Source organism: Microtus oregoni, unplaced genomic scaffold, assembly GCF_018167655.1.
Source record: "Microtus oregoni isolate MIOR12 unplaced genomic scaffold, Mior012 000000F_ref0000247, whole genome shotgun sequence".
Classification (NCBI taxonomy): Eukaryota; Metazoa; Chordata; class Mammalia; order Rodentia; family Cricetidae; genus Microtus; species Microtus oregoni.
Window position 1 is genome coordinate 5,927,836 of NW_024543059.1, and position 72,089 is coordinate 5,999,924.

Sequence of the window (72,089 nt, forward strand, 5' to 3'; positions counted from 1 at the left end):
AGAAGAAGCTGTGCCCTGGACGTGTTATAAGAGAGAAGAATCAAGAAAATAAAGAAAAAAAATGGTTTCTTTTTCATACACGAAAACCATGAGTTTGGAGCTGCACTCTGAAGCCTGGTGAGCTCAAAAATAGGTGCACAACTGAAGGTGAGGACTTCCACTCTCAGAAAACGTACCTACAACGAGTACTGCAGCAATAAAAAGAGTTCTCCATGCACACTTCTGCCACCCATGGCTGATTGTTGACAGGGCCAAGCTTATGTGTGTTTGGCGCAAGTGTCCATAGCTGCTGTGAGTTCCTGATTGTGACAGTTGTACCATACCTATTTTCCATTCCTCTCACCCACTTCTGCAGTGTTCTCTGATTCGTGTAGGACACGCTAGGTGCCACTTTGAGCAGAAGAGATGGCTGAGCAGGTCAGAGTGCATAATACATTTGCAGTTGACCTCAGTTCAGTCCCCAGCAGCAACATCAAATGTTTCACAACCACCTGCAACACCAGCACTTAGGAACAGCATTTACTCTTCTGGCTTCTGAGGGCACCTGTACTCACCTGCACATAGTCCTCCCAAACACAAAGATCACATATTAAGTAAAAATAGAACATTTAAATAAATATTTGTAGCATCTTTTGGCATTCAGCCAAAAGGTTTGTTCTCAATATTTTGGGAAATCCTTAGTCTCAACATTAAATAAATGCTGCAAAATGCCCTAGACTCTGGTGGTGTCACTGGAGGGGTCTACCAAACTTCCAAAGAATAGATGATTCTAGTGTCCTCAGTCTACTCCAAAAATGAAAGCAGAGGAAATATTTGCTAATTTATCCTGAGATGATCATTGCTTAATGCCCCAGCAAAACGACATTCAGGATAAGGAAATTACATCTCATAAACACAAATGCTAAAACTGCAATAAATTTTAATCAGTAAATTATAAAATGTGTACATGAGAACAACTATATACTGTGAACAAGTATGATTTATTACAACATTCAAGGTTAATGTAACACTAAACATGGGCATCTATAATCCACTCTATTGATACACTAAAGAAATCCTTCAGTTATATCAATCAAAAAATCATGTTGACAAAACCAGCAGCTATTGCTAACAAATCTCTTTAATTAGGAAAGAAGTGAATTCTGTCACTCCGTGAAGATTTATGAGGGAAAAAACAACCTGCAAATCGCATTCTACTTACAAGCGGTGAGTGGTATAGTTTTCCACCAAAAGGAGAAAGAAGACAAGCTGTACTCACTCACCACTCCTGTTGGGCACTGTACTGGACAGTCTTAACTAATGCAAAAATAAGACAAAAGCAAGATATGGATCCAAGCTGGTAAGGAGGAAAAAAAGTACTTTAATTCACAGAACACATAGTTACCTAAGTAAAAAAAAAATTTTTTTTTAAAAAAATGCCTTAAACCAAGAAGGGAGTATGGAAAATTTGCATAATGTAAGCATAACCTACAAATGTCAGTTTTATATTTGTATATCAGCAGTGAAAACTCAGAGTTTTAAATTAAGAAAGTAATACCATTTATAATATCACCAAAATTGAAATTCTTAGCTGTAATGAAGAACAGCTTATACAGATCTATATGTATAAAACTATAAAGTGTGATGAAAAACTCAAAGGGTATTGAAACAAAATACCCCATATCCATTTGTTTAACTTTAATATGATTAAGCTATCTAATTTGCCCCAGTATGAGCTCTTTAAACACTGTAATACCAGTCAAACACCAGAGAAATGCTGTGTTATGTTGATACCTAGAAATTAATAGCGTAAGAGACCTAAACTGCTAAAGGACAAATATGAAAAGCTAATTCTATCAAATTCCAAGACATACTATGAACCTATAGCAATAAAATAGAATAACATTATGATATTAAAGAAAGAATAAACACCAATCAAATGACTAGAATAGAAAGCCCAGCAACAGACCAACAAATGCCATCTTTGTCTTTGACCAAGGAACAAATCACAAGTATTCTTTTCAATAAACTGTCTAAAATAATTGAACATTTTTATGTAAGCGTAAAGTCCACAAGAATAAACACATACACATATACGCTGAGTCCTTACTGCATTCATAAAACTAATTGAAATAGCTCATATACCTAACTATAAACTCAAAACTATAAAACTTCTAGATAAAAGCCAGGGGGGGAAAAATCAAAGTCTTTGTTCAGCAACAAAGTTTTAAATAGAATAACAAATGCAGAGTCTGACTAAAGTAATGAACTGCACTTCATTAAAATTATGAGCTCTGCCAAATAAAATCAATAAAATTAATTAATGCTACAAGCAGATAAATGTTAAATACCATATGGTCCTAAATAACTACTATCCAAAATACACAACAAAAAAAATTCTTTAAAGTTCAGTAATAAGTGAACAACCAAACTTTAAAAATTGAAAATAGCCTGGACACCTCAACAAAGTAGATCCACAGAGGGGAACTAAAGATGTGACAGCATGTTTATTTCTAGGCCCATTTATCACTACTAAATGCACATAAAGGCAACAGCTGGAATCCACTGCACACTTATTAGAAAAGCTTAAATCCGAAGCATTGATTGAAGAACTGCTCATGGTCCTTAGAAAGCAGGATCCCTCACATTTTTAGTAGGAATGGAAACTAGGCCAGGCACTTTGAACATTTAAATATAAGATCAATCTACTGTGCTCCAGACACATTTGAAAAGTATATGTACACAAAACCCTGCCTAGAAGTAATTATCAGTATTTACTCATTTATAATGTGATAATAATAATAATAGACCCAAACCAGAAGTAATAAAGATATCCTTTACCAGACCAGTAGAAAACAAGCTATGGTATATTTATGTGATTGTATATTATTCTGTAATAAAAATAAATGCACTACCAAGGTATGTAAAATTGGAAAATGAATTTCAAAGAAAATTGCTAAATGAAATAAATCATGATATAAAAATATGTGCAAATTTTTTAGTGAATAAAATCTGTAAGATCACAGAAAAATTGTCTGTAGCATGCAAGCACTATACACTAATTGATGGATTTTCCCATAAGAGTGACAATTCTGACAGCACGGCATATAGATAGTGAGTTAAACCATTGGATAAAGGAGTGCCATGTGGCGTGAATCAGGCTCCTTAAAGGCAGAGAGTGAGTGTGGAAATAAGTAAGGGAGGGGGCAGGAATGACTTGTGACAAAATAGGAGGCATCTATGTTTACTTTCATACAGATATGTATGTTTCTGTATATAAATGTCTATAGGTACATGTATAGTACTCAGGCATTTAGCACAAAATACACAGGCTTGCTTGTTACATAAGCTGAAAGGCCTAGAAAGATGTCACCCACAGCAGAAGCACCATGAGCTCCTCAGCCTTAACCAATGAAACTAAGCAACAAAAAGAAACCAGAAATCCCTGGGAAAATAGTTGATTCCATGACTCAAGCAGAAAATAGGAGAGAGAGAGAGAGAGAGAGAGAGAATGAGAATTTCAATGAGATAGAGAAGACAACCAACATCTGAAATTTTTTCTAATTACCAGATTAAAACATAAGAAATTTGAGTAACAATGAATTATAACTCATAGTTTAAAAAATAAACAGGAACAATGTCTGATATAAAGAAAAACTACTACAATTGAGTTTGTGGATTTTGTCATGACTCAAAAATTGTAAGTGTTCCGTCAAGACTTCATATTTTGAAGTTTGATCTTTTTCTGGGACAGTGGCCTGTACTATGCCATTTCCTGCAATGGAGAGCAGCAGCCACTGGCCACCAATCAGAAAGTTGATCTGCAGAGTAAGAAATCAGAATAAGCATGTGCTCTTTACTCAACAATAATGTATCCATAATTGTACCTTGGCTGTAATAAATGCACTATGCTTACATAAAATTCTATGTGTATGAGAAATTGGTCATGTGATAGACAGGAAGTCTTTGTGATATTCACCATTTTCTGTCAATCTAATGTTGCTACAGAGTTTTAGGTCAATTTTAAGTTAATGAGTAAACCCTACCACTATGCTATTTCCTAACTTTAAAATGTTTTTATTGACTTAAATTATCTCAAGTCCATAAATGTTCATTTGGAACTTTTAATTATTTTGTAATCATTTCCCGTTTTGAAAGCCACTGTTTCTTCAAATATTGTTTTGCAGATTTGGGGGGCTGATTCTAAAAAGTTTATTGTTTTGTCTATTTTATTATGCATATGGAGGTTACAGTATGTGCATTTGACTGTGGGTTTCTTGGAGGCCAGAAACCTCAGATTCCTGGATCTGGAATCACAGTTACTGGGTGCTGGAAACCAAACTGTGGTCTTTTCTGAGCATTCTGATGATAGGACCTACCTTGAGTAGATCCTTTTCTCATTTTAAAGAATATAGAAATTGAGCCAAGAGATCTATGCTTGTGTTGAAGGCATTCAGCGAGGAAGCCATGAAAACAGATTTCCAACTCTTTATTTCCCTCCTGGAACTGCATTGGTGTGTCAGCTGCTTGACCTCCCAACAGATTCCCGATTTTTTTCTTCTATCACCACGAGTTTACACAAAGCTTCAGAGAGACTCAGTAAAGAATGTCTGCTAACCACTAATTAACACTTAAAATTCGTGGACTTTGTAACCGGGAGAATATTTGCAGGTTGGGACTTGAAAGGATGCCATTCTGCATATTAGCAAGAAGTCCACCATGAGTATCGAAAGCATCACAACCATCTGCGTACACTTAAGTTCTACAGTATACCAAGGCTACCTCACCTCAGTCTAAGTCCATGAACTTCAAAGCTCCACAATTCAATAACCTAGCTTTAACTATTTGACACATAGCCAGACTTCTATAATCCAGCTTCAAGCACACCAGGCTATCTCTGACCTGATATAAGAATACTTCAGAATTCACTAGGAACTAGGAACTAACTAGGAAATAGCAGAACTTGGAAATAAATCATCCTACCAGATATTCTTGGGAATGACAGTGGACTATTCTACTGTTTGGTGTATTTTCTTGTTGTTTGTATTAATGATAATGCTGGTTTGGTTTTCAATGTCTAGAAACAAGATAATACACAAAAATCCAGATTTCCTGCTTCTCTTACAAAGTCAAAAGGAAGAGGTAAAGATATATTCTCCAAAAACCAGAAAAAAAAATTGAGAAAACAACTGCCCTTTTTATTTTATTTTTCCCATTGCTGTGCAATGTATGTAGTATATATGCATACAGGCATGCTGTGCATGCATGTTTTACATGTGTGTGAGCATACATGTGCACATGTGTGCATGTACTTATATACACATGCATGTGAAGACCCTAGGTAGATGTCTGGGACCTTTCATTGTTCTTCCTCCTTATTCAATGATGTAGGGTCTCCCAATCAAATGTAAAGATTCTTGATATGGAATGTCTACCCTTGGTAGCCAGGATGCTCTGGGAATGTTAAGGTTTGTGGTCACTGTGATCATCCAGTACTTACATTGGTTCTGAGGTTATGAAGTCCATTTCTCATGCTTGCAGGCCAAGCACTTTAACTATGAGTCATCCTTTTTTTTAAAAAAAAAAAAAGAGAAGAGCACACTATATTCTGTTCTACTTCATACTTCTCACTATTATATCTTCATGGAAAACTATTTCTCACCTATTAGATTTTATTGGCAAATGCCTTTTTCAATCCTCATCTACATTACAAGATCATATAGGTGGGGTTTATCCTTACTCCAATCTGCTTACTGCTCATAATCTGAGACATAGTATAGCCAACTACTGAAAGTAAAAACATTGGAAAGACAAGGGTTCAAATTCCCAATTTTGGTGGGTTTATGGCGAATGCAGTATCTCTCTCTTATCAAGTAGAAATAACCATTGTTGCTCTTTGATAGGATGACTGCAAATTAGATAATATTATTCAAAGTTCATTAATATAGTCGGCACTCAATGTATGTTCATTTATCATTTTTATTTTTACTTGATTGATTAAAAAAAAAACCCTGCAAAGAAAAATGAAGCCTAGATCATTAGGCCAGCAAGAGACACATTAAACAGATGGCAAGGCAACAAGGAGACGAGGCATGAGAGAGCAATTTGAAGAAGCCAGGAACGGTGATGTTTAATCAATATGGAAATGTGGGCACAAAAGAACCTGGATGCTACTGAATACACTTTCTTCTCCAGTAATGAGGACAGAAAGCCACCCCAGCAGGCTGTGCAGATCTTCAAGTTTATTATAGCAGGACGGTTCTCACCCTGTACTAGCCTTAATTTGCATGGCAAATGAAGGCAGGGTCTGAAATAGGGACAGAGAGTCTGCTGGGGCTGGGGTGTTCCCACAGCCCAGGTGGGCATGCCCATCTGGAGCATAAACTAACAGACTCTCACCCTTCATCCCTACTCCCTGCAAAGACAATGACGGCAGACGCACGATGATTATTATGACATTTTGTCTAGGTACCGCTACTATTGTAGCTTGTATTGCTTATTTAAGACATATTGAGCACTTGCTTTGGTTAGAGTCCATGATCAGTGCTTCCCGTATTTCCCCACTGAAAGTGCTTCTCGTGACTCTATAGAGTAAATCAGAAGACAGACTATTGCTCTCCTCCCTATATAAATAGTCTATGATTCGTGTGTGTTACCTTGAATTTTCTCATCTGGTTGGTAACAGTAATGGCAAGAATAGAGTATTTCCTGTCTGATTTCAAGAATTCATTATCACTACAGTAATAGCTGTCTCTGCTTGGTGTTATCAACCGCAGTCGCTACCTTGGCTGGTTTGTGGTTGATTCAAACAGAAACAATACAGTTAAAGATTTTGACTGTCCTGCTTTCTCTTCATTCAATTTTGAGGAATTAGTTAACTTGATAAATATAAATCTTCCTTTCTACGCCATTGCCTGCCTTTTACAGATTTTCCCAACTAAAAGCTCTAACAACACCAATATAAAAGCTATCCACTATTGTGAGTCAATATTAGCCATGACGGTGGGCACATGAGAGAACATCGTTCACTTTTTTTTTCATTTCTAAATTTATTTTTTTTATTTATAAAAGATTTCTGTCTCTTCCCCGCCACCGCCTCCCATTTCCCTCCCCCTCCCCCAATCAAGTCCCCCTCCCTCGTCAGCCCAAAGAGCAATCAGGGTTCCCCTGCCCAGTTCGAAGTCCAAGGACCACCCACCTCCATCCAGGTCTAGTAAGGTGAGCATTCAAACTGCCTAGGCGCCCACAAAGCCAGTACGTGCAGTAGGATCAAAAACCCATTGCCATTGTTCTTGAGTTCTCAGTACTCCTCATTGTCCGCTATGTTCAGCAAGTCCGGTTTCATCACAGGCTTTTTCAGACCCAGGCCATCTGGCCTTGGTGAGTTCCAGATAGAGCATCCCCATTGTCTCAGTGTGTGGGTGCACCCCTCGTGGTCCTGAGTTCCTTGCTCATGCTCTCTCTCCATCGTTCACTTTTTATAGTTATTTGTTGCTTAAGACAGTCAAAATACTTGGATAGGTCCTTTCCCCCTGCAAAAAAAGTCAAGTATTTATTTCTATGTGGCAGACTAATAATAAATAACAGACGTCTAAATTAATGAGTGTTATTTCTAGAAACAACAGCACATGCAAGTACAGCCAGGATGTGAATGCCATTTTACATAGATAGAATCTCCCCTCTGATACCCAACATCTCAATAGATTTTTAAGCACCAACCACTACCTGATGCCACTTTAGACACTTTATAGGTCTGACTCTAAACGCAGTAGACAATGACAGGGTTATGAGACCACCCAAACTACAAATCCTTCTAAAGATATCATATTCTCATAATTATATTCTCTTTTAAATTATACCGTTTGTAACATTAAAGCATGATTTTCCATGGTGTATGACATCTGAAGGTGGAGAGAATCATCAGTCTGTAAAATATCTTACTAAGAAGTGCATGGCAGGCCAAAGTCTACATGGACCTTCTAGTTAATTTTATAGCAGGTCATTGAAAGGATGTCACCCATAATATCATTCAAACTATGGTTTTATTAGTCATGTTATGCTATATCCAGTAAAATTAACTTTAGAAAATGAATTATAATCATCAAAGTATGTACAAATGAGGTTAATTTTTAATAAACTAGGCTTATTTAACATAATCTGAAAAAAGTTTTCTTTTTCTTGTTTACTGCTCATGCAGACATGTTATATGGGCTTATTACATGACTTCCCCTGTTGATGAATCACAAGTAAATCAATATACAGTAACTTCATGTCCAGTCAAGTGTAATAATTAATTAAATAAAATCTAGACTTTATTTAGACATTTCTGCTCTCCTCCAGCTCACACCAGTCTTGGTAGTATGTTTCACATTTTCTGTTCTTTGTTATTTTTTCCCTATCTGCCAACTTGCTTCTGTTACCTGTGGGTTGGAAGCAGGTGAGACAGAAGTGGCTCAGAAGCGGAAAATGTCTGACAGGCTGCAGGGAGACACTGTTGAGCTATGTGAGTCCTTAGTACTAATGGCACACTGCTAGCCTGCTTTCCATTGCTATGACTAAGTACAGATAAAACAACCCAGGAAGGAAATAAGGTTTGTTTCAGCTCATAGACTTGGAGATTACCGATTGCAGTCCATGGTTATTTGCTTTGTAGATACATCAAACTTTTCCTTATTCACACTAAAGTCCCTCATATTAAGAATGACTTATTAATGTAAAAAGAAATAATTAATTAAAGTCATATTTTCTAAGATCTATCTAATCGGACAATAAAAGAAAATAAGCACAAGATCCTCCCCCTCCACAGGGCAGGGAACCCTGACTGCTCTTCGGTCTGGAGAGGGAGGGGGAGGGGAGTGGGAGGGAAAAGGGAGGCAGGGAGGATGTGGAAATTTTCAATAAAGAAAGAAAAGAAAAGAAACACAATATGACTTAAAGGTAAACTTTAAATGATTGAAGAACTTCCCAGTCTTGCTGAATGCATACAAACTACAAAAATTGAGAAACAGGTTAGCAAGATAGGGAGGGAATTAGAGAAGCGAATCAAGGGGAGAAAAGTACTGAAGTGTGTGTGTGTGTGTGTGTGTGTGTGTGTGTGTGTGTGTAACTGTCAAGCAATAGAAAAGTTCACCACAGAATCAGAACATACATAAGCTCTGCTGAATACCCCAGGGAGATCATTTAAGGAAGCAATGATAGTGGGGATGCTGAACCTTGCCTCACAAGTCAAGAAAGGACTGATAAGAAATTCACTTCAAATTTATTAACTGGACAAAGGAGATTTTTTAAATGTTCATTTCACTATGTTGATTAAAGCACTAATTAAAATAATGTGTGGAAAAGGGCCCAGTGGTATGGTTGTTTAAGAGAGGGAAAAAGGTAATGAAATTAAATTACACAAACACCAGCTAAGAATACAAGGTTTGGTGACTCAATAATGAGTAAAAATTAAGGCCAGTAGAGTGTGCGTAGCACATCCTGCTGCTTTCCAGACAACAGGAGCTCAAGAGGAAAAACAACATATAACTCAGCCAGGATGTTCTCCTCTGGGCTCTTTTCTGATTGCTATTGTTCTCCTCACATCCCTAGTTTCTGCAGCTGTTCCCAAGTCCACTAACCATCCTGCCTGCATTTCACCGTGTTGGCATGCTCCTCGCATTCTCTCCCGTCTCCTTTCCTTGATGATCCCCAGTAGAATCTCATATAGAAGCAAAGTCCTCTTCACGTTTTCCTTTTATTTCTAGTTTGCTCCCAGCATGCCTTCACAGGGCGGGAAATAACACTGCCAAGACTTTCTCCAGCTTTAGTGAGGAGAGCTGCTAAGCATGCTCCCATTTTTTTCCTCTGAGTCCACAGGAGGCAGAATCTTATGTTCATCTGCAAGCTCTTTTGACAAGGAGTAATCGAACCTCTTCTGCATAGCAACTGCTGTTAGGCAATGGTTGCAAAGTGGGTTCACAACACTACCTCAATAATCTTCAGCCTCATCTTGAGGGGGCCTCATTAGTGTCTCCACTTCACACAGGGAAAACTACCCAAGACTAAATGAGCTGCAGTGGCTCTTCTAATCTAGCAACAATTTTATTGACTTTCCCATTCTGCACTACTGCAATACAGAAGATTCACTCGTGACTCTATATCTAGTTCTTGGATGTTTGTCAGTGAACTTTAAAAGAAATTGCAGGGATATAGGAGAAAGATAAGGAAGAAATAAAACAGAAAACCCAGAAAGGAAAAACAATGAGAACTATAGCAATATTTGAGAGCAGAGAGCGTTAGAATATGGAAGCCAGGTTACCCTAGGATAAATGCATTGCATATGTGATGGGCTATCGTGAGCCTGCAGGAAGTTGAAGATAAACTAAAGAACCTCCCTCCGGTTAAGTCCAGTCCTTCAAAGAGGATGAATGTGATACTCAAGCAACATTACTCATCATCATCCTACGAAAACTAATAAAACTCTCTAAAGCAAGGACCATCAATTTATACCCTCAGGTTACACATGAATTTAATTGATCCAATAAAATATTAACACATACAGAGGGGGGAAGCACCCATGATTCAGCAGCAACAACAACGAACAGGTTTCTTTATATGACCAAGATCCTCACATATACTATTTACCAATATAAAAAGTGTACATTCAAGAAAAAGTGAATAACCTTACAAGGAAAATAAGAACTAGCGGAGTGAAAATGAGAACTTTGAAGAAACAGGATGTGAACCTTAGAGGTGACTCCACAGGGTCAATAGGGGGACAAGAGGAGATTCCCCTGGAAACACAGTGAGCTTATAGACCAGGCGGCCTGGCACAGGGCGGTGGCAATGAATCAGTGACCAGGAGGAAGGGATCCCTGCAGATGAAGTAGCAAACCCAGAAGCTTTGGCATGTATTTTAATGCGGGTCTTCCACTAGCAAGTTCTTTTAATGTCTCTCTATGAAAATGTTTACAGCACTCCTTCATTTTCAACGCTGTGGATCTACTAATCTCTCACATTCATTTTCCTTAAGAGAGAGCAGATAATGTACAGATTGCAACTCTGTTCTTTATTTCTGTTTCTTGGTGATCTTGAATATGCCAAAATGAGAAATATATGATTCTAAAAGAAGCAACCAGAAAACAGATGCATTATCTATGGTAGTTTATACGTAACTATAAAACAAAGAAATAAAGTTTTATTTATAAATATCATAACAACGTAGCCTGATGAAAATCATGGATGAAAAGAAAATTAAAGAATTTAGGATTCATAGGAGTGTGGAACTATTAAGACGTCATTTGGGGTCATGATTACACTCATGTATAATCTGTCAAATTCATCAACACATAACTCTCACTGCTGTACTTAGAGTAAAGCACTTTTATTCCTGCTTCCAAATCAATAATAAAGATAAAATAACTTACTACACATATAGAAATAGTCAAGTTAAAAGTTAAAAACTAGGTCAGAGGAAACTCCACAAACTGAACTACAGAAAAGTGCAGGAAAACAAACGACCTAAGACTTAGAGGCTGTTTTCCGTGTCTTATTGGTTTTAGAAGTCAACTTCCGAGAACTGTTTTTGAAAACAAGTTCAATATATTTTAAAATATTTTCTAGAATACTGTGGAGTGACAGCTCCTGCACTACCGAACAAAATTATGAGCAAAAACAGAAATACACGTATGTGACCAGGACACAGAAACCAGCGTAGGCCCGAGGATCTGTGTCAAATTCAGAGAAGGTTTATATTTTGACAATTTCCCAGTGTTTAGGATTTGGTATATATCATATACTTCATGGGCTATAAAGTCTATGTTTCTAAGGGAAATTCTCTTATTTGAGAATAATCAAATAAAAAATAAAATCGAACACTGTTCTGACGCAAAGCAAACACAAGGACGCTGTTGAGAGTCTGATGAGCAAGGGGGGTGTTGTACGGAAAATGCCACCAAGTTTTAGGGCTCAGGTCCAACCCCACATGTATTTGTGATTAAAATGAATGACGACATCTCCATTGACGTAACACTCAAATAAAAGCAGTGGATGGTAGGAAGCGCCCTTTAGTGCCTTGAAACAGCAAAGGCAAAGGGCTTCAGATGACAGGCACTCTCTCTAAGTCTCAAAGGACCCCATAAGTCATTGTAGACGGGTACTAAGAATTTTCCCCAAGAGTGGTTCTAGAAAGGGACAAGACGCACGCCTTTAATCCCAGCACTCGGGAGGCAGAGGCAGGCGGATCCCTGTGAGTTCGAGACCAGCCTGGTCTACAAGAGCTAGTTCCAGGACAGGCTCCAAAGCCACAGAGAAACCCTGTCTCGAAAAACAAACAAAATAAATAAATAAATAAATATAAAAAAAAAGTCATCCAAAAACAAAATAAAAGTTAAATCAACAGAAACAAATCATACAGGAATCAAAGTGCTTCATACTTTCTTATTACAAGATACTTATTCTATTCAATAATAGAATAATTTCTGCAGTACCCAGCCTTCTAGTAGTATTCATGGGTTTAATACTTAATTTGTTGCAGGTTATTATACACAGCTCTCTGGGAAGAGACCTTGGCCCTAGTTGACCACTTGAATTATGAAAAATGTACCAAATAGTACATCTATTGACTTATAACAGATTAACAGATTGCTCTCAGAATTATGTTTTTAAAAGAGCGTGTGTGTGTGTGTGTGAGTGTGTGTGTGTGTGTGTGTGTTTGTGTCTGTGATGTGTTATGGGTGTCTTCCCTAAATGTATGCCTATGCATTGTACATAACTTGTGCATCTATGAGTGTCAAGTCCTCTGGGGCTGGATTGTAAATGGTTGTGAGTCACCATGTGGGCCCTGGATGCTGAACCCAGGTCCTCCAGAAGGATGGCTAATGTTTTAACTGCCAAGCCCACAGCACTTGATAAAAAAAAAAAAAAAAAAAAAAAAAAAAAAAAAAGACACCTCGATCTCGATTTCTGTGATAAGAATCTTGGTGAAGTTAGCTCTAAAAGACATACACAAGGCACAACTCTTATAACACGTTTTTATTAATTGGGCTTCTGTTATATTCCTGAAATCATGCTAGTAGGCAAGGAAAAGGGGCAAATGAAATATTTGCTTCTGCCTATGGTTGATGAGATCAGTTCAGCTAAGAAATTTGTAAGCAAGTGGATTATGACAGAAAATACAATTTAACATGTAAGACAGAGAGTAGCAGAGATGACGCCACAGGAATGTGAATCAATTGATGTTTTGGAAGCTATGCCAAGGTGGTTGATGAATACCCACTGGAACTTTTCATCAAAGTTGTATTATAATCAGAAATACAATCCTCACTGCTGTGTGAAGACTATGCATGAAGGGGATGCATATGGAGACAGAGAGATAAGCCTTTACCGGGAAGAAAGTAATCCAAATTAAGGCAGTGGGAAAGAAATGAAATTTTAATTCAGTCTCTGCTGACAGCAATATCCAAATTAATCTAGCTGGATCGACAATAAGTCCTCACAAGCAAGCACCCGTGCTTTAACTCCCTATTCCCAACCCACGTTTGTTTACCTGTTGATAGAAGGGTCACATCACATGATTCATGCAGGTAGATTTTGTCCACTGTCTGATAAACAGCAGATACCCAAGTCATTTGTTTTTCCTGGACAACAGGTATCAAGGAAGCGGATACAGGCTGGACACATGCTTTGCCTCCTGTTTTTGTTGGCTTCCTCCTAAGCTGGCAAAAGTTTGTAGCCTTGGAAGGCAGGGAACTAAACAGAACAACATCAATGAGCATCTGCACTCTGTGCACAGCCCTGCTAGGAAATCTCCTGCCCCTGCTTCTAAAAGCTTGACAGAAGCCGGCGCCAAGTGTTAGTGAATGAGACCACAGAGAAGAGAAAAGGAGGCCCTATGGCTTTCAGATGTCAGCGTTCAGAATTGATTTTTTTTTATAAAAAATTCTTTTCATTCTCTAGTTACTTGAGTACCTACTATGTGTCATGAACTATAGGGGACATCTTTCCTTCTCATAGTCCAGAGACTTCCTTCCTGGCGTCTTTTTTATGGAGAAGGGATACTTTGAAAGTGAATGTCTCCAGGCTAAGACTTCACAAAGACCAAGAGGTGTGTGATCACCTACCCAGCTGGACACCCCACTCTCTAGGCCCTTGGTACTGGGACAAAACCCTGGGCCCCTCCCTCACCTGGCTCAACTTCTCTAGCCAGCCAACAGACAAGCTTCCTGCAGGTAGGCTACTTCAACACCCTTACCCCATCGATTGGACCCTGTAAGCTACAAGTTCTACTCCAGCTCATGACCCTCCTATCCCCTATGACCTCAGAGGAAATCGGAAGCACGGACTGTGACTACACAGAACAGACCAAGAGAATGGACCAAGAGAGCAGGCCAATAAAGATCTCAGCAGCTCCCTGAGACACAAACAGCAACAGTGTAGCGCAGACCAAGAACAGCTCCCAAAGACATGGACAGCAGCTACAAGGACTGGACCAAGAGGCAAAGACACTGGCACCACTTAGAGGAAGAGATAGGTAGGCACCAGTGCAAGAATTCATTCAATAACCTAAAAAGCGACATGGTAACACCAGAACCCAGTGATCATACAACAGGAAGACTTGGTCATCCTAACCCAGAAGAAGCAGAAGAAAATGATTGGAATTGTACTTTTATAAGGATGATGGAGACCTTTAAAGAGGAAATGAAAAATTCCCTTGATGAAATGAAGGAAATGAGAAAAAATTAGAAGAAATCAGTAAATCTCTTTAAGAAACCCAGAAAAATCAAGAAAAAAAAGGACAATCAAACAGGTGAAGCGAACAGTTCAAACAGTTCAAGACTTAAAAACTGAAATAGAGTCAATATAGAAAACATAAACCAAGGGAATTCTGGAAATGTAGAATCTGAATAAATGAATTGGATCTACAGATGCAGACATAACCAACAGAATACAAGAAGTGGAATAGAGAATGTCAGGTGTTGAAGATACTATAGAGAAAATAGATTCATTGGTCAAAGAACATGTTAAATCCAATAAATTCGTACCACCAAACATCCAGGAAATCTGCGACATCATGAAAAGACCAAACCTAGGAATAATTGGGATGGAAGAAGGAAAAGAACCCATGCTCAAAGGCACAGAAAATATATTCAACAAAATTATAGAAAAGAACTTCCCCAACCTAAAGAAGGATAACCCTGTGAAGGTATAAGGAATTTACAGAATACCAAATAGACTAAATATAAAAAAAGAAAAAAGAAAAAAAAACAAAGTCCCCTCACTGTATAATAATCACAACGCAAAACATACAGAATAAAGAAAGAATATTAAGAGCTGCAAAGAAAATAGACTGAAAGCCAGGCAGTGGTGGCGCACGCCTTTAATCCCAGCACTCGGGAGGCAGAGGCAGGCGGATCTCTGTGAGTTCGAGACCAGCCTGGTCTACAAGAGCTAGTTCCAGGACAGGCTCCAAAACCATAGAGAAACCCTGTCTCGAAAAATAAAATAAAATAAAATAAAAAAACAATCTATCAATTTATTTACAAAATAATACGTCTTTGAGAATAATAAGAAGCCGGGTGGTCATGGCACATGCCTTTAATTCCAGCACTTGGGAGGCAGAGGCAGACGGATCTCTGTGAGTTCGAGACCAGCCTGGTCTACAAGAGCTAGTTCCAGGACAAGCTCCAAAACCACAGAGAAACCCTGTCTAGAAAAACCAAAAAAAAAAAAAAAAAAAGAAAGAAAGAAAATAGACTGAAATATAAAGGCAGGCCTATCAGATTTACATCTAATTTCTCAGTAGAAACCAGGAAAGTCAGAAAGTCCTGGATAGACATGCTGCAGACACCAGAGTTGCAAGCCCAGGCTACTATAGCCAGCCAAGCTTTCAATCACCACCAATGGGAAAAACAAGATATTCAATGACAAAAACAGATTTAAACAATGCCTATCCACAAATTCAGCCCTACAGAAAATACTATAAGGAAAACTCCAAACCAAAAAAACTAACTGCACCCACAAAAACTCAGGCAACAGATAACCTCACACAAGTAAACCCCAAAGGAGGAAAAGACACAAACACTACCACCAAAAAATAACAGAAATTAACAATCACTGGTCACTAATATCTCTTAATATCAATGGACTAAATTCACCTATAAAAAGACACAGGTTAAAAGAATGGATATGAAAACAGAATCCATCCTTCTGCTGTGTACCAAAATTACTCCTCAACCTCAAAGACAGAATTTACCTCAGAGTAAAGGGATGGGAAAAGATTTTCCAATTAAATGGACCTAAAAAACAAGCAGGTGTAGCTATCCGAATACCTAAAAAAAAAAAAATAATAATAATAGACTTCAAACTAAAATCAATCAGAAGAGATGGAAAAGGACACTTCATACTCATCCCTTGGTCCTTCCTTAAATCAATGTGCCTTACCCACTCTGAGGAGTGTATGGAGGTGGGGGGGAGGAAGGGGAGGAGGGGAGGGAGTGGGAACTGGGATGTAAAATGAAAAAAGATTTTTTTTTTTAACTAAAAGCCAAAAAGAAGTGCATCTCTAACTTATAGTCAGTCTGTGTCCGTTCTGAAGTCCAGGCTTCTTTATGTTAGCAATTCCTTTGTTTTCAGTCCACGCACGGACACTCACAGTGTCTGCAGCTGCTCATAGATCTCCAAAAAGAAACGTGATCAAAAGTATTGACATCTTCACCTTATCAAATGCCGGCTAGGCATCATTACATTCACCGGTGCCATAGTAGCTGCTCTGGGTGAGTACTATTTATATTACTTTATATTAATTGAGCTTCAATGATTATAAAGCAATAAAAAGTAAGATTTCCTTAAAGTGGGAAGGTGATTCAAAGGTTTGTCTTATAAACCTGACCAACCTTTTGTTTTTTTATTCTTCGTGATCGTCATCTTTTAATTCCTCTCTGTAGATGTTGAATACTACCTTTGCCACAAATCTGAAAAATGCTGTATGTAATGTTCCTACCACGTGGGTGAATTGGATCTGTGACATAGGCCTCCAAATGGGTCATTGCATCAAGCTTCACATGGCATGGCAACTCCAAAGCTGTCCACTGACCATAAAATGTGAACCACCAGTGCCAGGGTCAACAGAGAGTTCATCGCTATTCTTCAAATGCATTGGGGCCCATTAGCAATATGATCACTGAGCTCTTTGTGAATATAATATGAAAGTCTGTTATTAAACTTCTTCAAGCAGAAGTCATTTCATCACTGTGAAACTGCTGAGAATTTCTTCCACCAGCTGGACCAAGAATGGCAATGTCAAATCATCATATTAAGTGAAGATGACATACTCAAAAAGCAGTATTGCGTTCTTTCTCTCATTTGTAGATCCTAGGTACATAAAACCATGCATGCATGTGTGTTTGTGTGGTGTGTGTGTTTAAGAGACAGAGAGAGAAAGAGAGAGAGGAGAGAGAGGCAGAAGGAATACTGGAGAGGGAGGAGACTGTTATGAGTAGAAAAGTGAGAATAGAAAGAATGGGGAGGGTATAACGGGTGAAAATTATATCATGTAATATACTTCAAGGAATCACCATCAAGCCCAGAAGCATATCCAATGAATGTGCCCTGAGGGGGGGGCGGGTGGATAAAAGCACTCCACACCCTAAGGGAGACAAGAAGCAAAGAACATTATGAGAGTAAAGTCAGCCTACAGTTGACTGTCACCCATATCCAAGATGTGTGAAGAAAGTTCAAGGAAACAATCTATACTTGAGCATTTTTCCTAACAGTAAGCTGTGGGGAGGAAATTTGGCTATCAGAAATCACCCTGAATTGCCACTGATATGTTCACTGACATATTTCTAGTTACTGCCCACTGAGAAAATGAAATGGATAGATTTTGATTTCTTAAGGAAGCAGTTAAAGGAAAAGCCTGAATTTATATTTCATAAAGTAAAAAAGCAAGATAGGAACAACCTATAAATGCAAGGGGGATGAAGCCCCTTCCCTGTGAGATCCTTGTACTCTTTAAAGGAAATTGTCATAACCCCAGACAGTGTCTTCTCTCTGGGCTGAAGAGCCAATGCTTTATTTCTCATAGGGCTGGCTCAGTGTCACTTATCTATGAACACACAAAAGGTAGCGAATGTCTCCGTGATTATTTTCTCTATAGCTCCCTTCATGCATATTTACATCACTGTATATACATTAACACTATATACAGGCTAGGTACCAAAACAGAGCAACACTGCCACCTCCTGTATTCAATATTGCCTGTTATATCCTTTTTCCTTAAATTTACCAAAATATTTATCAATACCAAAGGTATGTATCTTTTTTGTTTGCAAAACCTCATTCCCAATGAACCTTCGCTCTTGAAAGAGCAGACAGAAAAGAAACTGAAATTAGCAATGTGTTATCTAAAACTGTTGGCTTCTCCAGAGTGATATTGTTTTCTTTATCCTACATAAAGCTTCTTTATATTTCCCTTTATACTAAAAATAGATTTACATATGTGTGTGATATGTATATCCTGATTACAGTTTTTCCTCCCTCTACTCTTCCCAGTTCCTCTACCTTTCTGTCTCTCATTAGAAAAGATCAGGCTTCTAAGAGATAACAACCAAACATAACAAAATAAAATATAATAAGATAAAACAAAGCAATCACATCACAGTTGGACAAGGAAAATCAATAGAAGGAAAAGAGTCCCATGAGTAGACACAGGAATAAGAGATCCACTCATTCACACAGTCAGGGGTCCCATAAAGAAACTAAACTGAACTATACTCACAGAGGACATCATGTAGACCTGTGCAGACCCTGTGCTTGCTGACTTAGTCTCTAAGAGTTCATATGAACTTTGCTCGGTTGATTTAGGGAAGCCATATTCTACTGGTGCCCTCCATTCCTTCTGACTCATACACTTTCTACCTCCTCTACAGTATGGTTCCCTGAACTCTGAGGGAAGGGATTTGATAGAGATGTGCTTTTTAGAGCTGTGTGTTCCAAGGTGTCTCACTCTGAACAATGTTTAACTATGAGTCTCTGTATCATTTGTCTTCTACTGCAGGGGAAACTTCTCTGGAGATGACTAAAAAGGCAGTGATCTATGCGTATAACAGAATATCATTAGAAGTAACTTTATCACTACTATTTTGTTTTCAAACCAGTAGTATTTGGTTTTACCATAGGCCTCTGGGATATCTAGACTCTGATTCCTGGTTTCTCAAGCATTGTCAGATATGAGTTTCACCTCATGGAATGGGCCTCAGGTCAAATCAGACAGACATCAGTCCCACCATTGCCCTAGCATATGCTGCAGACAAAAACAAAATTGTAAATCAAAGGCTTTTTGACTGGGGTGGTATTTATGTTTCTCTTTTGGTAGCTTGTAGAGTTTGGTGTAGTTTCCACCACCAAATCCACTAGAGCATAAGGGGGAGAGTTAGATGTAGGTACCAGTTCAACCTCTACATGTTCAAAGAGTTGTGTACATGTTGTTTTCAGCTATGGGAACTTGCTGGCAGTTTGTGGAGAGAAATCTATTGCACCACACTGATATCCATCGTGGTTGTACAAGATTGCACTTCCACCTGCAATGGAGGAGTGTTCCCTTGTTCCACATCCTCCTCAGCATGAGCTGTCACCTGTGTTGTTGTTCTTACTCATTCTGAAAGGTGTAAGGTGGAATCCCAAAGCAGTTTTGTTTTGTATTTCCCTGATGGCTAAAGTTGTTGGATCTTCCTTTAGGGGTTTCTCAGTCAATTGAGTCTCCGCTATCAAGACTTCTCTATTTAGATCTGTATCCTATTCTTAATTGGGGAGGTTGGTTTCTAGTTTGTTGAGTATTTTATATATTTTGAATATTAGTCCTCTATCAGATGTAGAGTTGGTAAAAAAAAAAACTTTGCCCATTTTGTAGGCTGCCACATTGTTTGATTGATAGTGTCCTTTGTCCTACATAAGCTTTTAAGCTTCATAAGGTCCTACTTATTAATTTTTGATCTTAGTGCCTTTGGTAATGGTGTTATACATGCTTTTTTGACACCCATGGGAATACTTCCCCTTTCTAATCGGAATCAGAGGAGGAGTGAATTGGGAGATGTGGACAGAGAAGGGGGCAGGTACGGGTAGAGGAGAGAGGGGAAACTGTGGTTGGGAAGTAAAATAAATGAATAAATTTAATTAATTAAAAAATATAGCTTGATTATATATAATGGTAAGCAAGAAAACAAATATCTATAATAAACAAAGCATAAATAACAAGTATGGAAGCCACTGCAGAGTGACTCACTTCACCAGAGGAGATGACTCTGAGAATGTGAGATAAAAATCAAACTGGAAAATTAATTTTTTATTGATTTTTATGGAGCTCTACATTTTTCTGCTCCCCTCTTTACTTCTTCCCTCCCCTCTTCAACCCTTTCCCAAGGTCCCCATGCTCCTGATTTACTCAGATCTTGTCTTTTTCTACTTTCTATGTGGATTAGATCTATGAAAGTCTCTCTTGGGGTCCTCATTGTTGTCCTAGTTCTCTGGGATTGTGATTTGGGGGCTGGTTTCCTTTACTTTATGTTTAAAAACCACCTATGAGTGAGTCCATGTGATAATTGTCTTTCTGGACCTGGGTTGTCTCACTCAAAATGGTGGTTTCTAGCTTCATCCATTTGCCTGCAAAATTCAAGATGTCATTATTTTTTCTGCTGTGTAGTACTCCATTGTGTAAATGTAACACAAATTTCTTATCCATTCTTTGGTCGAGGTTGTTTTCAGGTTCTGGCTATGACAAACAATACTGCTATGAACATAGTTGAGCACAGGTCCTGTGGGAAGATTGAGCATCCTTTGGATATATACTCAAAATTGGTATTACTGGGTCTGGAGAAGGTGTGGGGTAAAGGGAACATTCCTGCGTTGCTGGTAGGAATGCAAGCTGGTACAGCCCCTTTTGATGTCAGTGTCACGATTTCTCAGAAAATTGGAAAATTAATTGTAAGACTCTGATTTTTAGTAATTGTCTTAAATTGAAATTGATTAATTTCTTACAGTAAGTCATTTTACAAGACCCAGCTGCTGCACAGTACTTCAAGAAACTCATTAATGCAAAGACCACATATAAGCTATTCCTTGCAAATGGAATCCAAAAGAAAGCTGAAATAGTTAGACTTGCATTAGATAGATGACTTTAAACCAAAAACAATGAATAGAGGAAAGAAATGATTATAATAAAGGAGTCATTTATCAAGAAAAAATAAAAATTCTAATGTTTATGCACTCAGTTTTGAACTATCCCAATATGCAAAAAATAGTAATAAAGCTAAGAGGATATATAGAATCCAATGCAATAATAAATGGGGACTTTAACATCCTATTTTCAGCAATGGATGGAACATAGAGAAAGGAAGATCAAAAAAAGGACAGGAGTATTAAGTTGAATCCAACAGACAGCAACAGAACACACATACGGTTTAGTGCCCAACAAGTTTAACATTTTAATTTAAAAGCATATTTTATACATCAACTGTCTCTCCAAAACACAAATGAATGATGTTGGGAATCAATAAAAAGAAAAATCTTTAAAGTTTTATAAGTATTTGTAAATTAAATAGCTTCCTGTGAAGTAACTAAACAGTGGAAATATTAACAGTTTATTTATCAAGTGAGTGTCATTTTTAATGACAATCATGATTTGTGGCCATCCATGCCTACAAAAGAAAACAGCATGTGGACACTCCACTGTGGATACCACAGTGACATTTAAGAAAATTAGAGGCGCATGCTTTTTACATTACTTTCATGGAAATGCTTGCATTTCTATGTCTAACTCAAATAGGCAACCATACAAACACTGAAAACTCAACAAATAAGAGTTGTTCGTCATTAATTCTATTTTGACAGATTGTGATAGGTTTATGAATTCAGAGTATATTCAAGACAAAATTTTCATTCTTCCTTTAAAAACAATAGTGAAAACAAACTCTGTCCGATCCTTATTGCTCCAGTTGTTCCAAATTCCATACACAGAATTTAAAGTTTCTTATCTCTCTCTTCCTCTAATTTTATCTGTCTCTAATTTGGAGCCTTCCCCTTCCCCCATTCCAACCTCTCCCTCCTAAGGAGAAAATACAACTGCGGTATTTAGGTAAAAGAGACTACTCCTTCAGCCGCAAATTCTGGGGTATCAGAACTCTAGTGAATCCCTGCAGCTGTGACTAAGTAATGTCACCGAAATACTGAGATGTCCTGAGCCACTTTAGAAATTAATGGACTGAGTGTGATATACTGGCGCCTCTTTCACGCATCTCTAATTGGAGTGCCAATTTATTTTCAATCATTTCGAGCACTGTAATTATAGACCATCATCGCTGCCTGTTTAACATTCATACGGGAAGCTGTGACACAAATGCTAGCCAGGGACCAATAATTTGCAAGTGAGATACATACACAACGTATCACAAATGTCCTAGTTGGTTTATCAAGGCCTGAACCTTGGCCAAGGTGGAAGGAACGTAGAGAGCCATGGAGTCGTTTGTGGGTTGTTGATTCATGAAAGTTTTGTTTAACCATATCATTAACAAGGGGAGAGAAGGAAAACAAAGAACGACAACAGGCTTTTGCTGCACTGACCACATACATGATGAGATTTCAACAGGCGTCACTACTGCATGCCTGACATTCTGGTGAATGGTAAAAATACTGAAACACTAATGGAAAACACTCAAACACATGTTCAGAACAATGTTGACACAGAGGAATACGGTTACAGACTGTACACTGTGAGGGTGCTTTTTAAAAATTCTCTGCTACTGTCTTCATTTCAAATCTGGTGATGCAAAAGCATGCATACATGATAAAGACATTCACTCAAATGTTCATACATTTCTGTAAACCAAGAGTAGTTTGGTACTCCAACTTCATACGACATTTTGCCAAAAACACTTATACCAAATTTAATTATCACTGAAAAGCAAGGGTGTTCTTCTATGTCTTTCTGTAATACTCCATTAATTTGTTTATATCAGATTGTCTCTATTTCTGAAACTTACTACTTCACTTACATTATCCATCCTTCAAAGGAAGGCAAGAAAGATAGCTTACTCACTGGGGGATCCTTGATGTCTTCCCTTGCACTAGAGACACCATAGCTATTGTGCAAATGCTGAGGAATTATGTAAATCAAATTCCCTATTGTAACAGCACTCATACTTAGCATCTCCCTTCCATATCGTTTCTATCTTTTACACAAAATCTCTAAGCCTATGTGCCCTGGGCTGATTACCTCTATTAGCATGAGAATCAAACCATGCCACAAAACCAACCTTGGGCTTTTGATTATGTTCCATTATTTGGGAAATAAAATCACACTCCTTATCTGGTACCCAGAACCCTGCATCATTCATTATATTCTACCTTTGTCACTTATTTCACTACTATGAAGCTAATGTTGTTCTAGAAAAGGCAATTGATATTTGTGAGGGTTTGGTCACACTATTTGCATATTACAAATTTTGTTTCATCAAATATTTAGTACCAATTTAGGTAGCATATTTATATACTCATGAAAATTATAATGATTGGAGTTTTATTGCTACATAAAATTATTATGATAACTACTTACACACTAAGCCAGAGGTTGTGTTATTAAATCAAGAAGACTGAGATGGCAGATACGGGAGAAGAAAGAGGTTAGCAGAGCAGAAAAAAGGAAGTTCAACCAAAATAATTCTGAAGAATGTATACAACTTAGAATTTTAAATACTTTTTATCCAAAACCCTGACTGTTCTGTCAGCAGCACGATGGACAAAGGACTCAGGGTCCAAGATAGACTTCCCAGACAGTGGTAGATTTTCATGAATAATTACATTAGTGGTTGTTTATACCAGCTTATGAGTTTTATTACTGTTCATAAAACACAGTAGCCATTATGAAATGTGATTAGTAAGAATACATCTACCTATAGTGATGTTTTAATTAATTTAGCCTAGAACTATCAATTTGCCACTATGGGGAGCCAGATAGACCTGAAATTTTCTCAGAGGCCAGGATGGAAGGATAAAGGGAACTTTAGTTCTGTGTCTCGTGCAGGAGAGTACTTAGCAAAGTCTAGTACTGGACCTAGTCAGTGCCTCAAACGAGTCAAGGTTACAACTTCGGGGGACCTGACTCTTTCCCATGGGATGTGGTTATGTTCTGACGCAGCTGTATCAGAGGTATCCTGTGTTCTCTTTGCCAACCTCGTTTGACATAGCTCTCTGCTGACTCTGACCATTTTTTCCATCCACCAGTAATAGGTAAAATGCTGTACTTTTTAACAACTTTGCTTGGCCTAAGTCACTGGCTTGTTTCAGCCTTCTTTATTTCTCATCCCTGGTCCTCCCATTCGACACCTCATTGTTTGGGACCCTTATTTTGTGGGTTCAGGCCATGTTATGGGAAGAGAAAGAGAAGGAACAGACACCTGTTCAACCCTTTGCATGTGCATCTGACTGCTAGCTCTGAACCTGCACTACTTCAATGAGTGGTCTCAACAGACCTGACATCAGCACTAGTGTTTGATGCGGCTACAAAGTTCAAAAAAGACAAATAACTCACTCAAGGTCTACCAGCTAGTTGCCTCAGTCAGGGTTTGAACCCAAGTCTTCAGATTCAAACATATATCTCTAGTTTTTATTAAACTTTACCTGGGAAAAGTAGGGAACAGTTGACTGAAGACAATAAGAAGTGACCATTTATTACTCTTACGCATAGGGATAAGAAATTTGGCAATGAGGTGCTTGAAGGGAATCACTATGTCAGTCATGCAGCCGTCCCTCTGTTTACGCTGCTGGTGGAGTTTAAGCTCTTGATTGAGACAAAGATGAGTTATCATCTTTGAAGAGTGGATGATTCTGTATCAGGATGTGGGTGTGAATATGAATGAGCCTACGGATAAAAATAATTCTGAAGAATGTATACAACTTAGAATTCTAAATACTTTTGCTAACCAATTTAAGTCCTCATCTTTAATGTACTGCCTTCAGACAAACATACACATGAGAGGGGGGGCAGATGTTATAATTTTCCAGCATGTAGTCCTTTACAAAAATAGCTCTGAACCCAATAGAAGAGGAGAAGGAAAGAACACGCAGGGTTCTTGTTTGCTTGTTTTGTTTAACATTGTGTCTTTCCCATGATGCTTCTCGATCTGATTCATTTCCTTGTCCCTTTGTGTTTGACCTATGCCTCTGCTCTTGAAACCTCCCTTCTCCCACCTGAAGATATAACATTTAAGCCAAAAAAAAAAAAGAAAGAAAGAAAGAAAGAAAAGAAAAAAAAAGGAAAAATCTTGTTATGGAAGCTGTGACATGACACAATGAGTCATGCAGTAAACTCTTTTGCCCATTGATCTTCCATTGCAAGTGCTCATTGCAAGGAGGCCTTGGTCTGGTTTGAGGCCTCTGGTTTCTGCTGTACTATTGATACTGCTCCCTCCCTGGGACTCTTCTAGGATATCCTGTTGTTGCTCTGTGTCATGGAGAACCTGCAGCTTTGGGTCTGCAGGCCCTTCATGAGCTCCCTCAGATGATAGATGGGGTAGATATTGGGGTGGAGCAACTCATAATCCTGTTTCTGCGTCTGGGTAGATGCAGGGTTGGTCAGACTATCAGCTCTTCCCTGTCCTTACAATCAGGGTGAGCTCTCCAGCATTGCCCCAGCTCGTTCACCCCTTAAAGCAGGAGCAAAGGGTGGGGCCAGTTCTCCTGCTTTCACACCCTCAAGGTTGGCACTCCCATACCTGGACCATCAGGGTCAGCTCTACTGTGTCGCCCAGGGGAGGGGCAGGGCCACTCTCCCAAGTGCTGCAGCTGATGAGGGGCAGAGGCAGCTCTCGGCCTCTTATGACCCCAAGGTCAACTCTCCCACCCATCACAGGTGGCAGAGGGAGGGAGGTAGGAGAGCATCTCTCCCCCACCTACACCACCTTATGGAAGATGAGGAATGGGACCAGATTTCCCATTCTAACATTCGCTTGACCAGTTTATCCACTCCTCCACCAACAGGGTCAGCTCTACTGGCTGCCCAGGAAAGAAGCAGGGCCTGCTTTCCTGAGTGCTACAGCTGGTAAGTGGAAGGGTCAGCTCCCTCATCTGTCACAGGCAGCAAGGGGAGAGGGCTAAGGACATAGTTCTCTCTCCTCACCCATGGCATGGCATGACAGATGAGTAGTGGCAGAGCTGGATCACCCACATCTCCGCCAACAGGGTAGGATCTGCTGTGCTGCCCAGGTGAGGTGCAGGGCCTGCGCTGCCAGGACAGCAGCTTGAGGGGCAGGGGCAGCCCCCGAGCTCTTATGATCTCAGGAACAACTTTTTCACCCGCCTCAGGCATGCGAGGAGGGCGTCTCTTCCCTACCCATGCCAATATATGAAAGATAGGGACAGGGCCAGATCTTTTATGTCACATTCTTTGGGCCAACTCACCTTCACCCCCATAAATAGAATCAGCTCTGCTCTGCTGCCCAGACGAGATGTAGGGCCCACTTTTTTGAGCGTTATAGCAGGTAAAGGGGAGGGTCCGCTCCTTCACCATCCAGAGGCAGTAGGGGTGAAAGGGGAGAGCATCTTTTCCTTGCTCACACCCCCACACCACAGACCAGGGAGATGCTAACAATTGTGCCCCTCTCACTCCCTCAGGGGTGGCTCACCCAGGCCCCTGTCTACAGGATCAACTCTATTATGCTGCCCAGGTGAGGAGCAAGGCCTGTTCTCCCAAGTGCTGCAGCTGGAGAGGGGATGGGTCAGGTCTCCCACCTGCTGCAGATGGCAAGGGATGAAGGGAGGAGGGCGTCTTTCCCTCACCCATTCCACCTCAAGACATACAAGAAGGGTGTGACCTGCTCTCCCATCCTTGTGCCCTCAGGGAAAACTTATCCATGCTCCTGTGAATAGGGTTGGCTCTACCATGCTGCTCAGGAGAGGTGTAAAATCCTCTCTGCTAATGTTGCCAATAATGGGATGGGATGTGGGACCAACTCTGTACAGTCCTATCCTCACAGCCTTTGGTAGCATCAGGAGCCGAGAAGATCATCAGAGGCCACAGCTGTATCAGAGCCATGAATCCAGATGTGATCCCCTGTAGAAGCCCAGGTCCAGACATTACCATGGTCCTGGGTCACATTCAAGCCCTTCATCTCAGCCTGCTCCTCGACTCTTTTGCTTCTTTATATATCCCTGCTCACGGAACATGAAATATTTTGTCTCTATCTCTCTTCCATACCACACCATACATTTGCTCACCACATAGGGCTCATTGGCCCAGCGCTGCAAGGTGGTGGGCAGGTAACTGTTTTTTCCTCAGAGCCCAGGGAAGACCACCCCAGACCTGAGCATGCAGTTTTTAAAAAGTATTTACAATAGTAGCTCCTTATTCAAAATGATAAAACTCTATTTAAAACAATTCTTAATTAAAATTGCTGTAATATTGGGAAACAAGGAAACCTGAATCAATGACTGACAAAGATGAGGCCTTTCTAGCTATATTGTTACTGTAATGTGATAATGTGGGGGGTAATCTATAAATAAATTGCCACACTTAGTGTTGTATTTAATATGTTCTCCTCACATTGTTTCTTTGTTCCCTATATATTCAAGTGGTTTATAAGTTGTGTGGGTGGGTGTGTTGGTGGGGTGAGGGGAGTATTTTTCACCAACAATTAAAAAAAGAGAAGGCAAGATTACCAAATCACATTAAGGATTGCTATTGAGGAGGGCAATAGAATCAAGTTTCTCTACAATCTTGTAAGACAAGCCAGATTACCATAATGAAATTTAATGAAGATAAATGTAAGCAATCCACTAAGCCCCTGAAAAATCAAATGCACTAGTACACAATGATTAAGATATTAACTAATTGCCATTTATGTGTAAAAGGCCTAGACAAAAGCTGACAGCGCACTCAATAAGGAATCGATATTGTGACATTAAAACAGCGGACTCAATTTCAGACCACAGGATTCTAAGCCTACCATCCAGAAACCAATGAAAGCAGTCCCACTGTGCTTCATCCCGGTGACACATGAAGTATGACTCCATTTATGCACAAAAAATTAAGTAGTGCACATTGGAATATTGAGAACCAAGGGCAAAAGACAAATAAAGGACTAAAGAAGGATACTGCATCCACTCAAATATTAAGACATTAACATGGAGTCAGTTTAGCCAAGCGCAGAGAGCAGATCTCAGCAATTACAGAAGAAAAGAGCACATTTCAATGACTCACTAAAGAGATGGTAAATGCCTAGCTTTGTGTGCATCTGGAAAAATCCAGATTTCTTTCAGATGATGCATGTAAGAAGACAAAAGTTGTCTTTAGCACCACTTCCCTCTGTGTTCCCCAGCTGGTTCTAGGAGCCCAGCTCTGCAGGACACGTTTTTGAGAGATAAAGGAAAATTTGCACTCTCTAGAGTGGGTGGTACTTTGTAAGATTACCCTCAACTCTAGATGTCAACATAGTCCCATCTACATTGCTACTCAGGTACTTCAAGACCATCTTGGACTCAGAGGACACCAGATATGAGACTTCCTCAAGAAAATTTCCAATCACCCAGTGTACTGAGTCAAGGAAATAGTCTAGGTTCCTTGTAAGCCAATGAGTGGTTATCAATATTTCTGATAGTATTGCAATCTTTTAATGCAGTTCCTTATGTTGTGGTGACCTCCAACCATAAAATTATTGTTACATCATACCTGTAATTTTGCTCCTGTTATAAATGGTAGCTTCAAAACCCACCCCTCAGTGACACACTTCCTCAAACATGACCACATCAATTAATTCTTTTAATCCTTTCAAATAGAGCTATTCCCTGATGACTTATAAGCCTATGTGTTGGGAAGGCATTCTTATTCAAACTACCACAGAATGATATCACAATAAATGTCACTTCTAATATCCTACCTAGGAATTTTACTTATATTTTAAAATTAAATGTAATGTTTAGTGGCTAGAGACATGGCTTAGCAGTTAAGAGTGTAAACTTCTCTTCCAGAGGACTTGAGTTAATTTCCAGCACCCAGAGCAGTTGGCACACAGATGTTTGTAATCCCAGTTTCTGGGGCTCCAATGCCCTCTTCTAGTTTCCACAGACACTGTATTGAAATGCACAGACCCCTGCACAGACATGTGCATAACATAATTTAAACATAAAAATGAAATACATTTTATAAAGGTAAGGTATAAAATGTTTATTATTAAACAAGTGGCTGCACTCTTTAGCCATCTCTCTGTGAGCCTGGGCAAAGGAAACTAAACCTCCCTTTCCTCCTGTTTAAAACAAAGTCATGGGCTGGCATCTGGGGAACCTGCATGGAACTGACCTAGACCATCTATCTGAATGTCGGTGTCAGTAATGTGACTTGATCTTTTTGGGGCACCCTGACAGTGGGACCAGGGCCTATTCTGGGTGCATGAACTAGCCTTTTGGATCACGTTCCCTATGGTGGGTTGCCTTGCTCAGCCTTAATACAGAGGGGATAGGATTGGTCCTGCCTCAACCTGGTACGACAGACTTTGTTGACTCCCCAAGGGAGACCTTGCCTTTTCTGAGGAATGGATGGGGGTGGGGTGGGGTGGAGTCAGGGAGCAAGAAAAGGGGAGGGAAGAAAGGGGGAACTGGGGTTGGTATGTAAAATGAAAAAAAAAATAAATTAAAAAAAAAAAAGAAACCAAAGCTGTTGTTCTGAGAAAAGGAAGCAAGTGAGACATTGCATGCTTATGTGGACTCTGGAACAGACACTAAGAACTTTTAGCCAGACATGCGAGCACAAGAATTGACAACATTTCCAGAACAATGTTTCCCCTGTATGTAACATACTAAATGCTTTCCCCCACCGCAGTGCACGATAAAGTAGAGAAACAACTTATTTTCCAGTTTTCCAGACCCAGAGTCACTTCCTGTGTAGTTATGCATCCATTATGAGTGAATATTGACTTGTTAATTTACAAAATGAAGAATTATATTCCATTGTATTTCTATAAGTATTGAGAAAGAAATACAGGATTTTTTTTCTATGTTAAAAAGAATAGGAAGGTCTACATGTGCCTAGTAATTTTGTTTTGATTTGGTTTGACTTGGAGTTTTATTGGGGGCATATTTTTCAATTACTGGGGGGCATATTTTCAGCTATAGAGGGACATATTTTGAGAAAAAAGTGATGTCCTTAGGATTGCAATTAAGAGAAGTTTCCAAACTAATGAATAGGTGATAAGGTTGAGTTCCTGAGGTCACAAGATCAGAAGAACAGAGAAGAGAGAAATCTTGTTTGAGTTGAAGGAGTGCGATGTGATCTCCAAAGATGATTGTAGCACATAGCTATCAATCAACTTCCAATCCAAGACTCGGTGAATCATTGTTAGCCAAAATAGTGTCCCCCAAGAAGATCTAGCTCACAATTTGATGTGGAATTCCCCTCTGTATGCTGTGAATATGTTTTATTTCCATTGTTAATAAAGAAACTGCTTTGCCCTACCAGCAGGCAGAATAAGACAAGGTGGGAACAATGAAAGCCAGAAGGTCCTGGATAGAAGTACTGCAGAAGCTAAGAGACCATGGAAGCAAGCCCAGACTACTATACCCAGCCAAACTTTTGTTCACTATAAATGGAGAAATCAGGACATTCCAGGATAAGAACAAATTTAAACAATACGTAGCCACGAATCCAGCCCTACAGAAAGTAATAGAAGGAAAACCGCAACCCAAGGAATCCAACATTGCCAACACTGCCTACAATAACTCAGGCATCTAGCGACCCTTCACTAGCACAACTCAAAGAAGGGAGACACACAAATTCTACTTCCAAAAACAACAAGAATATCTGCCATGAACAACCACTGGTCATTAATATCACTTAATATTAATGGTCTCAATTCACCTATAAAAAGGCACAGGCTAAGAGATTGGATTCGAAAACAGGATCCAACATTCTGCTGTTTGCAAGAAACACACCTCAACCACAAAGACAGGCATCTACTCAGAGTAAAGGGTTGGGAAAAAATCTTTCAAGCAAATGGTCCTAAGAAAAAAGCAGGTGTGGCCATATTAATTTCTAACAAAACTGACTTCAAACTAAAATCAATCAGAAGAGATCGAGATGGACACTTTATACTCTTAACAGGAACAATTTGTCAGGATGACGTCTCAATCCTGAATATTTACGCCCCTAATATAAAAGCGCCCACGTATGTAAAAGAAATATTACTAAAACTCAAGACAGACATCAAACCACACACAGTAGTAGTAGGAGACTTCAATACACCTCTCTCAGCAATGGACAGGTCAATCAGACAGAAACCTAATAGAGAAGTAAGAGAACTACTGGAGGTAATGAAGCAAATGGACTTAACAGACATCTATAGAACATTCCACCCAAATAGGAAAGAATATATCTTCTTCTCTGCAGCCCATGGAACCTTCTCAAAAATTGACCACATACTCGGAAACAAAGGAAACCTCCACAGATACAAAAAAATATCAGTGTCCACCTGTGTCTTATCAGATCACCACGGATTAAAGTTAGAATTCAACAACAATCCTACCTCCAGAAAGCCTACAAACTCATGGAAACTGAACAGTCAACTACTGAACCACACCTGGGTCAAGGAAGAAATCAAGAAAGAAATTAAAGTCTTCCTTGAATTTAATGAATATAAAGGGACAACATACTCAAACCTATGGGACACTATGAAAGCAGTGCTAAGAGGAAAGTTCATAGCACTAAGTGCCCACTTAAAGAAAACAGAGAAAGCATACATCGGAAACTTAACAGCACACCTGAAAGCTTTAGAAAAAAAAGAAGCAGACACGCCCAGGAGGAGTAGAAGACTGGAAATAATCAAACTGAGGGCGGAAATCAACAAAATGGAAACGCAGAAAACAGTCCAAAGAATCAATGAAACAAAAAGTTGGTTCTTGGAGAAAATCAACAAGATTGACAAACCCCTATCCAAACTAATTAAACGACAGAGAGAGAACACGCAAATAAATAAGATCAGAAATGAAAAGGGGGACATAACCACAGACACAGAGGAAATTCAGAGAATCATTAGATCTTACTACAAAAGCCTGTATTCCACAAAACTAGAAAATGCAAAAGAAATGGACATGTTTTTAGATAAGTGCCGCATACCAAAGCTAAACCAAAACCAGGTGAACGATCTAAACAGACCTGTTAGTCGCGAAGAACTAGAAACCGTTATCAAAAATCTACCTTCCAAAAAAAGCTCAGGACCAGATGGTTTCAATGCAGAATTCTACCAGAACTTCCAAGAAGAGCTAATACCTATACTCCTTAATGTATTTCACAATAAAGAAACAGAAGAGTCATTGCCAAATTCCTTTTATGAAGCTACAGTTATCCTGATACCAAAACCACACAAAGACCCAACCAAGAAAGAAAATTACAGGCCTATCTCACTCATGAATATCGACGCAAAAATTCACAACAAAATACTGGCAAACCGAATCCAAAAACACATAAGAAAAATTATCCATTATGATCAAGTAGGCTTTATCCCAGAGATGCAGGGCTGGTTCAACATATGCAAATCTATCAATGTAATCCACCATATAAATAAACTGAAAGAAAAAAACCATATGATCATTTCATTAGATGCTAAAAAAGCATTTGACAAAATTCAACACCCCTTTATGATAAAAGTCTTGGAGAGATTAGGGATAAAAGGGTCATACCTAAATATAATAAAAGCTATTTACAGCAAGCCGTCAGCTAACATTAAATTAAATGGAGAAAAACTCAAAGCCATCCCACTAAAATCAGGAACACGACAAGGATGTCCACTCTCTCCATACCTCTTCAATATAGTGCTTGAAGTTCTAGCAATAGCAATAAGACAACATAAAGGGATCAAGGGGATTCGTATCGGAAAAGAAGAAGTTAAGCTCTCGTTATTTGCAGATGTTATGATAGTATACATAAGTGACCCCAAAAACTCTACCAAAGAACTCCTACAGCTGATAAACACCTTTAGTAATGTGGCAGGATACAAGATCAACTCCAAAAAATCAGTGGCCTTCCTATACACTAAGGATAAGGAAACAGAGAGGGAAATTAGAGAAGCTTCACCTTTCACAATAGCCACAAACAGCATAAAATATCTTGGGGTAACTCTGACCAAGGAAGTGAAAGATCTATTTGACAAGAACTTTGAGTCTTTGAAGAAAGAAATTGAAGAGGACACCAGAAAATGGAAAGATCTTCCTTGCTCCTGGATTGGGAGGATCAACATAGTAAAAATGGCAATTCTACCAAAAGCAATCTATAGATTCAATGCAATCCCCATCAAAATCCCATGAAAATTCTTCACAGATCTGGAGAAGACAATAATCAACTTTATATGGAAAAACAAAAAACCCAGGATAGCCAAAACAATCTTATACAACAAAGGCGCATCCGGAATCATTACCATCCCTGACTTCAAACTCTACTACAGAGCTACAGTATTGAAAACAGCTTGGTATTGGCATAAAAACAGAGAAGTCGACCAATGGAATCAAATAGAAGACCCTGACATTAACCCACAAACCTATGAACACCTGATTCTCGATAAAGGAGCTAAAAGTATACAATGGAAAAAAGAGAGCATCTTCAACAAATTGTGCTGGCAAAACTGGATGTCAACCTGTAGAAGAATGAAAATAGATCCATATCTATCACCATGCACAAAACTCAAGTCCAAATGGATTAAAGACCTCAATATCAGTCCGAACACACTGAACCTGATAGAAGAGAAAGTGGGAAGTACTCTACAACACATGGGCACAGGAGACCACTTCTTACGTACAACTCAAGCAGCACAGACATTAAGGACTTCATTGAATTAATGGGACCTCCTGAGACTGAGAAGCTTCTGTAAAGCAAAGGACACTGTCGCTAAGACACAAAGGCAACCCACTAACTGGGAGAAGATCTTCACCAACCCCGCAACTGACAAAGGTCTGATCTCCAAAATATATAAAGATCTCAAGAAACTAGACGGTAAAAGGCTAACCAACCCAATTATAAAATGGGGCATTGAGCTGAACAGAGAATTCTCAACAGAAGAACTTCAAATGGCCAAAAGACTCTTAAGGTCATGCTCAACTTCCTTAGCGATCAGGGAAATGCAAATCAAGACAACTTTAAGATACCATCTTACACCTGTCAGAATGGCTAAAATAAAAAATACCAATGATAGCCTATGTTGGAGAGGTTGTGGAGAAAGGGGTACACTCATCCATTTCTGGTGGGAATGCAAACTTGTGCAACCACTTTGGAAAGCAGTATGGCAGTTTCTCAGGAAATTCAGGATCAACTTACCCCTGGACCCAGCAATACCACTCTTGGGAATATACCCAAGAGAGGCCTTATCATACAACAAAAGTATATGCTCTATGATGTTCGTAGCAGCATTGTTTGTGATAGCCAGAACCTGGAAACAACCTAGATGCCCTTCAATGAAGAATGGATGAAGAAAGTATGGAATATATACATATTAGAGTACTACTCAGCAGTAAGAAACAAGGACTTCTTGAATTTTGCATACAAATGGATGGAAATAGAAAACACTATCCTGAGTGAGGTAAGCCAGACACAAAAAGAGGAACATGGGATGTACTCACTCATATTTGGTTTCTAGCCATAAACCAAGGACATTGAGCCTATAATTAGTGATCCTAGAGAAGCTAAATAAGGAGAACCCAAAGAAAAACATATAGGCATCCTCCTGAATATTAACCTTCAGCAAGCCATGAAAGGAGACAGAGACAGAGACCCACACTGGAGCACCGGACTGAAATCTCAAGGTCCAAATCAGGAGCAGAAGGAGAGAGAGCACGAGCAAGGAACTCAGGACCACGAGGGGTGCACCCACACACTGAGCCAATGGGGATGTTCTACTGGGAACTCACCAAGACCAGCTGGCCTGGGTCTGGAAAAGCCTGGGATAAAGCCGGACTCTCTGAACATAGCGGACAATGTGGACTACTGAGAACTCAAGAACAATGGCAATGGGTTTTTGATCCTACTGCACGCACTGGCTTTGTGGGAGCCTGGCAGTTTGGATGCTCAACTTACTAGACCTGGATGGAGGTGGGGGTTCCTTGGACTTCCCACAGGACAGGGAACCCTGATTGCTTTTCGGGCTGAGTGGGGGGAACTTAATTGGGGGAGGGGGAGGGAAATGGGAGGCGGTGGCGGGGAAGAGACAGAAATCTTTAATAAATAAATAAATTAATTAAAAAAATAAATAAAAATTTTAAAAATAAAAAAAAAAGACAAGGTGTTAATTCCAAGCAGAGATAGAGGAGAAAGTAGGCAGAGTAAATGATGTGGCGTATAGCCGCTGGAGAAGACAGAGGCCAGAAATTTGCCCAGTCAGTCACAGTCACATTGCGATACACAGATTAACAGAAATGGGTTAATTTAAGATATAAGAACCAGCTAGAAGTATGCTTATGCTATTGGCCTAACAGTATTGCGATTAATATAGTTTCTGTGTGATTATATCAGGTCTGGGTGGCTAGGAAAAAACAAGCAGTTTCTGCCAACAACAATCTCTGGAATGAATTCATATCTTGCTCCCAGACATCCCTTTTTATGTATGATCACATTGAGGATTTCTCAATGGAAATACTAACCTAGGTAATAAGGAAAGGCCTTAGATATGGACATCTTTAGAAAAGGAAAGAAGAGAAAATGGGAGGAGCAGAGGAAGAGATGTGACTCTAGAAAAATAAAAAAAGATACACATTGGCAAAATACATGTTGAAGTTTTGTGCTTAAAAATATAAGAAATTTATGCAAGAAAAAATATAGGAAGGGCCATAAACTAAAGAGCAGAGGTTGTTACTAGATGTTATAGAAGGCATGAACACTATTCTCCCCGCACAGCTTATAGACAAAAAAAATTTACTAGACTTTGAATTCTAGTCCAGTAGGATGAATGTCAGTTTTTGAATTCAATAAATACAAAAAGATAGTGTGCCTTTAAGAGATAAAATTATTTCTACTGTTTGTCAAGTGCTGAGGAGGGGTATGAGGCTATATTCTCAAAAGATGGAAGAGATGTTCTATAGAGTTAGTCTGTGATAAATAATTGACCACATTTGCTTTAGCTAGAACTTAGTATGAATTGTCAATATCAATAGAGAAGCTTAAATTGATTTCTTAAAATCTAAATGCACCTCTCTGTATGTCCTCCAGGTTTCTAAAACCTGAGATAAATATTGTACTTTCATCTATTTGTAATGAAAGATCCAGAAGATGAATTTGGGGGTTATGGCTTAAGGTTAAAATACAGGTTGCATGTGCAAATACTTAGATCTCAATAATTTGCCTTCTCTTTGATGGTCTCCTTGTTCTCCAAGTGTCAGCCACGTTAGTCAAGTGTTCAGACAGTGCCATGATCTGAAATAGCGATCTCACTACGCTTGGCATCCTATAACCTGGTTTCCAAATTGTTTCCATTCCATACGCACAACCTGAATTTCTTGATATCTTTGTCTTAGCAAATATTAAGTAATTTGCTTGGAAAGTTCTCTCTTTCTTCCTTCCTTCAAAACTCCAATGATAGACCAGGAAATGTTCTATTACTTGTTGTAGCCCAAATATGAAGTATCACAGCAAGTGCCTCAGGTTTCTTTGAACTGCAACATAGGCCTTCCCACAAAGTCCCTACCTAGTTGACTCCTAATTCCCTTCTTCAATCAGTGAACTGGTCGGTGTCTTTTAGACATGGGCATTTCTGGTTTTATATAAAATATAAATAAGAAAGGGCAATGCTGCTCCGTTCATCTGGATGTGCTCTGAGTCCCCTTGTTTCCAGACTCTGCTCTGTTTTGCTGGCACATATCCGTGTTTGATCTCTTGCTTCACAAGGTTCAGCTCAAATACATACACACACATATGTGTATATATGTATGTGTATATATGTATATATACATAAAACTTTTGTATTAACTAACAAGTCTTTTATGCAAAGTAATATTAGCATCTGCTTTTCTTGATACAACTTACTCTGGAATCTTCCTTTAATCTTTGGTTTACATTCAGCACCCTATTGGATTCAGTAGACACTGTTCTAACATGATCAGCCTGATTAAGTAGCTGTCTACCTCAGTGTTTTCTGCATCCTTATAATCTAATCAGCACTCCTCAAATGTCTCATCGCCTCCCCCATCAGCTACATTTTATCTCTTGTTTAACCACTAAACACAAAGATCATTTAAAGGATTCCATTTAATGTTATTTACATAGTCTTTGTTTCTGATTCTGAAAATAGCAGCACCTGACCCAGAACAGTCCTCTCTTCAGGTAGATTGTTTGTTTGTTGTTGTTGTTTTTCCCCGAAAACAAGATGATTCGCATTCACCCCAGTGTACTGTGTTTGTAGGTGTGAAATTCATTCACTTCTGAAGAATTATGGTTATTTTCAATAGATAATGGTATTTACTGGCTAAAACCAGGCCAGAGGTGGATGACACATTGTTTCACATGCTCACTGGCAGCTAAAGCTTCTTCCTGACAAAGACAGATTCATTGAAAGAAAGAAGAGTCTGCCTTTATGCTGTTTCAGATTGCCCAGTTTCCTTCTGCATAACTTCAAAGTGAAAGTTAGGAAGCAGTGTGTCTGATTGGAAGCCTAATGCTTTGACCTGAGCATAGGTCCTGCCCCATGGGCACTGCTACCCAATGAAACTTTCTGTACTGATAAAAAAGTTTACCCAAAACAATAATAACAGATGAGGAAGCAACATTTAATTTGTATCTAATTTTAATTTGTCTAAATAACTTCTAATCATGTATACCTTGTGGTTTTTGCACTGAACAACACAGTTATAGTGAAGCACAAGGTAAAATTGCAGGGTTGAGAATATATTTTTTTCTTTTCCTTTTCCTTTTCCTTATTGATTCCCAAGCCACATGGCAAACCCAGCAGCACCTGAGTCCAGCACCAACTGGCTGAAAACAGAGAGCTCCTCTCTAGTTCCCTCTCCCCAGAGAGAAAGACTATGCTTGCATGCATAACTTAGCAATACAAATATTGCTGCTGTGTGCATTAAATAATGATGAGGATTAAATATTGCATGTGGATATTTAATCCAAACTTCTCTACTAACTTTGGAAAATATAAGCTAGCCTACTATATCTCTCATCATATGTGTTTATACCATATGATAAGATAACTACATAAATTATATATATGATGATACACACACACACATATATAAAATCTATCATTCTCTGTAATCTTTTCTTATTGAGATGTATAACATTTATCCCTAGAAAATGACAGGGGTTGTGACAGAACATTATTCTCAGTGCTACAGAATTTCCCCTTGCTTAAAAGACAGTGATTTGCCAGCAAGATTGGGATTATTAAACAATTACCAGCAGTTTGGAGATGATGGTAGATTCAGAAAGACTCTAAGTTATCAATTTTTACACAGACACACCATACACACACACACACACACACACACACACATTCATTCTCTCTCTCTCTCTCTCTCTCTCTCTCTCTCTCTCATAGTTTTTAAAATGTTAATTGCAAACAGGAAATAATCATGCTAAGTGAATTAAGCTAGCCTCAGAAAGACTAATATACTGTGGTGGTTCTCATTTGTGGATCCCAAGTTTTATATAAATACATGAAATCATGTCTGCATACTTAGTATGAAAGTATAAGTAAAAATATCTGTGGAAACAAAATAGACTAATGGTATGGAATGTCCTTCTCTATATGTGTTGATTTTGTTGGTTAAAGAATAAAGAAGCTGTTTCTGCCAGTGGCTTAGAATAGAGTTAGGCAAGGAAAACTAAACTGAATGCTGGGAAAAAGAAGGTGGAGTCAGGGAGACGCCATATAGCCGCCAGAGGGGAAAGACACAAGCTGCCAGTTGGAACCTTGCCGGTAAGCCAGGAGCCTCATGGTAAAATATAAAATAATAGAAATGGGTTAATTTAAAATGTAAGAGCTTGCTAGGAATATGTCGTAGTGATTGACCAAGCAGTGATTTAATTAATACAGTTTCTGTGTGATTATTTTGGTTCTGGGCAGCGGGGAACAAACATGTGGCCATCCTTCAACAGACAAACAAAAGAGAGGAAAGAAAGGTAGGCAGGAGGGTATGGAATGATAGGCTTAACATACACTCTGTGTTGGTACAAAGATATCCCTATGTAATACCATATCAATACAAAGAATGTGCACCATGTAATTTTATTTTTAGTTGCAAACCAAGAATTATAACTGCCATTATTTTGTTTCAGAAAGTGTTTGTGAAGCTTTGGTGCCAACAACAAGGAGTTTTGCATTTAAAATTCTCATTTTAGTGAGCTCATATTTGCAGTGGGAACATAACATTTTACTACCAAATTGATAAACAAAATTCCCGTGTGTGTGTGTGTGTGTGTGTGTGTGTGTGTGTGTTTTAAACTGGCTAGTGAGCAAATTTAAAATCTCAAGGAATTTTGTCATTTTCAAGAAAGCTCAAATAATTCCAAAATACTCCATGACATTATAATAATTACATTTTGATAACATATGAATCTGCATTTAAAATTACCAAAAATGTGTTTCTGACAAGTTTTTGCTGATAATAAGAACCTTATTGAATTGCAGCAAAAAGAAATTTAAAGAAGGTGTGCGATTTCCCATGAGTGTGTGACAAACTCACTATACTCTTCCAACAACATACTATACCTTTCTCAATCTCTGTCTATTATCAATAGCTCCTCCGCTAGGTTTGGATTTCATAGCCAGCACCCCTTTCCAGCTGGGAATGATCTGGATTGACTTTACATAGGGCTTTGCCATGCCAAAGCCTACGTGAGTTCATATGTGCAGCCGCCCTGTTGTGTCCAGAAGGCACTTTACTTGTAATCAACCACCACCTCTATTTTCATACTCTTTTTGTCCCCCTTACCCCCGCCCCACCGCTACAGTGGTCCCCTAGCCTTTGAAGGATGAGGTGTCATACAGAAGTCCCATTGAGAGCTGAAGGTTGCCCTGTCTCTCATCCTCAGCACCTGAACAAGTTGTGCTTCTCTATGCTAATCACTATCAACTGCAAGAAGAAGTTTCTCAGATCAGGGCTGAGAGAGTCATTGCGAATAATACCAACAATAAACGAAGAGTTGGTTTAATAGTGTGTCCATTTAGCAGAATTACAATAGTAGGTTCTTGCCTAGGGCCTATGGCCTACCTAGGCACAGGCTCTTGGCCTAACAGAAAATGTACTCAAAAGAGTAACTAACAAAGTTCTTTTTCCAAATGTACCCTTTAAATGGACAAGTCTTTGGAGTCAGTTTAAGTTGAGAAGGGAGGCAAAGACTAGCCACCATAGTGCTCTTCATCTGCCCCTCATCATCTATGAGGACCAGTGGTCCTGAGTCTGGAAGGTCAGGCTCTAGTCTTGTAAATTCCCTTCTTGTTTTCTCTGGAGACTGCCTTCATTGGTTTTATACCTGGCCTGATGACTACACATGGGAGGGGAAGGAGCCTGATGCAGAGGAGGAAATCTATCTTGTCGATGAGCCTCTGTGAAGCCATGCTCATTCTTCCCCACATGGGGCGTTCCTATCTTAGTTAATCCTCCCAGTATTTCACTTAGTTCTCGTAAAAGAATGTCCTGAAATGCGTTAAGCTTTAAGGTGCCTACATTTGTGTAAGACAGCCCTGCCTTCATTGTTTCATGGTAATTTCTAAGCCATTCCACTTCTCAACCACCACTCATTTGTGTATAGAAGACTTGGTCCACTGAACAAAGATAATTCCAAACTGATTCACCCAACTCAATCCTTTCAGGCTTTATAATAGATAAACTATTCCCACTTCTACATAAAGTGTGTTTTAAAGCAAGCATACAGGGTGAAAAGGAGTATTTCTGTGAGATTTCTGAATGAGTCCAAGCCTGAAGTGTCTGTGGTCAATACCAGGACATCTGCTCAAGTTCAGGTGTGTTGCTCTATAGAAACAGATCCCCAATGACAACTAGCCTACTATCTAGTTAAACACTAAATCATGTATGCCTCGTTCTACTCAGATACCCCTATCTGAATGACTCCAGCTTTATAAACAATTGGTTCTGATGCCTCCACTTTGCAAAATGAGTATATATGAGTAATAAACCTAGAATTCATTTGGAAGAGGGTGTTTGGAGTTTTTTAAATTTTATTTATATTGAGACAGAGTCATGCCAGGTAGCCTAGGCTAGCCCCAAACTTGTTATGTAGCTCACTCTGACTTCAAACTCAGTATTCTCTTGTCTGAGATCTCGTGGTAGGGTTATATTCATGTATTACCATGCCAGTTGAAGTAGTCGATTGTTTTTCCTGTTTGTCTTGAGACAGGGCCCCACTATGCAATCTTGACTAACCCAGGAACTCTCAATGTAGAATAGGCTAACTCAGAGCTCACAGATATACACCTGCCTCCGCCCTCTAAGAGCTAGGCTTGGAGAATTTTACCAACATGTCTGTCTAAGTTTCATTATTTTATTCCAAAGTTAATTGACTACAATGCAGTGAAGGAGCAAAGCCACATAAATATACATTTTATGTGCAATACTGATACTTTATATAAATTAATCAGCGGGTATCTAATAATGAATTGATGTTCATAGAAGTATAATAATAAAGCAAAACTATATATAATTCAAACTTTTTCTTGTTTACTTCCAAGTTTAAGCTTTTCTTAAATCTTCCCCAAGCTCTCTCTAAAAGGCAGCAGTCTCTAGCTTTAGCTGTCCTCTCACTCTCATTCACAGCCACACCTTATTTTCTTGTTTTGCTTCATTGTCCTCAGTTGTTGTGCTTTTTGCAAACTGAAAGTCTGTGGCAACCCTTCATTGAGCAAGTCTGTTGCTGAAATTCTTCCAACAGTGTCTCCTCATTTTATGCTTCTCTGTTACATTTGATAATTCTCAGAGTATTTCATAGTTTTCCATTATTACCCTATTTGTTCTTGACACTGGTGTTGTAGTGTTTCTAGTCACCATGAAAGACACAATAAGAGGTTTCAAAGTAAAGAGGTTTATGTTTATTAACTAGCTCTTACAACTTAAATTGACCCATAATTCTTAGCTGTGTTTAGCCACATAGATTTGTACCTTTTCCCAGTGCAGCATTCTTATCTTGCTTCCTCTGCATCTGTGTGGTGTCTGACTCTCTGCCTATATTTCTCCCAGAATTCTCCTAGTCTGATCACCCCGCCTATACTTCCTGCCTGACTACTGGCCAATCAGCATTTTATTAAACCAATATGAGTGATAAATGCTTACAGTGTATAAGAGCATTATCTCACAGCATGCGCCAATTTTCTTCCATGTGATTCAGTTCATGGACATCCAGGCTTTTTCCTTAGCTGCAGTATTCATGAATGTGAAAGTTTCTCTTAACAGGAAGTAGATTCATTTGGGTCTAGGCCAAGGAGTTGTGTGGCTGAGTCATAGGGTAATCTTATTTTTAATTTATTCAGGACCCTCCAAACTGATTTCCAAAGTCACGATACTTGATCATCATTCCACTAATGGTATAAAAGAGTATCCCGTGTCACCACAACCAGGTTAGCTTCTTTGCTGTACCATTGCTTTGGATCTCCTGAGATGTTGGCAAGCATCATCGTGACTCTTCAAATGTGGCTGCAGGCCAGCAAGCATCTGTAACATTTCAGCAGATTGCCTGGAACAAGTGATCCCTGAAACATTGTTTGGGGAACAATGTTCCAAACTGACATTTATTTATTGGGTTGTTCGTTTAATCAGCAACACAGCCTGGAAGAAAGTCTAGAGTATGAAATAGCCTGTGTCCCAGAAATGGATATTCCATTTCCATTCAGACAAGAGTCTCTTTTGCATCACCTCTAACAGAGGAAAATGAACTTGAAGGGCAGGTGGACAAACATTTTGATGTCTTCCTGCTTCTCCTTTTATAACTGTTTGTATCAAGCAAAGATATTAATTATTCAGTAAGGTTAGGAGAGAAAAGTTAGAGAAAGAATACTAAATAGAAAATAAAGAATCTTATGGCGCTGCTCCTCTCACTAACTATGATTCCATTCTATTCACTTCACCTTCCTGGGCTATGTGCTATGTGCTCATTTTATGCTGGGGACTACAAACAGAGAAGTTGGTCCTAAATTTCCATTCTAATGACAATCTGCCTAGTTGACATTTCCCTTGCTTGGTACATCTATTATCTGGCAGAGTCTCAGGTAGGAATTCATTTCCTCCAGCATGTCAACTACAGACCATATTAAGATTTACAAGTAACACCTAAGATTATATCATACTATGTTTACATTCTACCAATTGCAAACCATCATGACATTTGGTCCTTAGTAAAGCTATCATTTTGAGACAGGATTTTTTTTTAAACAGATGAGGAAACCATGTTCTAGGAATTTGCCCAAGGTTATGCAGCTGCTAAATGACAGAGCCAGGCTTGAGCTCTGTGGCCTTCTGAGCTAGAGTCCTATGTATTCAGAAACAGGATGTTTCCTTGCCATCCTGAAACCATAGCAATAATAAATTTGCTACACTCTCCTTTGCTGCCAGACAATGACTCCAGGGAGATTGGTACTCATTATTTTTCTGCAGGGAAAACACAATGTTAACTCAGACAACATAATAATTTTATGGTTTGAATGAAAAAAATGCTCCTGTCAAAATCAATTTATATCATGAGACCAAATAAAAATTTCATGTACTGGGTGAAGGAAAAATAGAGAGAAAATGTCCTGAGTGGATGAGCTTAAATTATGTCCCATTTGAATGAGTTCATTTCCCAGAGAGAGTCTCATCAGGCTTTTTAATTAAGAGCAAATTGTTCATCTAGACTCAGTAATTTCCCAATGACCCCTTCTTAATGCTTCCTTCTAAGGTGATAGAGAAGACAATAGAGCTTTCAAATTGAAAGCATCAAGCTCTCAGAGACAAAATCCTCTGAGTCTAAATGAGTTAGGCACAGGAGATGGCTTGAAGAAGTAACTACATGTCTGTTTCATGCCTCCCCTAGAATATAGGGTCTAAGCTGCTTAAGGGGATACTTAACATTGATTAGAAAGCTTTAGTCCTATATGTAAGAACTTATATGCAAATATGCATTTTTCCTTACACAAAATTTTATGAGAATGAAAAAGTTCAAAAGACCACTTCCAAATTCAGGCAGAAAATTTATGAAGGAAGGTTAAGACCTAGATTTATCTAGAATGCTAAGGACCTAGATTTATCTGAGGACAGGATGGCCACTAGGAGTGAAGTTCAGGACAGCAATAGGAGCTAAGACTTGGGATTGGGGAAAATGTTTTGTTGATAGGACTCTAGGATGAGGTGGGGGAAGAGAAAACAAAAAGCTGAATAAGAAATGATGACTTCTCACACCGACACAGTGGTAATGGGTTTTCTGGAAGTAATGAATTCAGAAAAAAAATGACTACTGTCTTAACAATTACTTTTCCATGACTTCTGCTTCACATCTGTGCTGCAACTGCAACAAAAATATTATTTCCAGTATTATACAACAACCACTACTTAATAATCACTTACTAGGTACCAGGAAATATATGACGAAAACTATACTTTGGTCTTCTTAAGTAATTATGATGGTAATCTATACTCTACTAACCATAGTATAGAATATTCAGTGAAACATGGAAGCATGAACTTGGGATTAAGGAAAGAAAAAAACTGTAAACCACTATAATTGGCAAGACAAACTCTACCATGATTTACAAGCCATGCCATGATGTACAACATGAATCTCCTAAACTAATATTTTAGCATCAACACATTCAGATTCAAATCTCCCAAGGTAAGACCACATGCCATGTTGATAGTGAATCTCTAGGGTCATAAATCCTAAAAGTAAGACCCTTAAGTCTTCCAGAAATTCACCTAATTTTTAAAGTCTAACTTTGCCCAGAATATACTTGTATATACAACCTGTAAACTGCATGTTGGAACTCTCTCTCTCTCTCTCTCTCTCTCTCTCTCTCTCTCTCTCTCTCTGTGTGTGTGTGTGTGTGTGTGTGTGTGTGTCTGTGTGTCTGTGTGTCTGTGTCTGTGTGTGTCTGTGTGTGTCTGTGTGTGTACATAAGTTTATCTCATGGCATCTCTGAAAAACAGAATCAGTAATTATTTGATAGATGGGTCAACCCTCTCCCAAAGACCCCATACTCCCAATTTACTCAGGAGATTTTGCCTTTTTCTACTTCCCATGTAGATTAGATCCTTAGATCTATTTATGTCTCTCTTAGGGTCCTCATTGTTGTCTAGGTCCTCTGGGATTGTGGTTTGTGGGCTGGTTTTCTTTGCTTTATGCTTAAAAACCACTTATGAGTGAGTACATGTGATAATTGTCTTTCTGGGTCTGGATTACCTCACTCAAAATTTTTTCTACCTTCATCTATTTGCCCTCAAAATGGAAGCACCATAATTTTAATATTCTAGCAAATTTTTTGTGATAATTATATTTAAGAATCCTGGCTATCTCTGTGGTCCTAAAGGAAATGCAGATCCAGATATTTCCTGGGGCCCTGAATAATACAGTTGACAATGTCTCAATTGAACAGTTTCAGAAAGGGAATAAGTGTTAAAGAACCTGTGTGCCACTCATTCCGTGGTTATCTTTTGTCCAGAGATACTACAGAGCTTAATTCTTTATTGAGCTACTTTCAAAACCATAAGTTGAAAGAGAAGAAATTTTGTCTTGCTCCATTGGAGAAAATGAGACTACACCCTGAATTAGATCCCTTATTTTGCATAAATCCTATTTTGTAAAAGTGAATTAATTATCCATAAAAAGAAATGAGCAGCTTCAGTTTCTATTTTAAAGCTTGATATACCCTCACCAGCCTGGAAATTGAAAAGATCAATCTTGCAATGAATCATAAGTTGTCTTTAAGCCGTGAAAGATCTTTTTAGAATGAGTTTCCCAAAGAAGCATCAGAAGAAAGCAAGATGGAGGAAAGTGTGAATAGAATGTGGAAGCAAAGTTGCATTTGCTGAACACATTCTTGAGTTTCATTCTTGGGGAAAAATAGAACTCAGTAGTTTTCAACTCATCACTAGATTCTAAAGGTGTGGACATTTTCATCGTCCATTTTACATACCACCCTACTGTTCTAGTTTCCTTTATATTGCTGAGATTATACACTCTAACAATAGGAAAAAACGCTTAACAAAGGAAATGGTTCATTGCATTTTAAAGACTAAAATATGCCATTGACAAAATCCAGGGCAGGAATGCAAAACAGACCAAACCACAATCCCAGAGAACAAGGACAACAGTGAGGACCCTAAGAAACTTACATAGATCTACTCTACATGGGAAGTAGAAAAAGACAAGATGTCCTGAGTAAATTGGGAGCATGGGGATCTTGGCAGAGGGTTGAAAGAGAGGGGAGAGGCGGGGAAGGGAGCAGAGAAAAATGTAGAGCTCAATAAAAATGCTGTTTGCTGACTTTCTTGAAGGGCCATGGATCTACATAGAAAGGAGGAAAAGACAAGATCTCCTGAGATGAGTACATAAATGTTATGTTTGTCTCTCCCTACATTCTTATCTCCTCTAAATACAATTGCTTGTTTTTATATCACATGATGATTGATATAGAAAATGGCATGTAAAAAAAGTTTAGAACATGTGTTTGTTGAATTGAATCAGAAAATTCTCAAGAGGCAGAGATGGTTTATACCCATTGCCTCTTGAGTTCTCAGAACAGCCTAACAAAATAGTTCTGATGTGAGCATTTTTAAATGGAGATGGCTCAACAACACACAACGCTTGCTCATTCCATCATTTCTGGAGGAGCTGAGCTTCTAACCTGTGCTCATTAATGAAACAATTGAGTTACAGAAATGTAATTGTTACATATTACTTCTTATTACCACTGTGGCCTAAAAATAACCCATTGTCTCTAACAGAACTGTTCCCAGAGCTGCGAGCATACCTATGCCTGTTGATTAGCTAGACATAAGAACCATCAATTAGCTTGTGTGGCACAGAAAACTCTGATCACCCCAGACTTCAGTCTGACACTGAAATCCCTGAGACACTGGAGAAAAAAATGTCAGTATAGAAGCTCTACCTGAGAAATGCAAACACTTGTCATGTCCTTTGTTTGTTGAAGAGGAACAGTCATTAATAATTTTAAGCTAGGAGGTAGAGAACCGAGACTTACTAATAAAACAATGGCACCCATAGTAGCAAAGCCACCAATGAAGCACAGGATAGTGAAAAATAAGGAAGGCATATTCCGATTGTAAGTGACTTTTGGCATCAGCAAAATTAATTGAGAATCTCTTGATAGATCGCTCTGACTGAGCCCTGAATGGCACTGACTGTGAAATAAAGCTTTCTGGTACAAACTCTGAGAGGCTTTCCCTGAAGTCAGTCAAAGGAAGATCTCTTCCAGGGACAGTGCATAAGATAGATAGGAAATGTGTCAAATGATTGATCAGCTACTTGACCACAGGGTTACCTACTATAATTTTTAGAAATTGAAAAGCAGGTATTTTTTTCTGAGAAATTGGACTATAAACATTATCATCAAGGGAGAAGGAAGGAAGGTCACATAGAATAGATGGCCTCAGTAGGAGACCATAGATCATTCTCTGAATTAATTTTTAAATTCCTCTGTGATGGTGTATTATTATACCTCTGATCATTCAATCTAACAAGCATAGTATCATTACATTTTCAAACACAGAATGCTCAAAACATTTCAGTGCTCCCAAGCCCCCCACAGGATGAAGCCTTACATGTTTCTTACGGCAAGAATTTTTCTTCCAATGTGATCAGATTTACATCTAAAGAATTATTTCCTTCATTCTTGAATTAACTCCTCTTTGAGGTGTTGCTTTCATCTGTCAGATTTTGTGACACTGAATGACTAATCATTTTAGACTCCATTGAAAGAGCTATTCCTGAAACAGTAGGTGTCAGGATGGAAATAAATGTCAGGATAGAAGCTCTGCCTGAAAGTCTAAAAGCTTGTCATGTCCTTTGTCTATTGAAAAGGAACAGTAGTTAATCACTGAGCCAGGAGATGCAGGTGCTCTTTCTTTGTCCTGTATTATGGTGACTCTCTGTGCAGGCACTTCTCCTAGAAGCACAATGACACCACTCAAACCTTTACTTGTACATCATCATTCTTATAATATTCTTTCTCCACGTGAGCCTCTCCCATTCACCCATAACTTCATAAGGATCTAGAGAACTGGAAACACGACTTTTTGATATGTCTACACAGTGATCTTGAGAAGGTCTATTACTCATTTTGCTGCCTCATTTGTAAACTGGATCTGTTATGAGATTCCCCTCTGTAAGCTGTAAGCATGCTTTATTACTATTGGTTAATAAAGAAGCTGCTTTGGCCTATGACAGTGCAGAATAGGGAAAGGCAGGAATTCCAAGGAGAGATAGAGGAGAAAAGAAGGCTGAGTCAGAGAGATCCCATGTAGCTGCTGGGGGACACAGATGCTGGAGAACCTTACCTTTAAACCACAAGCCTCGTGGTAAAATATGAAAGAATAGAAATGGGTTAATTCAAGATGAAAGAGCTAGCTAGGAATATACTCAAGCTATTAGCCAAACAATATTGTTTCTGTGTGATTATTTCTGGTCTGGGCGGCTAGGAAAAGAGTGAGAAGCCTCTGCCAACATGGGCCTTATGTACTTCACAGAGAAACCATGAGGTTCAATTATTGATTAAAGAACTTTGAGACAGCCTAGATGAAGTGACTATAAGTATTGATATATGAAAGATTCCAAAGTATACAGTATAGATGAGTAATGGAGCCCTTGGGAAGACAGATAAGAAATGGCAGACAAGAAAAAAAGAATCATATACTATAGATTACATTTCTCTTTGCACATAGACACTATTTGTCAAGCAGCTGAAGTCAAAAGGGAAGTAATAACTTGCCAAGAGAGAATACAAAACACCTAAGAATGTGAACTTACAAATAGGAGAGCAACTAATTGAAAAACCTATAGATGTTTGAAGAAATCTTAGCAATGTAATCAAAATTATTTAAAATAATTAGGATGATAAATTTATTTTTAATTGTTTTTATTGAGATATATTTTTCTCCACTCCTCTCCTTTCTCCCCTCCTCTTCTACCCTCAATCATGATCCCCATACTCCAAATTTACTCAGAAGATCATGTCTTTTTTTCCTTCACATATAGATTAGACCCATGTATGTCTCAATTAGATGCCTCTTTGTTGTCTGGGTTCTCTGGGGTTGTGGACTGTAGAGAGATTTGTCTTTGCTTTATGTCTAAAAGCCACTTACAAGTGAGTAAATATGATATTTGTCTTTCTGGGTCTGGGTTACCTCACTCAATATGTTTTCTAGATCCATTCATTTGCCTGCAAATTTCAAGATGTCATTATTTTTTACCTCTGTGTAGTACTCCATTGTGTAAATGGACCACATCTTTATCCATTCATCAGTTGAGGGTCATTTGGGTTGTTTCCAGGCTTCAGTTATGAACATACTTGAGCACGTGTTCTTGTGGTATTATTGAGTATCCTTTGGATATCCAGTGGTATTACTGGGCCTTGAGGTAGATTGTTTCTAATTTTCTGAGAAATCCCTATACTGATATCCAAAGTGACTGTACCAATTTGCACTGCCATCAGCAATACAAAAGTGTTCCCTTTACCCCATATCCTCTCCAGAATAAATTGTGATCAGTGTTTTTGATCTTGGCCATTCTTACATGTGTAAGATGAAATCTCAGAGTTGTTTTGATGTGCATTTTCTGATGGCTAAGAATGTTGAACATTTTTTCAATGTGTTTCAGCCATTTTAGATTCATCTGTTGAGAGTTCTCTGTTTAGTCTATACCCCATTTTTATTGGATTATTTGTTCCTTTGATGTCAAGTTTCTTGAGTTCTTTATATATGTTGGAGATCAGCCCTCTGTTCCAAGTGGGGTTGGTGAAGATCTTTTTCCATTCTGTAGGCTGCCATTTTGTCTTGTTGACAATGTCCTTTGCTTTAGAGAAGCTTTTCAGTTTCAAGAGGTCCCATTTATCAATTATTTCTCTCAGTACCTATGATACTGGGGTCAACTCCACTATTTTCTTGAGATATAATAGTTTACATAAGTGACCCCAAAAATTCTATCAAGGAACTTCTACAACTCATAAACACCTTCAGTAATGTAGCAGGTTACAATATTTACTAGAAAAATATCAGTAGACCTCCTTTACACAGATGATAAATGGGCTAAGAAAGAAATCATAAAAACATCAGCCTTCACAATAGCCATAAATCGCATAAAATATCTTGCAGTAACTTTAACCAAACAAGTGGAAGGCCTGAATGACAAGAACTTTAAATCTTTGAAGAAAGAAATTGAAGAAGACACCAGAAAATGGAAAGATCTCCTATGCTCTTGGGTAGGTAGAATTAACATAGTAAAAGTGGTACTATTATCATTACAGATTCAATACAATGCCCACCAAATTCCCAGAAAAATTTTTCACAGTCATAGAAAGAACAGTATTCAACTTCATATGGAAGGGCAAAAAATCAAAGATAGACCAAAAAAATCCTGTACAGTAAAGGAACTTCTGAAGGTATCACAATCCCTGACTTCAAACTCTGCTACAGAGCTACAGTACTAAAAACAGCCTGGTATTGGCATGAAAGTAGACAGGAGGGCAATAGAACCAAATCGAAGACCCGGGTATCAATCCACACACATAAGAACACCTGATAATTGACAAAGAAGTAAAAAATATAAAATGGACAAAAGAAAGTATATTCAACAAATGGTGCTGGCATAACTGGATACCAACATGTATAAGCATGAAAATAAATCCATATCTATCATCATGCAGAAAATTCAAGTTCAAATGGATCAAAGACCTCAACATAAACCAACCACACTGAACCTCATAGAAGAGAAAATGGGAAGTACACTTCAACACATTGGCATGATCAAATTCCAGAATGATCAAATTCAAATAGAGGAGGATTCTAGAGAGGAAGAACGAGAGCAAAGAGCATCATAAAAAGTGTAATCATTAAAATAAAGAATTCAATAGAATGGATGAATAGCAGGATGGATCACACAGCAAATAAGTTAGTTAACTTCAGAACAAATATAAGGAGATCCTCAAAAGGCTTCAGGGGCAACAAGATTTTTCTGTTCATAACATCATTATCAATGCCTCAAGAAAATGGAAACGTCAAAATAAAAGTTATTTTTAATAGTTTAATGAGATTATTAAAGTTGTAATTTAAAGGCTCGCATACTACTTTATAAAACAACCTAAATTTATCATTAATAAAAATAATACAGATAGGCTGAACTCATATTATGGCCTCATGCCAGGCATGGTGGTACATGTCTGTAATTCCACACAGGATAAGAAAAATTCAATTCCCTTCTGGACTACATAGTAGGTTGCAAGGCAGCCTTGGAAATTGAGACTCTGTCTGAAAATAAAATCTATGAAATAAAAACTTAAAAGGGACTACGGATATATCTCAGTGATAAAGTGCTTGCCCAATATGCCCAAGGCTCTGGGTTAAGCTTTCTTCAGAGCCAATGAAAGTAAAACATAGCAGTGTAGATATTAAAATTTTCCAGTGGTAAAGAAATTATTTCAACATGCTATAATTTGCGAAATTGTGAGCCATCTGAAAACAAAAGAAAGATACAAATTCTACTCCATAGAGAACACAGAATTAAACTGGTTTCTAGCGAGTCTCATGCTCAAAAACACTAACCACAAATAGAGAACATCATGTTCAGAGAACTGAAGACCATGAAGTATGTCTAAAAATTATCAGGCTTAGTAGTACGGAAGGATGTGTGTATAGCTTAGGAAGAAGAGATGCATGGCTCTGGCCCAGTCCAAAGGGCCAGATGGATTTGGGTTGTAAGGCTCTTGTACACCCTGTTGGAATGCCACTAAAACCTATGTGGGACAAAGGGATCAGATTACCCTCAGCGGTTTGCAAAGGCCACATGAAGGATCTCCAAGCTGCACCAACTAGCCAAGCTATCAAAATTTCAGAGCTCTAGTAGAATAAGGCTCTTACCTAAATCTGTATTCTTATAACGAATGTCTCTGTCGCTCTGCCTTGGGGTAGCATCTGTTGGAACGAAAGACATTCAATTCAGAAGACACTTAGATCGTCAGATGATTTATGTCACCCATCACATGTCAGAGTGTCAGCCACACACCTGTCATCAGGATGGTGTTGTATAAAGAGATTTTAATTGCTTCTGGAGTATAAATAAAATGAGCACATTCTCGCAGAGACAAAAGATGGGATCAGTGCTAATTTGCAGGCTCTGGTATGAAGGACAAAGTAAATCCCCCAAAGGGCTGAGATGCAACTTATTTTACTGATAGGAAGTGTGGGCAAGAGTGTTTTAATAACAAATGGCAGTTCTCACCCTGTGACAAGAGCTTCAATTCAGAAAAATGCCAGGCTGATGCATTCTGTTTTCTGCCCTGGATCTAATCAGCTGTGGAAGGTATTGATGGAAGAAACAGCCTGTGAGGAAAGGACTTGTGAATGTCAAATGTTAAAAGACGTGTTTGCATCTAGGCAATCTCTTTAATTTTGTTATGTAGAATGGCCCAATGTAATGTTCCCATACCTGCGTTTCGCCTGTCTGCCTCTGATATTTCCCTCACCTCCCCTGCCTCCTATCTCTGCTCCATTGTAAGCCCTTCCCTTCCTCTCCTTTGTGTCTTTCATCTCTTCCTGTAGCACCATTATGGTTATTCAATCCTTTGCTCAGAAACTCAACCAGACCAAACACAGCCTGAAAAGGCAGTTCCTACTCTTCGTAAGTTCAAGGAACTTCGTGATACCCATTCATTCAGTCAGTGGATACGTAGTAAAGAGCTGCTACATGCCAGGGGCTAGGGTGGACTTAGTTTAAACAATTCTGACAAATGAGCTTGCTGGCATGGAGCTTGCAGACTAAAGAGACCATGGCAGGACATACAACCCTAAACAAATAAATGAAGTTGCCCACAGTTCTTTAAATAAAATAGCATACTGCTTTAATTTTTTGTGGTTTTATTAATATAGTCAATAAATAAATTTGTATTGTATGTGTCTTTGACTTTCATGTGTGTAATCCATAGAGTTTCTTGGACTCATGACTCCTCAAACTTTTCAGAAAAGTTCTCTTACTCCTCTGACTCTTTGACCCTCTTCCTCACCATCGCTCATGTAAATTCCCACCCAAAACAGCACCCACTGCCAACTCCTTAGTCTGAGTGCCACCAAGAACCTACTCATCCTGACTCACCTTTTAGTGATGCAACTGTACAGCTCTCTGACATCACCAACACTGCTAGAGGACATTGGTTTCTTTCCATCCTCACTCCCTTGCCTGTACTAAAATTCTTATATCAATTTAAGGATACATTATTATGTTTTATATCACAGTTAATACCTCTACAACCCTGCACGTATATTATTATTATATTTCCAAAATTGAGACCACAAGCCAGGTACAAATCAATTAATATTGTCGAATACTCACAATAAGACAATTATCTGAATTGTTTTAATGTGAACTGATTTAATCTTCACAGAAACTGTATGGCATAAATTAATTATTTTCTCTTTTAACAAATGAGAAAACTATTGTTTTGCAAGTTTCAATTAATTTGGCGACTAGCATAGACATGGTAAACATTCTCAGAAAATTATTAAATGCATGAATTTATTAAATGTATAATGAACACAATTATTAAATTTATTTATTTTTTTAATAAATTGTTTATATTTTATTTTGCGTGCACTAGTGGTTTGTCTGCATATATGTCTGTGTGAAGATGTCAGATCCCCTGGAACTAGAGTTACAGACAGTTGTGAGCTGCAATGTGGGTGCCAGTGCCCTTAACCTCTGAGCCATCTCTCCAGCCCTTTATTACATTTATTAATAAATTTAAAATTATAAATAATCCCACAAGAACTTAAACAGCCTTTCAAATTTCACACAGGTCAGATAAAGTAGGAACATGGAATCAAAATTCAAATGTCTAAATCCAATCTCCAGATTCTATTCATTTGGTCACTCTATTATTCTCAAATGTATTCAGTCCTCAAACATAGTTGTAAAATGAATGAGTGAGGGAGTGAAAGGGTCCCTGCTTTATAAATCAAACATTTGCATTATCATTGAAACTATTTCATTATGTCAAATCCGAGCTTGATATTTTCTCTAGGAAGACATCTGATGAATCTTTCCCTTGTCCCAAAACTTGCTGTTGCCTCATCTAAAATGCTTCATTCAGGTATTGAAGCCAATTTTATATTGTAGGCATATATATTTTATGTTTGCTTCAGTTATATTGATGGAAATAATGAAAACAACAAGCATTCTTTTGTTCCTATTCTATAGTGCCATGCATAGTCCTCATCCACATAATATATATAATGTATTTATAAATAATATATAATGTTTATATGTATATCACCTAAATAATACTATCCATCTATTTATTTTACATCGTGGTTTAATACTTAAGATAGTTTAACAATTCAAAGTTTTGACATTACTTCACTCCGATTTTTCCATTCATACTAATATATGCACAAAATTACCAGCAAGAGCTGGAAAGGTAGTTCAGTGGTTAAAATCACCGACTGCTCTTCCAGAGAAAACAGGTTCAATTCACAGCAACTATATAGTGGCTCACAACCATCTCTAACTCCAGTCCAAAGAAATACTACACACTCTTCTGGTCTGTGCAGACATCGGATGTCACTGAGGTATACGTACTCATGTGCATGCAAAACATCTGTGCACATAAAAATGGGTATTACCTTAATTATCACTCAATAGGCACATCTAAAATTAGATTACTGCTCACAAAGTGAAGACTTCTCACCTGATATCCTAGAATGTTCTTTTCTGTCACCCTGTATTCTTCCCCTGCCGTGAATTATTTCATTCTATCTCTGCCTATCCTTCTGTTCCCAGAAGACTTTTCCACCCCATTCTATCTCTGCCTATCCTTCTGTTCCCAGAAGACTTTTCCACCCCATTCTATCTCTGCCTATCCTTCTGTTCCCAGAAGGCTTTTCCACCCCTTTCTGTCACTTGTCTTTTCACTGTAAATAAGTGCAAGCCCTGCAAATAGTTCATGCTTTATCCTTGGGGCCATTTAAGCTACTCAGATAGGTAGTTCTGTCCTTTCTCCATTTTTTTCAACAAAAATATTATGTCTGAACACTTTTCTCAAATATTTACTATTTGAGTATGGTCCTCCAGTTGTAGCTGATGAGGCTCCATCCTGGTATAAGCTGTAGAAAATTTGCCTAGAGAGGTCAGTTGGGATGAGTTTGTAGAATACCTTGAATTTCAGGGGCTTAAAAGCATCTTGGAGACATTAACATATTAAGCCAAAAAGTAACATATCAGAGATTAAAGACAATCTCGGTCATCTAAATATCGGTTGATAAAGAGAAACCCCTAGCAGCAGATGAAGAGGTCAATAGTTAAAAATCTAGGCATAGGGTTCCTGATAGTCTCATTATGCTTAGCACTAGCTATGAAGGGCTTGTTACACATTAGGTCCCTACAATGTGTTGCCATGTTTCATTTTTTAAATAAGTGCAAGAAATACATGTAGCTTCCCCATTTCAAGATGAAGGAAATACACCCAAAGAAGCTAAGAAGTATACCCAGCAAGCTGTTTTCTTGTTGCCAAGATCCATGTTCTTTCTGCCCATGGTATCTTCACACTGAGTTTGTTCCACAGTCTATAGGATGCAAAGCCCTTTATTCTGTGCATATGATGCCCACTGACTATAGCAATTCCTAATAAAACAACGAAGGGCAGACAAGATATTTCACCAACTAGCCTAAGGTCACAAAACACAGTCCAGGAAACCAGCCTCCTTTCCCGCAATGGATTAGTTACCAGCTGTTCATAACTAATGAAATACAGACTGGGAATATAGCCTAGCAATATAGTGCATGCCTAATATGCACAGAACTGTGGGTTCAGTTCCCATAATGGCAAAAGTAAAGAGAAAACTACCTCTCCTGAAGGAAGTGTTAGAAGCTTAGTGTTAGAAATTTATACCAAAAAATACCTTTAGTAGTTACAGAAGCTATCACCATGTAAGGAAAACTATAACTGCACATTGTGTGGGAATTCTTACCAACTTCTTTTTAGTATTAAGAGAACTGAGGTGCTGCTTAGGAACTTAAAAGCATCCATTCTCCAAAGAGCAGTGCACCTGGGATTGAATAAATCTTCTCATGGGTTACAAACTCACAGAATATTTAAAGTACCATTTTACTAACTTAGAAGACAATAGCTTATAAAGAAAGCTATAGATATTTGTATAAAAACATTAGATATATGCTAAATGCAGCTTTAGTGCATGGGATGCATTATACTAAGATGTTTTTTTTTAACCTAATACTTAAAATCAGTATTTATTCTATTAGTTTCAAAAGTTTATTCAAGCATTCTTGAGCTGCCTATTGTCCTAGACAATGGGCTACAGAGATATGTAAGTATGATTACTTTTCTAAGGATTTGTGGTCCAGTAAAATTTAGGAATTAATAAGAAAATATAATAAATTTTGGCTTTCACCTGCCTCTTTTGTCATGTTCAAAAGGGTATACAGTGTGTGGAATGTACAATTTTATGCAAAGATAACAAATACACTTCAGGGAATGAATAACATTGAAGCTAAATCCTGGAAAGTGAAGGGATATTACAAGATACGCAGGGATAACTGGAAGTTCTGCATGGATTATAATGACTGTTTTCACATCTTATCTCCTGGAAACTTCAGTGTCTCTCGAATTCTAGGGAACAAAGAAAAGCACATCTAGCAAGACTAGACACAATGTTGATGGAGGAAGATTGGTTAATAAAGAAACTGCCTTGGCCCATTTAATAGGCCAGCCCTTAGGTGTTAGGACAGAACAGAATGCTAGAAGGAAGTGAGGCGATTGCCATGTCATTCCTCTCTGGGTCAGACGCGATGAAGATCCAGCCCAAGACGGACGTACACTAGAATCTTCCTGGTAAGACACCACCTCGTGGTGTTACACAAATTACTAAATATGGGTTAAGCAAGATATGAGAGTTAGCCAAGAAGAGGCTGAAACTAATGGGCCAGGCAGTGTTTAAAAGAATACAGTTTCTGTGTTATTATTTCCAGGGCATAAGCTAGCCAGGGGACCAGGAGCCGGGTGGCAGGAACGCAGCCCACCACTCCTTCTACAGAATGTTATGTCAAAAACTACAGAAATATCTGTAAAGATGGGTGTGTGAATGTGCTATGAAAAATATATAGGACTCAAGGAAAGCAAGTAAGAGAAGTCTTCTTTTGGTGATTTGAGGATGTTAATAACCAAGATGGAGAAAGAAGAAGAATAGGGAAGAGTTTCAAGTTTCCTCCAGGATGATGGGCTAGGAAATCTATGTGACACCCATGTAGAAAAGGAAAGGAAATGGGCATCCAGATAAATGAGACAGGTTCACAGAAAGATAGGCTCAAAGTAAACACACAGAGTAAGAATATTTGGATGCCTAATTGAATCACATGAGTGGGTGACTTTGCTCACAGTCAGTAGAGTGAAAGGGGAAAAAGAATTGAGGACAGAATGTTAATCGCAACTATTTGAGAATGAGAGAAGGACTCAGAAGGTGAAAAGAAACTATGAGAAAATAGAAAAGGTCAGGCAAACCCAGAAAGGAAATAAAAAAGACGTAAAACAGAATGGCTGCAGTTTAAAACTTCAACAGCGGAAGACACATCTGAAGTAACAACAACATAAGTAGAGACATGAATCAGCCATCCTAAAGGAGCAATTGTGGGCCAGGAGGTCAGGAAGACAGAGGAGAAGATGGATTGTCCACTTGGGCATGAGAGTTATCTAAGATAACAAGAGGAAGAGAAGTGAAAATAAAAGTCAGGAGGAAAATGTCTTGATAAATACAGGACATTGGTCACAACCGCAAGAGATACTGATATAACGAATGTCATGTGTCTCATACATGCAGGGTTTTTATAGAGATGGGAAGTAAGATAGATGGTAAGTGACGATGGAAAAAGAGAATATTGTTGGCAAACTCCCCAGGGCTTTCAGACACAAAACATAACAGAGCAAATAGCCTCTGCTTAGTGAAGAAGCTGTCCATGCAGAAGAGCCAGCAATGAGTCAGAGTTCGAGAATAAAGGTACCATGGAAAGAATAGGGCAATAGAGTCGGAGACTAAGCATGACACAAAATGAACACCTTTGTTGCAAGCTGAAGATGGAGGCCCTAATCGTGTACTCTGAAGTCTGTGGTGATGAGATTAAAGTCATTTTAGAAATGATTGGTGTCAAATTTCAGAGTGAGTATGATTATCCAAGGCCTGATAAGACTGAATCTGAAGCTTACATTTGTTGATTACTGGGGCGTATAAAGATTTTAGGTACTCTTCAAGGTACCCTATGTAGACTTTCTCTATAACCCACTGTTGAGGAATCCACAGAATATGGGGAAAGAAATCATCAAAGAAGCAAATACTTGGTACATCCATAGTAAAAATATGCAACCCATTTAGATAGATAGATAAACGGATCAGGATGTGAGTCCTCTCCTTTCGCCTGTTCTTCCTAAGCACTGGAAAATACACTCCAGTGCAGCTTCTAAAATTATCTCTCTTTAAAGTTGTGTGACTCCTACAATAAGGCAGGAAGCAGAGAGGATGGAGCCCCAAGAGACAAGGTCATGACTGTAGAACACAGTAGCACATCAGAAGACACTCAACATCCAGAGTATGAAATTATCTCGAATGGCAGCAGAAATTAGAACATACAAAAAAATGATGACCACGTGCAAAAGTCCTCCATGACCCCAAATTTAAGGGTGTCTATTCCTCTTGAGAGCAGAGCAATAGCACTGATTTGGGGTTTCTTTCATGGGGATGGAGAGAGAATCTGCTATGGTGCATTCAGAAGCTTGCTCTCCATATTGATTAGTGGGAATTACAAAATGTTCTGCTAACTTTTGCGGGGATTATGTGCAATGTTGTGTATATTCCTCAGCACAATGCTAGACACATGAACCTCACAGAAATCCACTGACTTGTATAATTTTGTGGATGTCAAATAAACATTTCTCTATCGGTTGTCTTTTAACCATTTTCAATGAATCCTTACAGCTGTATGTATTAATTCCATAACTTCTGTTCTCTTTCTTTAAGAATCTCATTATTCACTTCAAAAATTAGCATATAAATGCTAGTATATAAAACACAACTCACATATGTACAGTAAACTATGTATGCATATTATGAGAAAGGATTAATTTTCTGTCTATTACCCTAAGCTCATATTGCTGCCTGCTTTAAATTTGCTTTGCTCATCAGATTTTAAACAAACTTACTCATATTTCACTACCACCTAGAAAGTAAAAGTTTTTTAAAAAACACTTTTTTCTTTTAAGATGAGAATAAAAGTTTCATGGAGAGGTTTTGCAAAGACTCTAGTGTTTTATGTAATTGTCTAACCCAAGGCCTATCACTACGTTAGAGCTCAGTGTGCTATAAAAATTAATTGTTGAATTTGAAGAGATGGCTCCACAGAATGCAAAGATAACCTACATAATGAAAGACAGCCTTTGGAAACTACATATTTAATAAATGTTTAATACCTAAAATTTGCTGGGAACTTAGGGTAGTCTTTCTTGTGATCTCATTCTGCTACAGTCATAAGTGAGGAACAATAGATTTTTTTAAGAGATATTTTTCATCTGACATAGGGTGAGGAATAAAATTTATTCTGAGCAGTGGATAAGATGAGAGCCATACAAAGGGTGGGGTTTTCAGTACTACAGGAGAATAGGAAGTCAGATCCCAATGCTTTGAGATATAAAAAACTTGGTTGATGACATAAGTTACAAAACAATCCCACACCAGTTCAGAATTATGAATAATAAAAGGGCTATTTATTTAAGAGGAAAATCTACAGATCACTGTCCTAGACTACAGTGTCCTGTGCGAACAGGAACAGAGTTTAGCAACCGGAAGCAGGAACCAGAAGCAAGAGAAGGGGTGCACATTTACACTGCTTTTACAATATAAGAGACCATGCCCAAATAAGCTGGTATATTAAAGGCTATTGGCTGAAGGAGCAGAATGTGCTCCCACAGCACTTGGTATAATCAGAAAATCTTGGGTGGTTGAAGCAAAATAAACAAAGAGGTGTTGATACAGAGCAGAGATCACAACATGCAGGATTTGTTGAGTACATGTGAAGGGTTTGCATGTTATTTTAGATGAAATGAAGGTTTGCTATCAAGAACAGTACAGCAAACCATCATGTTTTAATTCTGACTATAAGTAGAAAATAAAGAGAAAGGTGACCATTTAGGGGTTAAAACAGTCACAAAGGAAGAGGATGCTGTCCATGAAAATATGGATACAAGAACAGACTGTGAGTATACATTCATGTAGGAGAGCCAAAAGCTATCTCCAATATAAGAGAGAAGTCAAAAATCAGATATTTCAGTGTTAAAAGATAGTCACAGAATCCCTTTGTCTTAAAGGACACAAATTAGATCCCATTTTTAATAGAACTGCCAATACTAATAAATGATTACATAATGGAGAAGACAAGGGATTATAAATAAGACTGTAAATCTGAGTCAGAGTGAGGTGGCCATATCTGCATATCAATAGCAAGGAAGAGGAAAATCACTTTATATCTAAAGTTAAGTCAGATAAGGAAGGAATACATCCCTAGTAGGAAGCAAGGGAAATAGATGGATGAGGTCTTCCTTGAAGAAGAGCATGTCATCATAAACATTGATCAGAATTGCCGACACAGGATGATACTAGAAAGCCAACAGGTTTTAGTGCTACATAATTATCTGCATATTCTCACAATGTACACCTTTATTAACCAAGCCATGGCCATCAATCATCCATGGCAGAAAATGTCATCGCTCAGAAGGAAGGTGAGATGCCTGGGCCAAAGTGGTGATACCAGCTAACCTTACGAAATGTTGACTAGGCGGAAGAAGTTCTTGTTCTTTTTCTATATAGTATTGTGTATAATAGTACACTGTCCAGTTAGCTAATAATTACATGCAAATAAGAAATCTAAACCATATTTGATGGCACATGCATCCAACCCATGTACTTGGATGCTGAGGCAGGAGAATTGTCTCATTTAAAACCAAGCTGATCTGCATAACAACTACAGGCCAGTCTAGGTTACAAAGTAAAGTCATGTTGAATAAAATCCCAATTGATGAATTAAGCAATCAATTAATTAAAATAAAAAATCTAAAACTAGGAATTTTTAAGAAATTTTACCTAGTAGGGCCAGGATTGCAAATTCTGGTCTGACTAACTCAGAAACTTGAACTCCTGTCTGCTACTCATTAGCTTCTATGAAAACACCTGCTAAGATTTACAAATTGAAAATTAAGTTTCAACTTTACACAGGCAGGCTGCGTGATGTAACTGCCTTTATCGTTGTGAAAGCATGAATTTAACCACCTGTGTCAGAGGCCTACTAGGTGAGAAAATGGAGCCTCACTCATGAGTGAGCTTATCTCAGGAACAGCATGAACATCTGCCTCTTTGTGGCAGATAGGATAGGAAGTCATAGACTCTTCGCTTTGTTATAAGGGAAAGAAATGACTTTGAAAAGAAGACAGTTCCTTGTGTCACTTATAAAATAAAGAAAAATGGTACATTAAAGAAAATGGAAGTTTTGTAAGTTGAAACATGAAGAATGGCGTTAAAAGCATTTATATCTATATAAGGAATGATATCTCCTCATCCCCTGTAATTAAGAGATAGAAGGATTTATACAAGGTTTTACCTGAAAACTGGTGGTGGTGGTGGTGGTGGTAGTGGTGGGAGGGGTGGGGGTAGTGAAACTAGACCATCTTGTCCTTAGCAGAAACCATGCATGCCACATGCTATGTGGCTTCCTGTCTATGGGTGGGTACAATATGACAGTTCAGCTCCTAAAAACCACTAATAGCCTCTGCATGCCAAAAAATAAATGGCTTTCCATATCTATACAATAACCAATATAGGCAAGCTGAGGAAATAGCTTGGTGAATAAAGAGCTTGCAGCACACACAGGAAGCCTGCATCTACATCCCAAGCATCCATATAAGATCCAGATCCTGCTATGTGCATCTGAAACCCAAGGGTTTGGGGATGCAAGGGATAGAAACAGGAAGTTCCTAAGGTCTGCTGGGCATCCAGTCTAGCTGAGATGGTAGACTCCAGGCTCATTAATAAATCTGTCGCAAAAAGTAAGGTGAAGTAATTTCCTCTGTTAGGAGGAGCCAGTGGTTGACTACACACGCACACACACACACACACACACACACACACACACCACTTATAAAAATGAATCCTTTCAAGAGATTCTGCTTCTCTCTTAGCTTTTCCATAAATTCCTCAGAGTGAATACCTTTAGCTAGCTCTTGCCCCACTCACCTCACCAGCTAGCTAGCTCCTCAACTCTGCTCCTGTGCAGAAAGTAATTGGATTTTGAAGCCTGGTTCAAGCCTGTACTTGATTCAAAACTTCCTATTTCATGTGTACCAAAGGTTTACATTGGTGAATCAGGTGCTTATACCAGACAGTGCCAATTTTGCTTTCTCACCTGCTCTTGTCTCCTGAGTGTATGTGTCTCTTAGGAGTCCCACAGGAGAAAAGCAATTAGCAGGAAAAGATTCATGATACAATCAACACCAACACTACATTATAACCAAAGTGGCAGGTTGATTTTTCAAGCCACCACTGAAAGCCATATGTTCAGCTATGATAATTGATGCTATAATAATACCAATAGAAGCAGTCACATGTAGATAGTAAGGCAGCCATAACATCACTCACACACCTGGAATGCAGCCCTTGTCATCACCGCAGTGACAACAGAGTTTAGTCCTCTATTTCAATGCTTGCATGGCAATATTTACTGGATAAAAGCACTTCTTTCCTTGAGATAATACCACTTTATATAATTTACAACTTCTGAACAATGCCGCTGAACATTTTTATAGCATTCTTCATTTGATCTTAAAAAGGCTGGAGGTGTTTCTTCCAGCAAATCATATGAAACACAAAGCTGATGACAGAAGGCGCACCTCTGCGCACTCTCAGAAAGTAGATGGACTGTGTGTGACTTTGTCATGCAACAAAACACTCAGCAAAAGCAACTTAAGGGAGAAATGTTTTATTCTGGCTCACAGTTTGAGAGTACAGTCCTTCATGGTAGGAACTTGAAGAAGTTGTTCCAAATGCCTCCAGTTAGGAAGCAGAGAGAGATTAATTCTGATGCCCTGCCCAGTTTCTCCTGCTAACCAGTTCATAGCCCCATGGAATGTACTGTTCAAAGTTAGCTTGGGTCTTCACTCTCCAAATTTAGATGATCCCTTCCAAACATATTTGCTGCTTTGGTGAATCTAGATCCTGCCAAGTTTCCACAAATTAACAAAGCTAACAATGTTAGCTATGACAGGCTACTTATATCCTTAGTCTCCAAATTTCAGGATTGTGTTAGGCTCTTCTTGATGACCTATAGCTGTAATACTGAGGGTATACAGTTAATGAGCTCTGAATCTATCTAAGTTGCATGACTCAAATACAGAATAGTCCGAATATTAAATACTACCTTCCTGGGGGTAGGATTGCCATTTTAGGACTGAGGTCAAGGTAAGAGCCAGCAGCTGGCTGTTTTGCTTTTTGGGTGTTCAGGGTAAACCCCAATTTTTCTCTGAGTTTTATTAATCATGCATCACCCCCACTTCCATGACTGGCCTCCACAAAGCCAGACAGGTCCTGAGGAGTCAGACTGGTAAAGCTGTGGCCCCCCACCCCCCCTTTCACGGCTGTCCTCTGCATGACCAGACAGTTCCAGAAGTGCCATTCTAGGAAGGCTGCGCTCTGCTCAACCAGGACTGGCCTCCCCGGGACAGGCGCTCTCATTCCCCTTAGTGTTCCTAAACTCACACCAAACCTAGAGCAAAGAGGGCTGCTTTGTGACTTAGTAGTGAAGGGAACTGGATGACCACTCTAGCTCCTTGAATAGAACTTTGATCTACATCGACCAAAAGGAATGTGCTGGAAACTGTGCCAAAACTTTAGCTGGTGTTGGGAAGCAGTCTGCATTACTAAGCATCCATGTGACTTTGTCTTTCATGTGATGACATCCCATAATCCTGATTTACGCACTACCAGAATAATCCTTTCATGTATCTAAAATCTAAGCTGTGTTACAAGACTGACAGGTGAACATTATAATTCCCTTCACGCAGGAATGAGGAATCTGAGAGTCAGAAAAATCACAAAGTACCAATAGTCACCATGTCATTAGGACTTCTACATTCAAACTCAAGAGTCTTATCTATATATTCAAGAACCCCTCTCATACAAGAATCATCTGGTGTGTTGACAAGTTGGTAGGTACAGGTCATTCTCAGTGACAGCAACTCCACCGACCCCAGGAAGTCTCTCTTAGCCAGCATGATTGCTGCTAGTGCCCATGGACATCACTCTCCCCACCAAAAGTTGAGTGGCTCTCTAATTTAAAGAAAGCAGAATTTAAACACTCTAGAACTAAACATCAAAAACTCCAGTCAGCTCAAAAATGTGCCTCTACCTTGGTTCTAGAAGCTACTTAAGAGTCAAGTCAGAGCACCAGGGCTCAGAACAACAGAAGTCTAACTGGCCCCATTTCACCTATTTCATCTGTGAGTTTCTCCTTCCCTATTACCTCCCTGAAGAAGCCATGAGTGATGGGCGTTCCACCTTTCACACTTTTGCTATTTCTCTTGGGATCCTCCCACCTTCATAGGTTTCACAACATACACAGTAGCCTCATTGGTCAAGCAAATGCTATGTTTGCTCTAAGTGGACATGATTTGCAGGCAAGCAGGGTTTTGAGGAAATTACATAATTTTGAAATGTCATTTGGTATCATCTGAATAGTTTTAAAAAATCATTACCATTTTCATTTCCAATTCTTTCCTAAATCTCTCTTACCTCAAAAGCCAACCCTGACAACTGCTTTGTAACATAATCTTTATTGATTATCTGGTCCAAAGGACAGACCCCACCCCCTCTTCTGGGATAGAATCTCCCTGCCAATCAATGTGTACAGTCATGTCTCCCATCATTTCCCTGCATGTAGGAGGTACCCAATAAAGAAGCATATATTTAAAATTGACACAAGAGTAACGTAACATAAAGATGAATGTGTCCCTGATTGTTTTGCTAAAATGCTTAGATAAACGGACTTACTAAGTTATTACAACTTTGCAAGTTTTATATAGTTTCACTCCTTTGGGGATTCTTGTATTAAATATATAGTACTTGGGAACTTTATTTCTTATTTCTGTTTTGTTGCTGCTGTTACTCGAAATGAGGTGTCACTAATATGGCCATGGCTCATCTCAAATTCCTATGAACAGGTAGTCATCCTCAGCCTGCCAAGTAGCTGAGAGAATAGGCATCTAACACCGTCCTCAGCTAAGTGTCGAAACTTTAACACCTCCTGTGTCAAGGCCCAAGAGCACAAAGATTAAAACAAAGGGATAATATTTAGAGATAACAAAGGACATCTCCAGCCACTGGGAAGAAGGCATGCAAAGGTAGAATTAATCACGATACAGAAAACTAAGCAAATTGCGGGACACGCAAACACTGTCGTGCTTGTTTTCTTTACACAAGCAGCGATTAAGACCAGTTTATGTATCAGTTAACAGTGGGGGCGTGAGAGGAAACATTTTTTTAAAAAATCAGTCATGCCCCAATTAACTCAAAATTGACAAAGGAAACGCCCAATTAACTCAACATTGACAGAGGAAGTAAAACGCAGAATTGAAGTAGAGTAAAAGATAAATAAAAATCACAGTGCAGGGGAGATACCAGAAGTGAGAGCGATGTACAGAGGATGCCCAAGAAAGAATGCCCATTGAGGAGGCATTCACTTGGCTAAGATGTGATCACGGAAAATGGGAGCCGAAGGTGAAGTCTGCATTCAGAATTGCACTGTGGCTCTGTTTATCCAGGATGCTGTGAGTCAGAGCATCTACACTAAGCGCATAAGTGCAGTCCCAGGGAATGAGGCTGCTGAGGCAGGCAGGCAAGCTCATGAGGTATTTTCCTGCTCTGCTGTACATTGTGAAGAAAAGATAACCCTGACTGTCACCGTTTACTTATTTATGTATGTATGTACTTACTTATTCATTCACTTCTAGTGCAAGCACAGGAAGGTCACAGTGAACATGGAAATGTTAGGAGACAACTTTCTGGACTTGGTTTTTGCCTTCCCCATTCTTTCAAAAGTGTCCTTTTTATTCTTTCTGCCATGCTAGGCTAACTGGCCCTGGGGCTTCCAGCAATTTGCCTGTCTGCACCTCCCAGCTTCCCCCAGAGGAACGCTGGGATTGGAGAACTGTGTCACTATATCCAGCTCTATCTGTAGCTTCCCGAAGTAAACATAGCATGTCAGACTTAGCAGCAACCACTTTCATGTAATAAGACACTTCCCTAAAACATTGAGGCTGAGAAAAGATATTAAAAGCATGTCAAGAAAGTTTTCATGAAGATCAGGAACACACAGTACCACTGTACTCTCCTCTAGTCCATGCCTACACATAAACATCCAATCAAAAGAAGAAGAAGAAGAATAGTTGAACCTAGGCTCTTGGAAGCAGCCTGCTGTGCAGTGAAAGAAGCAGCATTTAGAAGGGAGGTAGAAAATCCCACAACCAAAAGCAACTTGGAGAGGAAAGGATTTATTTCACCTGCCATTTTTTTTAGTTTATCATAAAGGAAAGTCAGGGCAGGAACTCAAGGCAGGAACTGAATCAGACCATGGGGAAATATTTCTTAATGGCTTGTTATCTAGGTTCACATTCAACTGACCTCCTTATAACTCCCCAGGGCAACCTGACCAAAGTGACAACACCTACAGCAGTCTAGCACTCAACACGCAGATTAATTATTAACCATGAAAATACCCTCACGGATTGCCTACAGAGCAATCTGACGGAGGTATTTTTTTTTTTTTGAGTGAAGTTCCCTGTTTCCAGACGGTCTCATGTCAATTTGAAAAGAAAGAAAAAACTCACTAATATACCACTTATTATTTTATATTTAAATTATTTTGGGTTCACCTTCTTATTTAGCTTCTCTAGGATCACGAATTATAGGCTCAATATCCTTTATTTATGGCTAGAAACCAAATATGAGTGAGTACATCCCATGTTCCTCTTTTTGGGTCTGGCTTACCTCACTCAGGATAGTGTTTTCTATTTCCGTTTGTGGAAGCCTAGGCAGTTTGGATGCTCACCTTACTAGACCTGGATGGAGGTGGGTGGTCCTTGGACTTCCCACAGAGCAGGGAACCCTGATTGCTCTTCGGGCTGACGAGGGAGGGGGACTTGGTTGGGGAAGGGGGAGGGAAATGGGAGGCGGTGGCGGGGAGGAGGCAGAAATCTTTAATAAATAAATAAAGACTTGGAAATAAAAAAAATTATTTTATTGAATTATTTCTTTCTAAGGACAGAAAAGATAATTGAAGGATTGAACAGCTTTATATCTTAACTATACTCTAGACACATTGAAATTATATTTTCTCTTTATGATGTTTTTATTTACCCATTGTCTTACTTTTCTATTGCCATGAGAAAATAACATAAGGAAATTTATAAAAGAAAATGTTTAATTCTGGCCTAATGAATGCAGAGGGTTAATATCCATGACTATCATGATGGAGACTATGATAGTCAATAGCGAGGCATAGTGCTAGAGCAGCAAATAGGAGCTTGCATCCTTACCTTGTAAGTAAGAAGCAAAGGAGGATAACTGGAAATGGCTTGGGCTTTTTGAAACTTCAAAGCCCCCTACTAGTGACTCACCTCCTCCAACAAGGCCACACTCTTAATCTTTCCCCAACAGTTCCATAACTGGGGCCCAAACATTGAAATATAAACTCTCAAAAATAGTCCCCCATTGAAGCCACCACATATGCATCCTAATAGAAATTATATTTGTATTTTACATGCATGGTGTAACTTGTGTATGTGTACACATGTACACATACATATACAAACACTTTTGAGCTCACTTTTGTGGGAAGGTGCACATAGGCATGTAAGCATACCTGAGGAAGCAAAAGATTGATCTTAGGTTTAACTCAAGTCCCATCCATATTTGCTTTAGAAACAGGTTCTATCACTGTCCTAGAGATAACAAACTAGTTTAGATCAGCCAGCCTGTGAGCCCCAGGAATTGTCTCATAGCCACTTCACCAGCACTATGATTATAAGCACGCACTATCAGGCCCAGTTTTTTGTAACACGGATTCAAAAGCAAGCCACGTAACCAACCAAATCTCTCCAATCCTGGATGGCAAATCTTAGCTCACATTCGTGTACTGTAGTGTTCATCCCCATGGGTTATGTGTTTTACACTGAAGAATAATAATGCTGAGAAATGTCAATGAAAGAGCATGGCAGGAAAGGACCAATGAAGATCAGGAGTGCAGACCACATTGTACTTCACCCTATTCAGTCTGCACACACAGCCGCTTCGTCGGTATATGTCAAACAGATGCATGAAGTGGACTCGGGTGAAGTCTAACTCCATCTTTTTTTCTGTGACTCCTAGATCTTAGACAAATTGTTAAGCTATTTTATTCCCTAATTTTCTCAACAGGTTACTTCGCATAAAGTTTTACAAGCTTAACTACCTAGATGTGTTACTGTGAGTCATGTTATGGGGGAAATTCTTACTCGGCAAAGGTGTGAGGTTGAGCCTGCAATCTTGAACGTCTAACAAAACACAGATGATTCCAGCATTGCTTGGCTGAGAACCACGCTTTAGGTTGGAGGAGGGGAGAGCTTGGAAAAGCTAAGCAGACAAAAACATTTTACAATCTGTTAAATACTATTATTTAAAAGCTACTTACTATTATGTATTTAGTTAAGTTTTTATTTTGTGAATGTCATATATTTACTTTTCTATATTTTGGGTCTTTTAAATATTTCTTCTGTTACAGCTAAATTTGGAATAAATGCTCTACCCTATTTCTTTACAGATTTAGACAAATTTTCAAGAAAATATGTAATTATTTTTTTATTTTTTTAAAATTGAAAGAATTTGCATTTATTTAAGAAAAAACAAAATTTACAGGTATCTTAATTCCCTTATAATTATTTTTTCAGCAGATTATTTTTTAATACTTTATAAATAATACCATTCAAAATTTCCACTTTCTCCCCTCCTCCCACTTGCCGAAAATATGTAATTCTTTTGATACCTCCTATATACAGCATAAATTCCATATAACACAGGTGTTCAACTGCCCATAATACATTCAATGTTAATTATTTTTCTCATTATTATAATACTTTTATTAGCTGTTACCAATTCAGATGCATTTTGTGTGCCTTTCAAAAATATTTTTAAATATTTTTAAATTAATTTAAATTTATCTCTGAACCTATAAGATTTTTAGCTCCGAGGGAAATTACTGTCTTTGTAATAATGAGAATTCCCTCCAAGGCACGGGGTACAGCTTTTCTTCAGTTTATATATTCTTTTTTATCCAGTCAACATAATTTTCTATTAGAAAGAAATTTATTATGTTCCAGGGAAAAATAAAAGTATAGACATAAGAAGATGGAAACTAAATTCATAAACGTCTTATGAATTTTTAAGCTCTGTGTTACTAAAATACAGGTAGGAATGCAACAAATTTTATAGGTTTATCGTATCTACTGTTGATCTATATCTGATCATCTAACACAGTAATTTGATACAGAATGCTATTTAATGACTGTTTCTTGAGCAAACAAATAGAAGTGGGGCTCTCCTCCTTCCAACTCTGCTCTTTTCTGTTACAAGCAAAGCTTGAACCCTGCCTGCCCCAGAACCTCAGACAGCAGCTGAGTGCTATGTCCAACAGACGTCCAGGCCAGGACTCCCTACCTGTCTGTGGCATCCCTGTTGGTCTCCAGGTTCTCTCTATGTGTGACAGCCCTTTAATACAGCACTTCATGTTTTACCACTCTGCTGATAATTTGCTTGAACCTGGAGTTGATATCCCTACCCCCAATTACTTCTCCCTACTTGGACTCACTACCAGTGAATGGCTGAAGCATCTAAACCAAAACACACCTCATTTCCAAATAGCATTTTGAGTATGTTTCAACACTGACACTCAGGACCCAGAGATTTGTTATAGTTTGAATGTGAGACATCCGTATTGTGTGACTGACTTTTCCAAGGCTGATGTCTACTCACCCCAGACAGTGCAGAGACCACAAACCAAAGTCCAACTTGAAGGAGCAATAAGCTTTTTGCAGGTATTTGTGCTTATGTGGAAGAAGGATTATTTAAAGGAACATGGAAAACTCAAAGACAGCTGCATCGTCAAAAAGTCCACCCCAATATGGATAATATTCAAAAAAAATTACAACCCTGAAATTCTCAGCACAGCTTGCAGGTAGATCAATAGCAGTCCTGACTGCACATGTAACCTTGAAGAGAGAGGGGCTGGGTGGCTCTGCTAAGTTTCAGGAACTTCCTGAGTCTTCAGCAGTCTCCCTCCACTATTGACTCTTCCATTTTAAAACTTTCTGAGGCTTGGTAAGCCTCAATCCAGGATTTATCTTGGAGGAAATTTCTGTACAATAATTCTCTATAGGTTCAAATGTTTGAGCACTTGGTCCCCATCTGGTGGTGGTGTTGGGAATGGTTGTAGAGCTTTCTAGAAGGGAGCCCTGCCTGAGAAAGTAAATCACACTGGAGACGTATCTTGAGATTCTAGCAGCTAAGCACTATTTCCTGTCTTCCCTCTGCTTTTTGTGGTCTTTTTTTTTTTTGGCATAAAGCTAAACATTTATTACTTAAAGGAGAGAGAGAGAGAGAGAGAGAGAGAGAGAGAGAGAGAGAGACAGGGAGACACGTGCATGCACGCAGAGAGGACAGTAAGAGCTGCTTTTTGTGGTCTTATGTGATATATCCAGCCAACACCCTATTCCTTCAGTCATACCTTCCCACATGATGAACTGAATTCACTAGTAACCGTAAGTCAAGATAAATCCTTTCTCCCTCCAATTTCTTTTTAAAAAGTATTTCTGTCACAACACTAGGATGGAACTAAGGCACAACAACAGTTATCAGAGTGTTCATGGCAAGCCTATGAATGCCACTTTGTGCTTTAAAACACGTAGACATAGGAGCATTGATTACATGGCATGTGACCATTGGTATCAACGTTGCCACCTCAACCTTGCTTAAAAACACCTGAAATGTCATGGATACAACTGAAAACTTCCCTCAATATACTTGCAATCAATAAAAAGTCATAAATAACTAAACATCAAGAAAAACCTTTAGTGGTTACAGTTCCAAAGGCCCTTGCTCTGTAGTTCTCACAGAAGGCTGGGGAGAAAGGGAGCTATATGAGGCCAAACCTCAGCTTTAGGTCCCATGTGTATTCTTCCCCAGACAGGTCTCCCTGGGCACACGGTCTTTGACAATGGCCCAGGTCTTTCCGTCGTCCTGAGGACTACTTGAGAATATAGCATGTTCCCTTTGAATTTCCCTTGTTGGAGAAACGAGGGGGGTCATTGTTGCATCTTCCCTTCTGAGGGCCCTGCAATTGCTCTTAGGTCATTCCTTCACCCCCCCCCCCCCGCCCTATAATTGTTTTTCTCTACACAGTCATATAAGGAATCCTTGGGCAAGGCTTTCCTTAGCCCAGCATTTTCAGCCTCTACACCCACAACTCCAAGTCACTCAGCATGCACCAGTGCGTAAGTGCAACCCTGATGTGACCGGCACAGTGAGCCATCCCTTGATGATCAGCGTTTAATTGAGGAGAAAGGCGAGTCGGTAATTTATCAAAAGCACACAGCCATTCAATGACAAGACAAGAATCCACACTAGATTTTCTAACTCCAGATCTCTCGGCCTAACTACAGTGACATAGGAGTGTGTCCCCACATTGTCAACTCATTTAACCCTCAAAAGAAATCCTTTTATTTTTTGATGGACCAGGTAAACAATGGAACAATTCACAGTCTACATTTGAGGAAATATATATA